The 72,089-nt window shown below is 40.5% G+C and overlaps 1 protein-coding gene across 2 annotated transcripts; it reads right to left on the reverse strand.

The window, feature by feature from the left end:
- Positions 1–46,742: 46,742 nt before the first annotated feature.
- On the reverse strand, positions 46,743–52,944 carry LOC147432859 (BTB/POZ domain-containing protein At5g48800-like). 2 transcript variants are annotated; one of them, XR_015185577.1, is made up of 5 exons: positions 52,673–52,944; positions 52,487–52,556; positions 50,970–52,142; positions 47,744–49,899; positions 46,743–47,669 (listed from the first exon to the last, which is right to left on the reverse strand). XR_015185577.1 is itself a non-coding variant. In XM_086492639.1 (4 exons), the coding sequence occupies exons 1-4, from the start codon at positions 52,759–52,761 to the stop codon at positions 49,381–49,383; spliced, it is 1,851 nt and encodes a 616-aa protein (XP_086348765.1). In that variant the 5' UTR covers positions 52,762–52,944; the 3' UTR covers positions 46,743–49,380. The 2 variants fall into 2 exon arrangements, 1 of the variants encoding a protein (XP_086348765.1); XM_086492639.1 differs by having other exon boundaries at positions 46,743–49,899.
- Positions 52,945–72,089: the final 19,145 nt, after the last annotated feature.

Raw genomic sequence — 72,089 nt, forward strand, 5'->3', positions numbered from 1 at the left:
TTCAACGAGATTTAGTAAGTGATTCCATACCATACATCTTTCTCTAGGAAACAAACTTCAAGATCTTTGATCTTGGGAGGTGCTTATGGATTTTTTTTGGATGAGGCGGTTTACTCAACCACTTCATTGCATCATGCTATTGAATTTGGAGACAATCTTTCGTAGCACACAAAGTTCTCTAATGATACATCACATGTGCTTCAAGAAAGATAAAAGCAGACAAAGACAAACACTACAAGCCTTAAAAGATGTATCTTCGTGACTTGATCAATTGGATAATGCCACATGAATGTGCCATTATCTTGGGGGGGGGGGGGGGGCTAATGATAGCCGTTTTTTGGCTATCCAAAATTTCCATAGTGGAGCTACCTCACCCTATCAAAATCACTCAAAAACTGTGGTTATCCTCACCCTTGCATTACATAGCCGTGTGTGAGTTAGGGGACTTTTCCCATATCTCCTTAAAAACCCTCGATTAGCTATTCACTGGTCTAGTTGAGCCAAAAACATAAATAAAATAAAGATAAAAAGTATATTATGGCCTTTTTGTGTGTAAATATTTCATTGTATATAGGACCTAATCATCAAGATTTTTTGTTATAATTATTTTGGCATTTTATTTAAACATTTATACCTAGGTGTGTGTTTTATTAAACCTATGTATGCCTTCTTTTATCCTCTTGCACCATAAGTATATATTCTTTTCCAATGTACACATTCCCTAGTCTCATGAATATTTGTTTTCTTTTATACAAATCACCCCCACATTTTTATCCTCACCCTTGTGAAAACAAAAAAACTGTTTCTACTCCCCTGGTTACTTTTATTATATGATTTTGCTTTACTTGGATACTTTTTCCTCTTTCACCCAAAATAATACAAAAGAGGGACCATATCATATGATTCAAATATCTTTTTTCATGTCCCCATCTGCCCTGCCCGTCGGGGATCTGCTAAACCTTCTAACTTTGAACTGCAATATTCTACACACCGTGGCTCCGTTTGACGAGCCGTCTGGACCAGATTATAGAGCACATCAAACACTACATTCTAGAGCACTCACTTGGCACTTTGGGCACCTTCACTTTCTATCCCAACTGAGCCACCTTGGAGATTTTTTTGGCCTAAGATATGCATTAAGCATACATTCCCACTACCCTTTGGCTGCCCAGGACCTTGGTACCTGCCCTAGCCTTCTGCAGTGCACCTTCATGTAGCCTTTGTTTGACATAGATCACTTTCCAGCTTCGACCAAATTTGGCTGCACCATTATTGCCCTGTCCCCTCGTCGAACCTTTATGTTTGACCACACATAGGCTTATTACACCAAAAGACCGCACACCCAAAAAAAACTCTCTAGACATCACAAAGCACCTAGAATATGTACAAAACCTGGCATCTGTCACCCGCTGCTTTTGTTTAAGCGGGTTTCCCAACTCCCTACTTTACCTACCCTCATCTACCTGGGTCAAACACCTTCCATTGGTCTCCTCCACCCACCTGTAACACCCTTGCATAGTGCCACACCAAGGCACATAGCCAATTGCATACCCAAACCGCCAGCGGCATACTTCTACCACTCCATGCACCCAATGGCCTACTTCCCACTCGCAAAAAAGCACCTCCAAGAACACCAAATAGAGCACCATCATGCTCACCATCCTATTCAACCAACACTCTTGACATACCTGGCCCACCCTCCCATCCATGTAAAGCTAAATTCTCCTCCACTAGATTCTGCACTTGCTCAGTGGCCCATTGCACATCCTCTTTTATCAGCATCCCTTTCAACCACGGTTCACAAAGCCCTTGGAAAGCTTAGACACCACCTTGCAACCGGCATCACCTGTCATAGAGTGCACTGGTTGCATAGGAAGCACCTCTATCTTTGACTCTGCACTGCCCCTCTCACCTGTCATTGTGAGGTCCCCAACCCCACGAAGATTGGGGCAACTTGATAGATGGCCTTCCTTTATTCTCCTTTTCTGTTGTGACAAAATCCTACTCTGTTTCCACAAAGTAGATATACAAGCAACAAAAGAGAGGAAGTCCTCTATCCATCGTTTACGTGGTTATAAGGGTCGTATGCCACAAGCCGTCGATAAATCTAGGATTCTAATGATAGTTGTTTGCCAACATAAAGATGAATTTCATTGACATATTTAGAATCCATAAACAACGCCTTTTTCCCCACATTTAAGAGGCACGATCGCCATCCATAAACCATAAATATGATATGAGACTTAGTCTAAGCTAAGGTAATTTTGTGAAAACTACCCAACTAATTGGGACCCTAGCTTCCAGGGGCACGTAGATTTGGGACATCTCCACTCTTGGCACAATGATTATCTAATATCACTTCTCTTAATAAGAGGGAGTGGAGAGTTTCTCGACTAATTGAGACCACCCATCCTTGACTGGAAGCCTGAGCCATCCCCCACTTTCCACCCCACACTCACACTTTTTAGCTTGTTTTCAAATTACTACCACACAGTTTTACATATACAAACAATATTCTTTTCTTAATTCCAAGCATAGGTTCTTTCATCCAGCCCTTCAAACATCACCAAAATATTTCTTTCTTAGACATGGTCTAATTAACACAATCCTATAACCAAAATATTTCTTAATTAGACATGGTATAATTAACACAATCCTATAATTCAACAAAAATGAATCTTTCAATTGTTCTTAAGAGCTTGCCGCTACCCGCGGACTTGATCTGCCTAACCCCAACAGAGCTTTTGGAAAGGATTTACTTATTCGCGAGTCGTGAAATGCACAAGGGAACATCTCGTTAATCGCAAGGCATCCTACTAACTGCAAGAGACAAAAAAGAGAGCCAATAATCTCACCTTAATCTCCGCTAATCGCAGAATCATCTCGCTAACCGCGAGTTCCATTTCTTTCATCAATTTTTTTCTTTAACTGATTTCTCAAGAATAAGTACCCACTTCTTATATCAAACAAAGACAGTTTATCAAACAGTAACCATTAATCAAACAATTCTTTCTCTACTCTATGAAATCATATGCTTGTTTCTTGTGATATAATCCTTGGATAGTTTAAGGGAATTCTTAGGCTTGACTTATCGGTCATCATGTATAACGATGCAAAATTATAAATTCATCTTCCAAGATTAGCAACACATTTGACTACCTCTCATGGTTGAGGTTGGACGACTTTGACTTCTTCCACAACCAATACCTCTGCATGAGAAATATTTGGATTAGTTGATGCCTTCCTCTGCACCTTTCTTAGAGATGGAGTGGAATGAGCGTCCTTTGAGCTTCGAGTCACTCGCTTCATGGCCATCGTATCGCCAAACAGAAGGGAGAAAGAGAGAAAGAGAACTCAAGAATTGAGGGACAACACAATGATGGTAGAGAAAGAAGTTGGATATGGAGATGGCTTGAGGGTAAGAGCTTGAAGGAGATAGGTTGCAGGAGAGAAGGTAACTCCAACGTCAAGTGTTAGCGGATCGCCATGACAGACGTCTACAGCATAGATTTTTGGTACTAACATAATGTCAATACTCAGGGAAAGTGACTTGGATGGGGTACGTAGACTCCTTGAGATCGTCAATCTCAAGAAGTGAAACTTAACAAGCAAACACACTAGCTCAACAAGCAAACCAACACTCAAAGATCAAGGAAATATGCCCATGTCATTTCTCACAACTTGCACACTATTTTGGCACTCGAACGGACTCAAAATGCAACGAAACTTTAGGAGGAGGTCTAGGACACCTATGGGCACTATCCTAGCAAGATTGGTCACAATCTCACAAGGTAACAAAATCACAATCCATCATGAAAAAGGTCTTGAAAATTGTAACAAAACTATCCAGAAAGGTCCCCTATGGTCTAAGAAGACTCTCCTATGGTCAAAACGACTAGAAATAGTGATTTAAGCACTCAAATCTGCATTTAAGACTCACAAACGTGTAGTTGCAAACCACAACAAAACTGACAATGCTTACACTTAATTGAAAGAGCAAAGAGAGAGCATCACAATGCAAGTTTCGGATTCAAAAATGGACTACCCAATCATTAGTTGCGATGATTACAAGTTGGAGCAGCTTGTAGCTTGAGCGTACATACAGTAGAGCACTTTCTTCTTCTAAAAATAAGCCTTGTTTCACATTAAAGTTATTGACCTTTATACCTAGGGCATTCTAAATGGCCAAGGGCCTGGAAAGGGGCCAACTCACATGGACCTTTACAAATATCATGATAGCATTACAACTCAAGGAATTTATCCACTATCCTCGAATTAGGATTTACACAGAGTATTACTACACTAGCTTGGCAAAATAATAGATTACAAATGTGGTGTCAGACTACGTGTTCGACCAGTTGGGTGCCCATTTGGTCTGTCCTCAAACATTCCCCCCTTCCTAATTCGTGACGTCCCTTGACACAACCTTGTGCAGTCTTGTCGTAGGGTTGTCTTCAGCTTTGTCTGCAAGGTTGGACTTTAGCTTGGGAAGTGCTTTGTCGTTGATGACACTCCCCCCTTCCTTGAGTGATTCATATATGCCATGAAGAGTTCTCTTGATGTTTCTGTCTTTGTCATTCACTTGCAATACTTCACTAGCTTCAGCACTATGGAACTCCTTATGTTTTGTTGTTGGAAGCTTTTTGTTAAAGCTATAATTATTTGTGTGTTGTCTTTTTATGACATTCTTCGTCTTTCCATTGATCGTTGAATCGTTGTCTTCAAGGTTGGTCTTTAGGTTTGGAAGTACATTGTTGTTCATGACGGTCCCCCTTCCTTGAGTTATTCATATCTGCTGTGTTGTGGATACATGACTTGATCTTTCATTATCGAGATAACTTTTCTTCTCAGTGCACTGTCTTCTCTCTTTTGCTAGTCTTGGCCACCATGAAGAAGGATTTTAATGTTTTGGAGTTTATAGAACCAATCCTCTTTATGGAGTGGAATTTACAATGGATTTTCTTTCAAGGCCCCCTGCAATTTGAGATTACCATAGTAGGTAGTCAATGTTGAAGGTTGTTGTGGATGACTCTCTTGCGGAATTTGTCATTTCTTGTAGTTGTAGGCCACTCTTTGACTTGCCATTGTTTGATAGAGATTTGTTGTTGACCTTGGAGATAAAAGATTATCTTGATAAGCATATGGAGACCGACAATTTTGCTCCAAGTCATTGTTAATATATTTGGGTATCCATATAGGTGCTGCATGGCTGTCGTTAGCTCATGTTGTGAGATGTGATTTTTGATGTAGAAGGAATATATACAAGAAATTGATGATGAGGGTTCCTAGATTAGGGTCTAAAACTTGGATAACCAAAGGGAAATACCCAGTAGGAAAAAAGTGCCTTTGGTATACTCTCTTATTGGAGTTGAGCATTTGTACTTGAACTACCTGTCATGCAAGGTGAGTGCTTGGGAGAAACAAAGGAAGAGTGTCTAATGCAAGTGTTTTATTTATGGGACACTCTATATGCATACGAGAATTTTTTTGAAAAAAGCATGTAGTACAAGAGATGCAGTTGATGGGTCCTTCAAGGAACAAATGTAGCACATGTGACATCAAAGACGTCTCAATAGCTTCCACGTTTTCAAGAAGGGTTTTTTATGAAGAAGCTTCTCCATTCATACCTCATTGTGCTAAGTGTGTGAGTGTCTTTGGACTTCCTTCTTCACTTACCACTATACTACAATCACTTTTACTCTTATGATCAACTCTTCCAGCTTGAGCAGTACCTAGAATAACTAAGATGCTTAGACCACAAAGAATATTACATGAAGTTTTGGGACTAACTCTTGCTCATTTAGTGGCTTAGCTGCCCGACTTTGACTTTTATGCCATGTATTTTTAATGGCGACTTGGACTTACCTGTTCAAGGCCAGAAACTCATTCCCATAAGTTCTTGAAATTTAGGCCTCTTCCATTGTGTTGGTCTTTGGATGCCACCATTTTTTCAAGTAGGTTGGCATATTTTGGCTCTTCTTGACTTGCTTGTTGTATGTTCATACTACATTGTGAAACAAGTCCTTCAGCTCTGGTAGGGACTGATGTAGCCTTTCCATTATTTTCCATGAGAATCAGTTACCGAGAGGTGTGGGTTCTTTGTGATTGAGTTTTGACTAGCAATTTTGGAACCCACCTTGTATTTGGTCCTTGTGTGATCGTATGTGGAATTTTCTCTGCTTCTTTGGCTTGATTGACACTAGGCTTTGGTATCCACATCTGATGATCTCCTTTGTAGAAGCCTTGATTTTGGAGTTGATGATGAGGTATCCATCTAGAGATTGTAGCAGACTTGGTTGCAATTGTAGATTTTGGTTGTCATTGCTTGCCTTTCGATATAAGCTTGTGTTGCATGATTGTTCTTGGTTGTTCCAGACTGAGCTACAACTTTTGGTAACCATATTTGAGTGTTACCTTCATAAAATCCTTGTGCTTCGGGTAGCTTCACTGGAATCATCTGCTGCTTCAACTGTTTGTGCTGGGTAGCTTCGACGAGGTCTGACTTTTATACCCAAACTTGTCGTGTTGCTTTATTGAAAGGTCTTTTCTTCTGCCTTTTGTGGTAGTTCTTTCTCCTTGTTGAGCTGTTTGTCTTGCGTTTATAGCTCGTCTTGCTCCTTGTAGAACTCTTTGGTTGAGACAAGTAGATACAGGCTACTACTTTAGGCTTTTTGGCCCAAACATTAGTGTTTCCTTGGAAGTAGCCCTGAGCAGTGATTGACTCATTTGATGCTACCCACCCTATCACCTTTTGTTGTTGTGGTTGAACTTGTGCTTCATGTATCCAAACTGGGTCTTTGACTTGGATGTGTTGTTTGGATACTAGAACTTGGTTGACATTCTTTGGATTCTTCTGAATGCTTTTTTGTGATGGAAACTTTGCTTGATAGACTTTTTGTTTTGGTTTCCATTGCATTGCCGATGGTTTGGCTCCTGATGTAGAGGCTTTGCTATGGAAGTTTGATCAAAGCTCGTGGAAGGTAAAGTCGTCTTGCAAGGTTGATATACTTTAATGTTTTCCTTTGCTTTACCTTTTCTCGTGATGGTTGGCGATTTCTTCTCCACATGGATTTGAGAAGCTTCATGAACTCTTATAGTTGTTGTTGTTGAAGCTTGTGATTGTTGTCAAAAGAAGATGTTCCTCTAGCTTTCTGTCAGGACCATACCCTCTTTGATGTGATGGGAGTCGATTATGTGGAAAATATCCTTATACTCCCCGGTACTCAACTTGAGTACATCTTCTGCCACTCTGAAGCTAGGAATCGGTATTTTTGAACTTGTGTACACGATCTTCTCTAGCACAGTGATTGGTGGCTTTCCCATCATGATCCTCGTTCCATAAATCATTAGATTCTTTGCTGCTTCTGGATCTATCACATCTACACATGTGATTTTGAGTTTTGTTTCTCCGCACATGCTGAATTTGATCATAGTAGGAGACAATCGATCTTCGTCCTTATCCCTATTCTTCTTTTGATCTTGCGTTTGTTGAAGATTTTCCGATGAACTTGGAAACTTTTCTCCTTCATCTACTTTCATTTGCACTTTTTTTGGAGTCGGCTTCTTTGAAACAGCTTTTGTCGATTCTTCAAGTATGTCAATGATGACATATTCTCGTGGTTGCTCTGCTTCCTTCTTTTGCACTTTGGCATCATGCTCCAGGATGTAGCTATCTGTCTCACCTTTTCTGCTTTCACACTCACAAACTTCATTAGCTTCCTTCAACACCTTTATCGTAAATAAGGGAGTTATATCATACCCATCTTCATCGTAAAATTTAGTCAGGGTCACCTCATTCACACACACATCAAGAGTGGCCAATTTGATCCCATCCAAAGGGTTCAAATAACTCCTCTAGAAATGGCTCTCCTACATATGCCTCGTCTTCTACTGAACGCTCTAGGATGCAATCTTCCTTTCTAAGACTTCCACTCTCAGGAGCTCCATACATCCAAATATGCACTTTCCTTTCAAAATCAGTTGTGGAGTCTAATTCTTCCCCCGGGGTTTGTTCTACATCTCTATAACTATGAATTTTGACACCGATTTTTGTAGTGATCTCTTTGTGTCTCAAGTAGATATAGTCATATCCCCAGTCTTGTACCATTTTGAGCTGACGCATGAATGGTCTGCCCAATATGATATCAAAGTTGCTTCTCTTGTCAAAATTCATTATGGGAAAGGTGTTCTCATACTCAATGCCCCACGAGGATACAATGATTTTTTCTAATATCCTATCAATTTCTCCACGTATCCATCTGCTAATTACAGTTTCATTCGGGTTTTGTAAGAGCAAGCTTTTCCCATTTTTTCCATATTTCTTTGGTTGCAATGGCAATTCCTACCCCACTATTTGATATAGCAACCGTCTTTACTCCTTTGTACTCAAGTGGTAAGGTGGTGTCTCCTTCTTTGCCTTCACAGTAGTCACCCACCTTATTTACCGATATTGGCTTTGTTTGTGGCTTCTTAGGCATGGTGTCATCCATGTTTTTGTCTGAAAGTTGGTCATGTGAAGGGATTATCAACCCCATATTTTCTAGGTTTTTGCCCATTTGTCCCCATAGATGCGGTCTAATTTTTAGTAGCTCGGAGAGATAAAGTGTGAATTATATAAGAGAAGACATCAATTCATGCAAGTTCTTGGTATCCATCATTTTTGGTGTGGCTTTCCACTGAGAAGGTAGCATTTCAACGTCCAATTTTGTTTTGAGTTCTCCTATGAAAGATGGCAAAGTCTTTAGATAACATACTCGACATCCCCGTATAGAGATCTTATATCCCCTGGGAAAAATTCGTGATCCATGTTTATCTCAGAGATAAGTGTAGACTGTAAAGTAGCATTACCATCTTTTTGGTTTCTGATCAATCCCACAAGGAATGTGGCCACGGTTCTTCTACCTCCAGAATAGGCATCACTACTTGTGAGCCCACCCCATCTGTGGTATTGGCTACTTCCCTTCTATCTAAAGGTTCCTCAACTTCTGGCTCTTCGTCTTTGTTTACAATACCACGGCTCTCCATTTCCTTGATTTTTTCGTGGACTAGTACCTCCATTTTTGGAGCATCTGGAACTGGTTCCATAAGAGCTTGGGCCTTCTGGATGAGCTCCTTGCACATTTGCAGCCTCTCTTTTTCATACCCTCGATGAGGATATGTCAACCACCTATCCTCTTGGGTTTGGTTGGTCTTTAACCTAGCATCATAAGCTTTCAAGATTGCATCCAAAGGTTCAAGACTTTGTCGACCAAGACCGAACCTCCCAAGTTAGTCTTTGACTCTTTGTATTCCTTTGTGTTTTCTTGCTTTCTTGCTCATGTTTAAGTTGTTCTTTGGTTTGATGTAGTTCAATTTCCAAAGCATCTTTATCCTGCAGCCTCTTTGCTTTCATTTTGTCCCTTTTGGCTTTCCACAATTTTCTTCCTGTTCTCATCGATACGTTTTTTATTTCTATTTGAACAGGCAATGTGGCTTCCTCCTCAATGATTACGTTTTTGGCAGCTTCTTGAGCTTGAGCTTGAGTCATCACCTTAAAAGGAATGGCAGGCTCTACCTTAGATCCGCTTGAAGAAGGCATAACGCCTACAACATTCATTGTTGCTTTCCCCTTGTAGTCTGGATTTTTAGCAAAGTTTTGGCATAGATGTTCTGTCCCACAACATTCACACAGAATACAAATAATTCTATTTGTGGACCCTTGTTTGGACAACTTCGTGCCCAATGATCACTTCCACCCTCATAACATGGACCTTCTTGTTTCACAGCTGGTGATCCAGCCGATGGTTGTTCTTGACTTGTAAGGATTTTATTTGAACCATACTCATGATTGGCTATGAACATGAGTGTATTTGTATTCATGGCGTACTGGTTTCTTGTAGGTTGTGGCACATGTGTTGGCTAGGTGTAGTTGACTACTACTCTACCATCATTCAAAGGATGCGGTTGTTGCCCTAGAATACGTTGCAGTTTTGGTTGAGTGCTACACCATGGAGTGTGATGATCCCCTGCACAAGTATTACATCTCCTCAATTGAAGTTGTCGTACATTCAAGTTTTTTTTGTAGCCTTGGTTTATTTTTCTGATTACCCACTCAATCACTTGCTCACTGATATGTTCAAGGAGTTTGAACATCCTCCTTTGTTGTTGATTTTCTTTTTGGAGATGATGCACTACTAGTCGTGTTGTCTATATCTTCACTCACCTCTCTGCAGGCCTTGCAATTGTCAACTAGATATAGAGCTTCTCTAGTGACTTGGTGAAATGTTGTGCATCCTTTCGGATGTAGGACTTTTTTGAGAGTTTCATTCCTTAAGCCCTTTATGGAGAGAACTGATAATCTTTCATCTTGTGGTAGCTCTCTCATAGGACATCTGTCTATGTACTGTTTGAAGCAAAGCAAAGATTCCTTCACTTTCATCCTTTTTTGTTTGAAAGCGTAGATCTGGGACACTTGTTGTGTTTTGATTCTCCTTTTTGAGAACTCCTCTACAAAATCTTGTAAGAGTTGTGCTATATTGGGAAAGTCATCCCTATTCAATGGTTGGAACCAAATCAAAGCTGTTCCTTCTAATGTCAACCCAAATCCCTCATATTGAGTATGGAAATCTGCAATTTGTTCGTCTCTCAAAACTTGTTTGAAGAGTGAGACATGAGCATATGGATCCTTCAACCCATCGTATTTTGTTTTGACACATTGACCACTTGATATGGTCTTAATCGTTGTGGTTCAGTCACCAATCTAGCCAATTTGTGGTCTCTTGGAAAGACGTCTCTGGTGCTCTCCTCTTGTCTTGGAGAGAATCCCAGTGGAATCCTCTATGATGTATACTCTGGTATCATTTTTGACTGAAAGTAAGTAGAGATAGGAGTTCCCTTGTATGTGTATCTCTCTAGGTCAATGGGATCGACAAGTTTGTACTCACGTCCATATTTATCTACCATCAAAACTTGCACTTCGTTGGCATCTGTATACGTGAATGCATAGAGATTCTTATGGGTGGCCAACTCTTTAGCATTGGGCTCTACATACTTGTAGAAGATAAAACATGGATCCCCGTTTGTGAACCTAAATAAGCCTCATGAGAATAATCTGTAAGCACTCTCATGGATTCATTGGCTTTGATGAATCTCACGTTTGGTTTGTTGATCAGAGGATGCCTCTCCTCTATGTATTCTCCCAAGCCCACTCTTGTCGGCCTTGCAACGTTTTTCATGTCTCTGAGTGGAGTAGAAAACCCTAGTGGTGGATGATTTGTCATGGTTAAGGCTCACTCAAATCTCTCAAGATAGTACTTGACAGCTCCAACATGGCTTAGTGCAACTTATCCCTTTTTGCCCTTGGTAAGGTATCTCAAAAGTTAGGAGTTTGTGACTTTTTGGTTTCTTGAAATTGGTTCTGAGATACCCTAAAAGTTTGGATTTAGGAAAATTAGTAAAACTCAACTCTAAAACCAAAACTCAGGTCTAGGTGTGTGTTATTTCCCACAAGCTTTCTTCCTGGCTATACCGGACTGAATTTGGAGTTGTCTATCAAAAGCTAGAGCACTGTTAGTGAACTCCACTTGAAATAGCACTCAAGATAGTCTCAAGACCAGAACACAAAAACTTTGGCTTGTATCTTGGTCTCCAGAAGGTATTTTTAGCTCAAACTTGAGATTTGGGATGTACTCAAAAATATCTACAAGATCACCAACTCAAATACCCCCACTATGCTGAGGTACATGGATCGCGATCCATGTTCCTTTGTCAAATTTTTTCTCCAAATTTCCCAAATTTTTACTATGTGTAGACAAGGTCATATGCAGGCTATATACCAATTTTCATCAATTTTTGAGGTTGAGGTACATGGATCGCGATCCATGTTCAACCACATCTGGACTTGCTCTCTTGGCATCTTGTTGTAATCTATGTCCACAAGCTAAATCTCAAATATTTTTGTATTTGGACTTGTTTTGATAGGTCAAATAGCCAATACTAGGTTTGCATAGTGGTTTTCAGTCTGTCACATGTTTTGCTCTCTTTTGACCCAACTTTGCTCAATTTTTTTTCAAAATTGAACTTGGGGATATGTTTCCTTGTGTATGCACTACTACTCTGAAAAGTTATAGGTCAAGCTATCACCATGGGTACATGGATCATGATCCATGTGTGGAGCCCAAATTAACTTTTCTTGGTACCATCAAAATCAGCATGATTAGGAGGTCCTGTGGTATTAGTTTTTTTGAAAATGGACCTTTGGATTGAAAGTTAGGTCAATTCTATCACTTTGTCAGCGTACTTGGTAGTTTTAGGCTTTTGGTTTGGTTTTTGGGATCTAAATTCACTTTTGAAAAGACCACTAGACTCCTTGTGATGTCCTCTAGCTATGACACAAATTTGGTATCAATCTATGACAAAGGAACATGGATCGCGATCCACGTACCTATGTGTCAGAATGTACTAAAACATGGTACACAGCTTTCCCTTGGGCTCATGTTGCTAGCTATGTGGTTTTTGCGTGATTTGGACTTGTTTAGGCCAGGCAAAAGTCAATCCCTAAGTCTACTTTAGGGTCTTCCTCTTTGAACAGTTTTTGGCTCTTTTCACCCACTTTTTGAACTATTTTGACAAAACGTCTTTGGGGAATTTTTCTCACAATGTTCTTTGCTACAGGCTAGAAACATTTCTGTCCAAAAATTTCTCAGGGGTACATGGATCGCGATCCATGTTCCACCACTTTTGGATCTGAAATTTTGTTGTGGCAGTTTTGACAATGAGCTATTTTGGCTCTTTTGACCACTTTTTACAACATTTTTGCATATGGTTCTTTTGGGATAGTTGTTTGTCTATGTGTCAGCTATCCACTGCTCAAATCTCAGCAAAAAAAAATCATTTTTTTCATGAGATACATGGATCGTGATCCATGTTTGATCTCATTTTGACATGAAACTTGGTCAACTTATAGTCCATGTTATGGTGACACTCTTTCCCAAATCTTTTTGAAATTGGCCAAATTTTTCTTAGTCAAAAGTGACTTTTTTTTGTCTGCCTTGCGACTTTTGACTAGTTTTTGTATTGGCTATTTTGACCAACCTTTTTTTAATTTTTTGACATGGTCCCTTTTGGCAAAGTTGTTCCAATAGTTATTAGGAATGTACTTGTCAAATATCAGCCCCAAATGTCAACATGGATCGCGATCCATGTTTGGCAGCATTTTTTCATTAATTTTGTTCTACAGGTTCTCTATGCCTTGTAGAAGCCAAATCTCACCCCTTTTTGAATTTGGATCCCAAAATCTCAAGATTTGCCCAATTTTGTGTCTAAATTCCTGTTTTACTGGTTTTGTCCTTACAGCCAATTCTGATGTGATTTTGAGTTTTTCTTTCAAGTAAACCTGATCAAAGCAGTATCCCATTGATGCTCAATGTAACAAGTCACTTTTTACCAAAAATGGTCTCTGGGGTGCATGGATCATGATCCATGTTCCTCCATAGATTCTGGTCGAACTTTCTAGATTTCTTCTAGAGAGTATTTTGATGCCTGTGATCAACAAATTTTTGAATTTGGATCGTTTTTGAGGTCTATACCATCAAATTTTTTCAAAATTTAAGAGTTATATGGTCATTTTGGCAAAAATATGGTTTTCATCCATTTTTCCCTCAATCTTTTAGCCCAAATTTGATGGTCATAGTCTCTACTTACCTACTTCTAAGTACTGAAATGAAACATGAAACAAAAACAAACAAAATGATACAAAAAATAGTCGAAATGGAAAATGGAACAGCACTCTAAAAGCATAAATAAAATCAAAAAATGAAATTCTTTTGGCTATTTCACTCACAATCCTCTTTACTTCTCAAGAATAGATCTAGCAAGTCCTCAACTTCTATACTCTATCAAGCACTAAACCCCGTGTCTAGCAGCTTCACTGCTAAGGTGTAAATGGAATGGAGAGACAAATGTTAGAAAAGAACGCTCTAAATACACACTCGGTCACTCACCATCTAAGGATCATATCCCCGACAACGGCGTCAATGTTAGCGGGTCGCTGTGACAAACGTCTACATCATAGCTTTTTGGTACTAATATAATGTCAATACTCAGAGAAAGTGACTTGGATGGGACACGGAGACTCTTTGAGATCGTCAATCTCAAGAAGTGAACCTTAACAAGCAAACACACTAGCTCAACAAGCAAATCAGCACTCAAAGATCAAGGAAATCTGCTTATATCCTTTCTCACAGCTCTAGGTCATCACGACATTTTGGCACTCGAACGGACTCAAAATGCAATGAAACTTTAGGAGGAGGTCTAGGACACATAGGGGCACTATCCTAGCAAGTTTGGCCACAATTGGACAAGGTACCAAAATCACGATCCATCATGGAAAAGGTCTTGAAAATTGCAACAAAACTATCCCAAAAAGTCGTCCTATGGTTTAAGAACACTCTCCTATGGTCAGAACGACTAAAAGTAGTGATTTAAACACTCAAATCTGCAATTAAGGCTCACAGACGTGTAGTCACAAACCATAGCAAAACTGACAATGCTTACACTTAATTGAAAGAGCAAAGAGAGACGAACACAATGCAAGTTTTGGATTCAAAAATGGATTACTCAATCATTAGTTATGGTGATTACAAGTTGGAGCAACTCGTAGCTTGAGTGTATGTACAACAGAGCTCTTTTTTCTTCTAAAAATAAGCCCTCTTTCACATTAAAATTATTGACCTTTACCTATGGCATTCTAAATGGCCACTGGCCGACTCACATGAACCTTTACAAATATCATGACATCATTACAACTCAGGGAATTGATCCACTACCCTGGAATCAGGATTTACACAGAGTATAACTACACTAGCTCGGCAAAATAATAGACTACAAATGTGGTGTCCAGCTACGTGTTTGACTACTTGGGCACCCGTTTGGTCTATCCCCAAACATCAAGGCAAGAGATCTTCCGCTTCTCAGAGTGTGTATCTCAAAGTGAAGGGAGAGGGATCTTTATATAGGCTCTCTCAAAGCCAGCTAAGAATAGAGGGAAGAAATGAGAGATAACTTTGTGCACGTTTGCGGCAGCTGTTTTTTTTTCTATGGACACAGATTTTGATGCACGATTTTGAGCCTCTTAGAAGAAGCTTGGATTCCAAGAAAAGACCTCTAAACTAAGCTCCTCTCTCTTTTCTAAAAAGACTCTTTCTTTCCTAGAACTACTCCTCCCACTCCTCTTCCAAAATTACTCCTCCTTTCCTAAAGTTACTCTCTCTTTCCCAAAGGGTCAATTCTTATTTATAGATACAATCTTGAGACATATGTTTCCCATCAACCTATTGTTTTCAAGTGAATAAGACTCTTTCTTTCCTATAACTACTCCTCCCACTCCTCTTCCAAAATTACTCCTCCTTTCCTAAAGTTACTCTCTCTTTCCTAAAGGGTCAATTCTTATTTATAGATACAATCTTGAGACTTATGTTTCCCATCAACCTATTGTTTTCAAGTGAATAAGGGTCATAATTAATAGTTCTGAAGTATGATTTTTTTCATCTGATCGTTCCATTAGAATGCTCTTTGACTTCATAAAATGCAAACCTCGAATATTTGCAAAGTAAATGAAATACTTTTATTGAAAAATGTTGGGTACATTAAAATCTCCCCAACTTAGGGATTGGACATGTTCTCATCTCAAGAAAAAGTATGGATATTCCTTCTTTAGGGTGGCTTCATCATCCCATGTCGCATCTTCTTCAGGATAGTTTTTCCACTGAACAAGGTGTTCTATGAGAACTCTATTTCAAAGAATATTCTCTTGAGACTCTAAAATTCTAGAAGGTTGGAGTTCCAAGATCTTTTGAGTAGGCATGAAAATTTGTTCATCATTAGGAGTTGATCATCACTGGGAATATAGGGTTTTAATAAGCTTATATGAAATACATCATGGACTTTGATGTGATCTGGCAACTTCAACTTGTAAGCTTGGGTTCCTATACACTTGGTCACTTTGTAAGGGCCAAAATAATGTAGACTAAGCTTCTTGTACTTTCCAAGTGATGAGGTACTTCTCTTTGGATGAATTCAAAGAAAAACCTTGTCACCTTCTTTAAATCTTCTTTTGGATATCTTATTATCTGCATACTGCTTTTGACAATCCTGAGTTACCTGAATATCCTTTTGGATGGCTTTTGTTTGATTTTCCATTTCTTCTAGCATCTCTTGTTAGACAAGGGGAACTAGAACCTAGGATTCCACCTCCCAACCACCCACTATATACCATGTCTCCTAGCCCTTTGCCCTAGTTGGACTCCCTTTCCACACTACCTAGCCTGGGCTGCCCTTGTCTAGTCCGGCCTTGCCCTTGTCCTGAAATTACTCCCCCCTTAAAGAAGAGTTTTTTTCCTCTCAAACAAAAGTGGGGAGCTTATTCTTAAGAACACTAATGTTTTCCCAAGTGGCGCCTTCCTCAGGTAGATCTTTCCACTTGATTAATGCTTGTTAACGTACATGATGACGCATACATAAATCATGATAGTCGAGAATGCGTTCAGGTTCATGCGATAAAGGTAGGAGGTTGAACGAAATCAACCAAAATCTGTTGGTCAATGACATTGGCATCCCCATGTAACCGCTTATGTAAACAACTTACATGAAACACCGGATGAATACGAGAATGTGTAGGTAGCAATAGTTTGTAGGCACGATCACCTACTTGATTGAGTATTTTGAAAGTCCCAAAATATCATGGAGATAATTTAGGTGTTGGCCCAGTTTTTGGACTTTCTGAATGTTCTGGCATACGTAAAAATACTTCCTCCCCTTCCTCAAAGGTAACTTGCGGACGTTTCTCATCAGCGTACTTCTTATACCGATCCTGCGCTGCTTGTCAGACATTCTGATGAACGAGTTTCAGCATATCCATGTGGTCTTGGAGAACCTTGCCGCCCGACATAAAAATACTTTCTCCCCTTCCTCAAAGGTAACTTGTCGACGTTTCTCATCAGCGTACTTCTTATACCGATCCTGCGTTTGTCGGACATTCTGATGAACGAGTCTTAGCATATCCATGTGCTCTTGGAGAAACTCCTTAACCTGTTGGAGCTTTTTGATTGCCAAACCCACCGTAACTAGTGATCTAGGTTGAAACTCATACATGACCATGAAAGTACTAAATCTAGTTGTGACATGCCTAGCACTATTGTAAGCAAACTCGAGAATAGGTAAATATTCTTCCCAGTCTGACTGTTTCTTGCTAACGTATACTCTTAGCATATCCTCTAGCACTTGGTTAACTCATTTAGACTGACCATCTGTTTCTGGATGATCGGTTGTACTGAGGTTTAATTGTGTACCCAAATGTTTGAACACAGACCTCCAAAAATGACTATTAAACTGAGGATCACGACCATTGACAATGTTTCTTGGCAAACCAGACAACTTGTATAGATTGTCCACAAATAACTTGGCTAGTTCTGGAGTCTTAACCATTGATTTGGTTGGAATAAACTTACATACTTTAGTCAACCGGTCTACGACCACCCATACCGAGTCATGACCTCGTACAGTGGTTGGTAAACCCACAATAAAGTCCATAGAGATACTTTTCCATTTTCCATTGGGAATCTCCCAAGGATGTAAGAGTCCTCTTGCTTACAGGTGCTCTGCTTTGTTAAATTGACATTTTTGGCAATGCAAGACATAAGTTTGAACAAAGACATGTAAACCTGGCCAATAAATCTATGGTCATACGAGAGCATAAGTCTTTCTAATACACGGGTGCCCTGCACTTGGACTATCATGACATTCATAAAGAATTTGGCACCGATTGTCTGTGTCCATCGGTACACAAACTCTCCCCTTATGGAGTAGGTACCATTGTTGATGGTGAAATGCTTCCATCGCTGTAGTTCATTACTCGATAGAGGAGAACTATCTGTGGAGGTTAACATTACCCTACCATCATTGGAGTGAGAAGGATCCCTCATTTGTACATGGCTCCACACTTTGGAATATCCTTCATCATGCTCATATTTTCCTTTTAGAGAATCCAAAATTCACTATGAAGTTCTGTGAACAAGAGAGAATTGATCTCCGGCATACGACTTAGAGCTTCGGCCACCACATTGTATCATCCTTTACGATACTGAAGCTTGGCGTCATATTCCTGAAGAATCTTGTCCCACCTGGCTTTCCGACCCTTCAAATCCATTTGTTGTGTAAACCATTTAATGATTTCATGGTCAAACACAATCTCAAAGTGAGCACCATACAAATAATGCCTCCATGTTTTTAAGGTAGACACTATTGCATAGAGTTCGCACTCATAAGTAGAGTAGTTCTACTGAGCTGCATCAAGCTTCTTGCTTCCAAATGAAATTGGCCATCCATCTTGTAACAAGACTGCTCCAATAGCACAGTCACTCGCATCCGTTTCCAAAATGAATAGTTTCAAAAAATCTACAATAGCTAGTATGGGAGCTGTAGCTAATGCATCCTTGAGCGTATCAAAACTGTGTTGTTGAGTGGGTCCCCACTAAAAAATTTTGCCTTTGCCTTTCAATTGATCCGTCATGGGAATAGCAATATTAGCATAGTTCTTAATGAACCTTCGATAAAAACCTGCAAATCCTAAAAAAAGATGTAACTCCTCTAGATTTTTAGGAGAAGGCCACTACCGGATTGTATCCACTTTGGATTGATCCGTATATAGCCCATTAGTTGAAATAACATGCCCAAGATAGTGAATTTCTTCTTTCAAAAAATCACACTTAGATTCCTTGGCATATAATTGATTTGTTTGTAACAATTCGAACACCTACCTCAGATGTAGTAATGATGAAAAATTTGCCCAAATACAGATTCAAGACACTATCCATAAGTGTCATGAATGTTGCGGGCGCATTGGTCAATCCAAAGGGCATCACCAAAAACTCGTAGTGTCCAAACCTTGTTCTGAATGCAGTTTTGGGTATATTAGCAAGTCGAATACGGACTGGTGATAACCTGAACACAAGTCTATTTTTGTAAAAATAAGAGTAGGAGTGAGTTTGTCGAACAACTCATCCACGCGTGCCAATGGGTACTTGTTCTTAACAGTAACCGCATTTAAGCCACGATAGTCTACGCACATGTGCATACTGCCGTCTTTTTTCTTCACTAATAGGATAGGAGAAGCCCATGGTGAAGAACTCGGTTGGATAAACCCTTTGCTAAGGTAGTCAGCAAGCTGACATTCCACCTCAGCAACTTCAGAGTAACTTATACGGTAGGGTGGTTTACTGACAAGTTTACTACCTGCAACCACATCGATGGTATGTTGCATCGATCGTGTCAATGGTAATCCTGGTGGTAAATCATTAGGAAAACATCTTGAAATTCCTTTAATAATTTTTGTAACTCACTAGAAACTTTTTCTTGTTTGGAAGTAGCCATTGGTGGACGAGATGAGAGAGAAGCATGCGGCGTTGAGGAATGTTCAACAGATTCAATATTAGAGAGAAAATGAGACAATGAGTAACACAAGAAAACTTAATCTATTTCATCATCAAAAATGAGTTGCATAAGCTCATCTGTACATATCAATGGTGAAGAAGGTATATCCTTCTCTCCAAACAACACCACATGTGCGCCATGGGATTTGAACATCAAGTTGTTGTGCTCATAGCTACGCTTCAGTGATGGTCCTAGGCTATGCAACCATTCTCTACCAAGGACCACGTCTGCCCTCTCCATGTTCATAACCTAAAAATCCAAGGATGTAGAGTAGCCTTGTACTTCCAACAGAGCAGCTCGGACTTGAGTATCCCTGATTTCGGTATTATGTCCATTCATCATTGCTACCTTGTAGTAGTGGGTACACGGAGTTTGAGGCAATTTGAGTTTTTTCACCAATCCATAATTGATAAAATTGTTAGTAGCACCATCATCTACGGAGATGCGCACCTTGTGTCCCTACAGAGATCCGTGCATACATACTAACACATGTGGTCCAAAGATTTGTTGCCACATGGAAGCTATGAGACAACATTCATGCACCACCTCGGTGTGTGTTACTTCCACTGTAGAGAATCGTAAGGAAAACTCAAGAAGTAGCAGTTGCACCGTGTGCACTGCTTTCTCCTTGCCATGAGTAGCATATTTTCCCTTGAGATAATCCTTTTTTCCATGACCGCTTCTTAAACATTGAAAACATAATTTCTCTTTCTTAGCTTTATCAGTGTACTCAGGAGAGAGAGGGTCTATGGACCCCTTGGGTTTTTTAGATGCTTCTGAATTGGCTACTATAAATTTCTTTTTATTTTTCCCATACTGTGTGCGTATATTATCATGTGTATTAGCAGGTACGTCTGTATTATGTGATTTATTTTCATATGGATCATCATGAATATGTGCTTTCACGATGGCTTCCTCAAGTGTTTTAGGGTTTTGGGTCTTGACGTGCTTCTTAAGCTCTTGTGTGAGACCACGTATAAACCCCCGTACTTGCTGAAAATTATCTAAGCCTTCCAACTTGAGGATAACATCTCGATAGTGAGATATATATTCAAGTAATGATGGGTATTGGCACATGGAACACGTGTCCCAAGCCGTCCAATTACAATCTGCCTCATTTGTAGGAAAAAATTCTTTGCGAAACATAGCTTCAAACGCTACCGAACTCTGTGGTATGATATTCTTATCCTTGAGAGACATCCACCATTTGTAGACCTTGCCTTCTAGAGTTAATCTCGTTTGCAGTGCTCTGACTGTGTCCGGAGTACGTCGTAAGGAGTGAATTCCATCCCACTTGCTGAGAAAGATATTCACTGCATCCTTATTGTGGTATCGGTCTTCTCCCTTAAAAGTCGGTGGTTTGGTGTTTTTCAACAACTCATCCACCTCTTTTGCAGTGAGAGTGTGCAAAGTATTAGCAGCAGCAGCAGATGGACCTTGTCCTAGATTAGAAGGGCCTTGCCCCTACGTAGCAACGTGCTCATGCATGTGCATGTCAGCAGGACCCTTGTACTGCTATTGCATTAATTAGATCACTAATGTGGATAATTTAGTGACATTTTCATTTAAAGATTTAAAATTTTCTTCCATGACTGATATGCACTGCAAAGGTTAATTAGCCTTGCTAATCTCGATGAAATGGATATTCTCCAAGTCGAAATTGATCCAAAATGTCAGCCATGTAGGAAACTACTTAACCCGTTGTAGCCTTATAGAGTATGAGTAGAATTGCTTTCCACCGCAATCAATTTTGAGAAATAACATCGCTTCTGACTCCCCTTGAGACGATTTATTAATTCTATATTTTTCTGTGGATAGTACACAGAAAATTTGTGTGGGTGTGTGTACTTGTCGGCCCTGCCTTCGATCCCCTTGGATCTGCTTACAACTCTGGAGGTCGGAGCTCATTGCTTGATGCGGGGTGTGTATCACCCCTAGGACCACTTTAAAGTCCTAAGGCCAAGGGCGTTAGGCATTTTAAGTGTGAATTCAAAGCTCCACGAATGCCATAGCCGGCAGCAGTAGAGCCTTGGTTTGTGATTTGCTCAGTAGCCCGGCGCGATACCGTAGAGCCCGAGAGGAGAAGATTTTGCGAAGGAAACATTTTGGCCCCTTCTCCTCGCAAGCGGTGTTGCCCACGACGTCTTCTTCATCGTCCTCCTCACAGGGGGTGAGTTCGACGGTGCTCTTCACCCCGACATGCAAAGTTTTGTGTGGCTCGCCAACACCACATCTCTCCCCTCCCAAAAATAGGAACCTTGCTCTTGATAACAATGTTAGACAAGGGGAACTAGAACCTAGGATTCCACCTCCCAACCACCCATTATATAGCATGGCTCCTAGACCTTTGCCCTAGTTAGACTCCCTTCCCACACTGCCTAGCCCGGCCTTGCCCTTGTCTAGTCCGGCCTTGCTGTTGTCTTGACATTTCTTAGACACTTCAACTTTGATGGTAGGGTGAAAAAAGTTGAGTGGAGAGACACATACTTGACCATACAAGGCACAAAATGGGTCATACCAATGCTTTGATGAGATGAGAAGCATTGTAAGCATACTCCACCAGAGGTAAAAATTGAATCCATCACTTAGGTTCTCTACTGCAGTGAGCTCTAAGAATATCTTTGATGACTTGGTTTACTCGTTCTGTTTGACCATGGGATTTAGGATGGTATGCGGTACTAAAGTTTAATTCTGTTTCACTCTCCTTGAAGAGTGAGGTCCAAAAGTTTGAAGTGAACTTCACATGTTGCTCGCTTACAATCCGTTTGGGCAATCCATGCAATCTGAAAATCTCTTTAACAAATAGTCGTGCAATATCAAAGGCGGTAAAAGTTGTCTTGACCAGTATGAGGTGTGCAAACTTTGTGAGTGGGTCAACAACTACCATAAGTGAATTATAACCTCCTTGTACTGTAGGTAATCCAATGACAAATTACATACTTATGCACTCCCACTTCATTTGGGGAATGTCCAATGGTTGATATTTACCGGGAAGTTTAACTCTCTTAGATTTTATCCTTTGGCATGTCAAGCATTAACGCGAACATAACGTAGAACATCTTCCTTTTGCCCAGTACAATAGAAACTGGTTTATACGGCATTGAGAGTCTTCGCATATCCTAGGTGTCCTGCAGTAGGGCTATCATGGGCCTCAAATAAGATAGCCTTCTTTAAGTTCAGGTCCTTTGGTACACATAACCTATCTTTACAGTAGAGACAAGGTCCATCATGTGAGAAGTGTAACATTGAAGGTATATTCTTTAAATCCCCATATCAAACTAGGTTAAGCGGCCTTTGATACTCTGAATCAAATGACACAACTTCCTTAATATTTTCAATGATTGGGTTGTTGGGTATAGATATGAGGCTCAAAAAGGGTTTTCGACTAAGTGAATTTGCAACTGTTTTTTCTTTTCCAGGACAATAGATAATGTCAAAGTCTAACTCTTGCAAAAGTTCTACCCATCGCCTTTGCCGCATATTCAAGGTTGCTTGGGTGAAAATCCACTTTAAGCTCTTATGGTTGGTTATGAGTCCAAACTCCCTTCCCAATAAGTAGTGTCTCCATAGCTTCATAGCATGAATGATTGTCAATAGTTGGAGGTCATGGGTGGGGTAGTTCTTTTAATGTACCTTTAAGCTTACGCGAGGTAAAAGCTATTAGTCTGCTTTCTTGAACTAATACTCCTCCAACTGCTATCCCACTAGCATCAGTGATGACTTCAAAGGCCTAATTAAAATTTGGTAGCTTTAGGCACGGTGTTGTAGTCACATACTGCTTAAGTTGATCGAATATTTCTTGGTGTAGTGGCCCCCAGCTTATCTTCACTCCTTTCTTCAAAAGATCGGTCAAGGGTGAAGCAATCACTGCATAATCCTTTATAGATATTCTTTACCATCATGTGATGCCCAAGAATCGTTTGAGCTCACTTGCATTTAATGGTTGAGGCTATTCAACAATGTCTTGAACTTTATCAAGGTCCACTGATATTTTTTCATGCAAAATAATAAATCCCAAATACTAAATCCTTGGAGTGAAAAATGAACACTTGCTTATCTTTGCATATAGCTTGTGTTCTCGAAGAGTATCAAACACCTTTCTCAGGTGGTCTTCATGTTTTTCTTTATCCTTTGGGTAGATTAGAATATCATCAAAGAAGACAAGAACAAAGTCATCTAGGTACGGCCTAAAAACATCTTGCATCAATCTATTGAATGTATCCAGAGCATTAGTCAGACCAAATGACATTACTATAAACTCAAAAGTGTTGAAAGCTATCTTTGGAATATCTCATTCCTTCATTCTAATTTGATAATAACCAAATCTTAAATATATCTTTGAGAAGACCTTGGAACCATGTAGCCTATCCAACAAATCATTGATTTGTGGGATAGGATAGTTGTTCTTAACTCTTACCTGGTTTAGTCCTCTGTAATCAATGTAGACTTTGTAAAGTCCCATCTTTCTTCTAAAAGAGTACTCGAGCTCCCCAACTTGATTTATTCAGTCTAATAGATCCTTGTTCTATAAGCTGATGAAGTTGTTCTTTCAATTCAATGGCCTTTGGTAGCGCCATTTTATATGGTCTCTTTGACACGTGCTCACTTCCTCGAAGAATCTCTATCTCATGATCGATCTCTCCATTTGGAGGAAGAGAGGTGAGATCTTCAGGGAAAACATCTGAATATTCATGAATCCAAGAGGGTTTTGTAATGCTTGATTTTGAATCCATCTTGTTCAGCTTGACCACTAGTTTTTTTTGACTGGCCCTCATAACTTTGAGTAGACGGTTGGCTTTAACTAATTGAATCATTGGAATCCCATCCTTTCCCTATACTTTGACTTGCTTTGCTTGACTATCTCTAAAGCTCATACTACCTAAGCCACAACGGATGCTAGAGTGATTATTAGATAGCCAATCCATCCCAAAAATTCCATCATACATCTCAATTGGTAGGGTTCTAAAGAAAGTTGAAGTAGCATGTCCTCCCAGTTCAAAGTCAAGGGTTTCCACCAAATATTGTGATACCGCGGTTTACCCATTAGCCAATTCTACCATCATAGGTTTAGCTTGTTTTTTATTCAAGTTCAACTTTCGCAAGCATTTTGGGGATAGAAAAGAATGAATATTGCCACAATCAATGAGGATGTTAAAAGGTTTACCTTAATGGGTTGTTGGTGTTTGAATAACATCCAATTTTCTTTGGGCTCTAGGGTTGTCAATAGCTACATAAATTCTTGCTCTCTCTTCTTCTTCACCAAGGCTAGGCTCTCCTAAGACTACATGTACATGGGCATTCCTACCTTGACCTCTTCCAAAGGCTCTTGCTGCTCTTCCTCGTCCTCTACCTCGTCCATTGTTATGTCCAAAAGGGCAGTGTCTTTGATGTACTCTAGTAGTTTTTGTTGCTCTATTAGTCAGACGTGGACATATATTCTGAGAATGTCCCAACTCTCCACACTCAAAGCATCCAACATCCAAGCGTGAAGGATTTTGAGCATTAGCGGCATAAGCTCTTTGTGGTTGTCCATTATTATTGGGAAGCCTTATTGGTTGTCTGGCACCATTAAAACTTTGATTTTGTTCAACTCTCCTTCTAATCCCTTGCTCCTTTTAAGCTCTTAGCTCGTAAGTAAAGAATCTTGCATAGTAGTAGGTTTCATGGCTTCTAATCGTGAGCTAATTGGTTCTCTCAAACCTTGATAGAAACGGGCTACCTACGGCTCTATGGTCATTGGTGGAGCATAACGTTGTCAGGAGTTTTTTGAGCAAAGGGATTGCGCATATGTACATACACATGCATGGTGCATCGAATAAAGGATTGCCCATTTTCCATAGCCAGGTGGTTACGTGGGGCCCACATGTATACAGGTAGAACAGCATGTACATAGTGCATCCATTTTCACTATTACCAGTACCAGTGTGTTTTTTCTACAATAAGGAGGAGTTGGTAGCGCGTAAAAATTATCGAGGAAGCTATCCGCGGGCCGAAGACATGAGGTAAGCAGGTGCGTCACATGGCATCTAGTGGCGTCAGAAGTCTGAATGGGGTCAATACTTGCACGTGGATAAGTACAGACACGACGTGGGTGTTTTCTTGTGCTAATTATGCAGAAAGGTCATCATGAGGACCATCTTTTGGGTCCACTTCGCGTGGTGGCGGGATGAATTATTGAAAAATGTTGAGTGCTAGGTGTGCGGATGAGGCAAAAAGGTGACAACTATGCACTGCAAGGTCAATTTTTGGCCTGTTCGGGGTCCGTTTGAGGTCATCTAAAAGGCCAAGGGTTCCCAAGTAATAAATCTAAGTTTGGGAACTGAAAAAATAGAGAGAAGACCAGAAAAAACGTGGAGAAGAGAGGAGGAACAGTCGCAGGTGTGTTTTTGGGGTTTTTGGAGCCTATTTTGGCCGTAAACTGCTCATCCGAGGTCGGATTTGAGCATTTTGACATTGTAGACAGTGGTTTTGGGCCAAATTCCTCAATCTTTTTCTGCTATTTTTTTGTGTAATCTTCTCCTGTGAGAGTGAAGCCTCTGCTTAACTTTGTGGAACTTGTATCTGGTGTATTTCTTGAAAACTGTGTAAACTATTTGCCCCATTGGTGTTGGCCCAAGCTCATTTGTATCTAAACATCAGAAATTCTCCTCTTTTGGGCTGAGTTTTTTGGGTGTGTGTGTGTGTGTCTCTGTGTGGAGTGGGTAAGCGGATGGTCTCTCTCCTCTCGCTCCATCGGTGTGTTCCCTGTCTCGGCCAGGTGTGTTGTGTCAGCCGAGTGGTGCCCCATAGTGTGTGTGTATATCCTTCCAAGAGTGTGTGTCGAGTCATTATAGAGGCGTTCTGTGTGTTTCCATCCCGCTCACATTCTTTTGGCGCCCCCACGGAGGATCTTCTTCGAGTACCTTTTGCTTCGAGCTTCAAGCTTCTAGATTCGGGATTACAGGTTACAGGTTACAGATTACAGGGACAAGTACAGGTGATTCACACAAGTACAGGTAGTTGGAGTACAGTGATATACTAGGAGTGGTGTCACTTGCAGTTGTTATGGGTATGCATCATTTGGCGCCTGTTTGAGCGCATTGTCTGCTAGATTGTACGTTACTTGTGGAAACTCCCATTATACACCTTTGTGGAGCCATATTTGGTTTTATTTGGTAGTCCGAGCCATTTCTGAGACTTGGTCTGGAAGATAGTCATTTCTGAGACTTGACTATACGCGATTTGCATTAGCCTTCGTGTGAGGTTCTATTGAGCTGGGGGATTCTCAAATGTGGAGATCCTTTCAGTGATACACGTAGCTGGAGCACCCTTTTCGTGACCTTGCCATAGGCTATGTACTAGTGATTCCTAATTGATGCTTGGGTTCTATTGTTGTCAGTTTATGCATACATATACAGTCTATATTCTAGGTTCTTACGGCTCTACTTCTGGGGAAACTCTGTCAAAATTTTTCCAAGATATGATGGCTGGATTTTTGGTCTTTTGAGCCATTTATGCTGTTATGCTGATGAAGTTTTGACAAAATCAGAGAATAAGACAGGTGTGCTTTCTTGGGAGCTTCATGGTTGACTTTAATGGATGATCAAAATGGACCTCAGTTCACTCCATTTCATTTAACTCAGAGAATCTAGATAAATGTTCATGTGTCCAGGAAGATATTTTTTCCAGCAACGCATAGTCTTTATGTTCGGACCAAGAAGATTAAGAGAGATACTTGAATGTCCTTTGCCTGTTGTAATTCCAATGATTAACTATGAAAACTCATTTGATGTACATGTGTTTGTCCTTATCTAAAGCTTGAGCTCCATTGAAGTTTTTGGGAATTGAGTCAGTCAAAAGTTTTGGGTTCTTGCATGTGTGTTCAAAGGGGTTCTCAAAGAATTGTAACTTGGGTAGCCATGGCTTTCTCTTATCCGGAGTTTCATGGAAGAAGTGATGAAGATGTGGAAGACTTTTTAGAAAAGATGGAGGTTGCATGCATTAGCAACCAGATTCATGACCCTGCGCAGATGTTACGTCTTCTCCAGATTTGTTTGAAGAGTGATGCACGAGTGTGGTCCAAAGCATTTGAAGAGGAGTTGCGTGTGGCTGATCCACCTGTAAGATTGAGTTGGGACAATGTAAGGCATGGATTGGAAGTGGAATTTGTGAAGACAGAAGATCCTAACAAAGTGTGGCAAGAAGTACAGGCTTTAGTGCAAAAGGAAGGTGAGCCAGTAGATGCATACATACGTAAGTTCTCATTGTCATGGGAGAGGATGTGCAAGGCCTTAGCACCACAGGTACCCCCACGTGACATGATGAAGAAGGACAGATTCTTGGCTGGTCTTTGGGAGAATATACGTTGGAGAGTGGAGCTAAAGAAGCCTAGGACATATGAAGATGCACTAGAGGTGGCAAGGAACAAAGAGTGGAAGCTGAGGAAAATGAGCCAGGTAGGGGTGGAGTCTTTGCCCATGAGCCTATGGATTCTTCGCAAGGTTGGGTTCATCATGAACCAGTGGTTTTTGTTACTCCTCAGGTTATGCCAGCAGTGGTCACTACAGCAGTGCAAGATGATGGGCTAAGGTAAGACATGAGGCAAGTGGTAGATTTAATGAATAATCTGAGTCTAAACATTCTTGGTCAAGTGGGAAATAATCGAGGTCGAGGGAGGTTTGAAAATCAGCCAAGAGGTGAAGAAAGACCTAGGAATGGTGTTGGACAAAGAAATGGTAGGTTCTGGATGCAGACGCCCACATGTTATAATTGTGGAGAGTTGGGCCACATCAGCCCACAATGTGATAAGCCAACAAGGATGGGGGGAGACATGTATCCATTGCCAAGACAGGTGCTAACTAGGTCCAATGATTATGGCGTCGAAATTAAGGGAGATGAAGGAACCAGTGGATTAACCCAAGAGGAAAAGGGAAAGACAAAAGTGTAAGTGTAGTCACCTTGGAAAAGGCATCAAATCTAGAGGATACATTAGTGATGCCCATTGGGAAGAGGACCACAGAGGGAAAGGAAGGAAGAAGTGCCCTAGGTCCTAGCAAGAAGAAGGGAAAGAGCCATGAAGGCGAAGATGTCAATTCCAAGAGGAAAAGGAGAGCTCGTCGCAAGTTTCATGTTTCAGATTTTCCACTAGGGGATGGGCAATTAAGCTATGACTTGAAGGAGGATCTGATAAGCAGGAAGGTAGATGTTACTTTTGGGCAGCTTATAGAGATGGTGCCTAAAGTAAAGCGACAGTGGAAGAGGATGGTTAACCCAATGGAGAAAGATCCAGAGAGAGGTTCTGTGAAGGTGTTGGCGATGGATGAGCTACCGGACATTTGTCCAATAGTAGATGTGTGGCATAAAAGAAAAAATATGGGACAAGGTTATGTGGATGGTGGAGCCCAAATATGTGTCATAACACACTAATGCGTTGAGAAGATGGGCCTTAGAGTGACTGGGGTGTCACGCTTCCGGATTAGATTGGCAAACCATCAGAAAGTAAAATGTTTGGGTGTTGTAAAGAGCTTATAAGTGGAGGCATATGATGCAAAGGAAAACGGGGTTGGGAGCATATCCTATTATACTGGGCAAATGTCACGGGAACCGAATAATAGAGATCGATAGAAAAAGATAGAGAAAGAGATCTTTGTATTGATGAATCTTTGTAGAGTTTTGATACAACAGAGGAGAAAAATATATGGGCGCACTCCGTTGTACGGAGCTCGAACCTCCCGACCACCCCCGAGCTTCAGTTCGCTTGCATGCAGCGTCTCACTCGCACTCGCACTCGCACTCGCACTCGCACTCGCACTTGCACTCTCACTCTCACTCTCACTCGCACTCGCACTCGCAGAAGAAGAGATCGGTGAATGATCCCCAAACGCACCACCCGTCGTGCTTTTATCCTTCTTTTCCTCGAAAAGCCTGTACGATTTTCGTACCAAGTATACCTGCGAGAATAATATAAGAACGTGATCGCTAAGCGATCCGTAAAGGTTATATTTCTATCATGACACTTTGCACAGATCCTGTTTCACACATTGATTTCTGCATCACCTACAAAATAGCCAAAAGAACATACTCGTGCAACCAATTCAACATGATAATCAAAGTCAAAAAAACATAATTATATATCTTCATAATCTCAATTGCCATACTCTACCATGAAGAAACAATCCACTTCTTGGTTAATAGCATGGAGAACTGTATGATGTTGTAGGTCTGTCTGTCCCTGTGTACATTATACTACTGCTGCCTTCTGTTTGTTTTCATCATAACTTTTACAAACGAACTCAGAACAGAGCAATCCAGGTACTCAAAACGACGGGAATAGGTCTGGTCTACAAGACAACGTGAACAGAATTGCGAAAAACGTCTCTGTTTGGCTAAAAACGCAACTTTTAGGTCGCGACTCATAAAAACCTCTATTTTTGGGTATCCACTACTTTTACAACTTATTTTAAGCCTACCCATGCATTTTAAGCTAAAACACATAAATATAAAACATTGATATTAATAAAAATCTTAATTTTACTGTTCATAGACAGACTATCTGTTATTCATTAATCTTTATCAAATCCGTCTTTAGTGTATTATTTAAAAAAAAGAATATATGTTCTCTCTTAATATTTCAACTCATTCGTATAAGCTCTATTTAATAGACTATTCAACAATCTTTCAGATCGTGCTAACGAAAGATATGCCCTGCTACATTCTTTTCGACTTTAAGAACTTCAAAGATTAATCCTATTACATTCTCCCCTTATCAAAATTAACTCTGTCCTCAGAGTTGGTCTAAAGAGAGAAAAATTCTCTTTGCAAAACACTAAGATCAAACCCATGATGCATCCTCTACTGAATAGTTCTGCCACTTAACCAAAACTTCCACAATGTCTCTATTTCTCATATGTTTAAAACGCCTATCTAGTACTAAGTCTGGTTCTACAATCAATGGTCCGTCATCTTTCAACTTAGAGTTGTCCTCTAAAACATGATGCACATTAGGAACATACTTTTTCAATAAATTAAACTCACATAGAATACATGATGCACTTTAACATGAGAAGGCAATTCCAATTTGTAAGCTAATGAACCAATGCGCTTCAAAATTTTAAATGGACCAATAAATCGTGGAGACAATCTTCTATCATTTCCAAGAATCAAATGAGACTTCTCAGGAATAACCTTTAAAAAAACTATATCACCAGTTTCATACTCCACAACACGATGTTTCTTGTCATAATACGGTTTATGTCTCTTTTGAGATTCTCTAATATTCCCCCCTATTTTGGCCGACTCGCTATCCATTTTCTCAAGCATCTCACGTGACAGTTCTACCTTATTCCTCGAATTAAGAAAATGAATAGGTGTAGGATAGTTATAGCCATACATTGCCTCAAACGGAGTCATCCTAATAGATGAATGATATGAACTGTTGTATGCAAATTCAAGCAAAGGCAAATATTCATTCCAATTAGATTGGTTTTCATTGACATACATTCGTAACATATCTTCTAAAATACGATTCACCCTCTCCGTTTCCGCATCGTTTTGAGGATGGAAAGCATTAGACATGCGTAACTGGGTACCTATAGAGTCAAAAGTCGCTCTCCAGAAATGAGAAGTGAACTTAGAATCTCTATCAGACACTATGCTCTTGGGCATACCATGCAAACGAAATATCTCTTTCATAAACAAGTATGCAATGGTCAATGCAGTATAAATTATTTTTACAAGAAATAAGTGAGCTTGTGTTGTGAGTCTATCTACCACCAGAAAGATCGAATCATACCCTCCACGAGTAGTAGGAAGTCTAATGATAAAGTCCATGGATATAGACTCCCACTTCTGTAAAGGAATGTCTAAGGGTTGAAGGTCACCAGGCATCCTCTTATGTTCAATTTTAACTTGTTGACATTGAAAGCATTCACACACATAATTCTTAACATCCAATTTCATATGCAGCCAAAAGAATAAGGTTTTAATCTTTTCATATGTCTTATTTAATCCAAGATGACCACAAAAAGGTGAATTATGACACTCATGCAGAATTTGACTCTTAAAAGAAGAATTTGCAGGAATACACAAGCGGTCATAATAATACAGATTTCCCTTATACAAGTGATATCTGTTCTCATACATCTCACCAATATTCTCACGCAAGAATTTCAAAATAGGCATGTAAAAAGAATCATTTTCAACTTCGGCATGTATCTCATCAACCAAATCGGATTGCACAACAGTCAACAAATTACACATGGGCCTACGACTCAATGCATCTGCAACTTTATTTTCTTTCCCACACAAACACTTCAAATCAAAGTCATACTCAGCCAGCAATTCAATCCATCTTCTTTGTTTTTTTATTTAATAATGGCTGAGTGAAAATATACTTCAAACTTTGATGAACAATACGCAATTCAAATTTGACACCAAGCAAAAGATAACGCCAATGTTTCAATGCATGAATAATAGCAAGCAATTCTAGATCATGTGTTGCATAGTTCAATTCATGTCGTCTTAGTTTCCTAGACTCATATGCAACCACTCTTCTTTTTTGTGTCAAAACACACCCTAGTTGTTCACCACTAGCATCACATGACACAACAAATGGTTTGCCCATCTCAGGAACTTTCAAAACACAATTTTCTGTTATTTTAGCCTTCAAGGTCTCAAAAGCAGTCTCACAGTTAGAAGTCCACACAAAACCCTTGTCTTTCTTGGTCAATTCGGTCAAAGGACTTGCTATCTTAGAGAAATCTTTAATGTGTGCTCTCTCATATTGTGCTAGACCCATAAAGCTTCTCACATCCCTTAATGACTTTGGTGTTGGCCACTCCACAATAGTTTTAACTTTGTCAAGGTCAATGTGAATCCCCTCTTTAGAAATCACTCTTCCCAAGTACACAATCTGATCCTTTGCAAAAGAATACTTACTTGCTTTGGCATACAATTTATGTTCACGCAAAACCTCAAATGTTTTCTTTAAGTGCAATGCACGATCTTCTTCATTCGTAGAATACACAAAAATATTATCCAAGAATACCAGAATGAAGTCATCAAGATACGGGTGAAAAATATTATTCATTAAGCAAATGAAAGTTGTTGGTGCATTAGTCAAACCAAAAGCAAGAACTCTAAATTCATAATGTTCATAACGTGTACGAAAAGAAATCTTTAGAATGTCCTCGACCTTAATGCGGATTTGATGGTAGCCAGAACGAAGGTCAACCTTTGAAAATATTGTGGCACCACTCAAATGACTAAGCAGTTCATCTATGTGAGGAAGAGGATATTTGTTCTTAATGTTCTGTTTGTTTAATCCCCTATAGTCGATGTATAACCTATATGTACCATCCTTTTTCTTTTTGAATAACACAATACTACCCCAAGGAGATACACTAGGCTTAATGAAACCCTTTTTTCAACAGATCATCAAGTTGTATCTTGAACTCTTTAAGCTCATCAATATTGAACCTGTATGGAGCTCTTGAATAAGATGTTGCTCCTGGATATAGATCTATGGCGTGGTCTACCGCTCAAGGCGGAGGCATACCAGGAAGATCGTCCGGAAACACATCCTTAAATTCATGTAAGAGATCCTCTATAAATTCTGGATTTGTCTCTTTATATTTATCCCTAGATTCTCTTTAATCTCATTAGCAAACACAAGCAACGTCTCACACAAGCAAACACAAGCAACGTCTCACACTCTTATCTAAGTCACCTTATCAATTCCATTGCCAAAATTAGATTTAGAATCTCTTTCTTTCCACAAAGAGTGTGACTTATCATCATCAAATGATTAAAGATATATTTTTTTTTCTTAACAATCAATCAAAACATGATTTTCAATGATCTAATTGATACCAATGATAACATCATGCATATCAATGTTTATGTTATAGAAATCATCTTTATGATTTCGACTCTTCAAAGAAAAAAAAAACAAATTTTCTACTAACTCTTTCGTGGAACTATTATTACCACTAGTTAAGTCCACAAGTCTTTTAACTTCTCGATTTAATTTCAAGTTTAATTTCTCAATCAATTTAGACGATAAGAAGCAATGAATACTATCCAAATCAATTAAGAAATTTAAATTTTAATCTCAACTTCTACGCATAAATTCGATCTCACAGAAGCTTTCAAAGGACGTATCAAAGACATAAAACATCACAAAGAGTAGATGACTTACCTTTATCGTACGCATCGCCAAAAGTCTCCAATTGAGCCATCTTGGTATGTATTGTCTTATCGGTCACCTTGCTCGAGCATTCGAAAGTCTCGTGGTCGTGTTCTCGATATTGAAAGTATAATCCCAATCTTTGAGTTCTTCAATCCACGCTTCTAAATCTTCGAATATCTTTCTTATGCCATCAAACTCTTTAAGCTTAGCCTTCGTTAAGAATGATTTGGTTGTCGCTTCTTCCATATCGTCATCGTTTCTTTTGGCGGTACCCCAGTGCCACCACGATGACTATTGTTTCCAGGTGGATTAGCATGGTTTTCACCTTCATGTTGGCCATCAAGGTCTACATAGATATCAAGCTCTCGTGCTGCTTTGCCCCACAGAGCCTCAGCACACTCTCGATTTGTAATTTTCATATCTTCTCATAGTCGTCGAATCAGGTCTTCTTGCTCCTTCATCCTCCTCTCGTATCCTTCCATGTCCAGAATCAACCGCTTGCTCTGATACCAATTGTCACGGGAACCGAATAATAGAGATCGATAGAAAAAGATAGAGAAAGAGATCTTTGTATTGATGAATCTTTGTAGAGTTTTGATACAACAGAGGAGAAAAATATATGGGCGCACTCCGTTGTACGGAGCTCGAACCTCCCGACCACCCCCGAGCTTCAGTTCGCTTGCATGCAGCGTCTCACTCGCACTCGCACTCGCACTCTCACTCTCACTCTCACTCGCACTCGCAGAAGAAGAGATCGGTGAATGATCCCCAAACGCACCACCCGTCGTGCTTTTATCCTTCTTTTCCTCGAAAAGCCTGTACGATTTTCGTACCAAGTATACCTGCGAGAATAATATAAGAACGTGATCGCTAAGCGATCCGTAAAGGTTAGATTTCTATCATGACACTTTGCACAGATCCTGTTTCACACATTGATTTCTGCATCACCTACAAAATAGCCAAAAGAACATACTCGTGCAACCAATTCAACATGATAATCAAAGTCAAAAAAACATAATTATATATCTTCATAATCTCAATTGCCATACTCTACCATGAAGAAACAATCCACTTCTTGGTTGATAGCAGGGAGAACTGTATGATGTTGTAGGTCTGTTTGTCCCTGTGTACATTACACTGCTGCTGCCTTCTGTTTGTTTTCATCATAACTTTTACAAACGAACTCAGAACAGAGCAATCCAGGTACTCAAAACGACGGGAATAGGTCTGTTCTACAAGACAACGAGGACAGAATTGCGAAAAACGTCTCTGTTTGGCTAAAAAAGCAACTTTTAGGTCGCGACTCATAAAACCTCTATTTTTGGGTATCCACTACTTTTACAACTTATTTTAAGCCTACCCATGCATTTTAAGCTAAAACACATAAATATAAAACATTGATATTAATAAAAATCTTAATTTTATTGTTCATAGACAGACTATCTGTTATTCATTAATCTTTATCAAATCCGTCTTTAGTGTATTATTTAAAAAAAAGAATATATGTTCTCTCTTAATATTTCAACTCATTCGTATAAGCTCTATTTAATAGACTATTCAACAATCTTTCAGATCGTGCTAACGAAAGATATGCCCTGCTACATTCTTTTCGACTTTAAGAACTTCAAAGATTAGTCCTATTACAGCAAACCATGGTTACGTGCAGTGGGAGCTGTTCAAGATTGGCGACGTGGTACTATTAGCCTCTATGGAAAGACAGGTGCCAAGAAGCTATATAATGTGGACACAAGGAAATGATTGGAGGAGCTTTATGAAGATGAAGATGAGTCTAGTGATGAAGACTATTCCACAGTGTCTGATGAGGACAGTGATAGTACTACCAGCAGTGATGAGGATGCTGATGTTGCATTTCTTTTGATGGACAAAGGAATCCAGGAGTCTGGTGTAGTCGCATTTGCAAATGAGGTTGAAGATGAAAGTGAAGGGCCTTATGAAGTGATTGAAGGGCTGATGCAAACCAACGTTGAGTTGTCAAAGAAGCAGGATTTGATGACACAAATGATCAGTGGAGACCTCTCAGCCATGGAGAAGGAGATATATTTGCATATGCTAGCTAGTTTTCCTAATTTGTTCATTACTTCATATGAAGAGATCAGCGGGTTCAAGGGTGAAGAGATGCATATAGAGCTGAAAGAAGGTGCTAAGCCAGTGCGGCAAAGGCTAAGAAGGATGGGTCAAGAGCAGATGGAAGCCTTGCGGGAAGAGGTGGACAAGCTATTGAAGGCAGGGTTCATAGTCCTAGTGGAGACCACAGAATGGGTGAGTCCAGTAGTAGTGAGTCCAAAGAAGGATGGGAAGTGGAGGATTTGTGTAGATTTTAAACCTTAAACGCAGCCACTAAGAAGAACCAATATCCTCTTCCATTCATTGATCGGATCTTGGATTCAGTGGCAGGTTATGAGAGATACAGTGTGTGTGATGGTTTTTCAGGCTATTTTCAATTGAAGATTGCTCTTAAAGACCGCACAAAGACAACTTTCATTATGCCATGGGGCTGCTATTGCTACACGGTATTGCCATTTGGGTTTTCAAATGGACCATCTTTCTATCAAGAGAGAGAAAATTGGGTATTGAAACCATTCATTGGCAATTGTGTTAAAGCTTTTATGGATGACTTATGTGCCTACAGCAGCATGGCTGAACACTATGAGAAGCTGGAGATGGTATTGGCTCGATATGATGAATGTGGAGGACACCTAAATCCAAAGAAATGTCATGTAGCACATCCAAGGGTGAAGTTATTGGGCCATACGGTGTCAAAAAATGGCATTGAGGCTGATCGAGACAAGGTTAAGTCTATTATTCTTCTTCCATCACCTACGAGTACGAAGCAATTGGCAACCTTTATACACAAAGTGAAGTACATGGCGCGGTTTATTCCATTATCTTCTCAGCTCCTTTATCCATTACAGCATGTGGCAAAGCATGATCCATTACAATGGGATGACAAGTGTGAAGAAGTGTTTCAAGAGGTGCTAGGGGGGTTGTCATCCATGCAGGCTCCTGATTGGGAGAAAGTTTTTTATGTAAATCCATCAGTAGGGGATGATGCCATTGGAGCCATTCTATTGCAAAATGGAAAGGGCAGCCATTATATGAGGCCAATATATTGTGCAAGCGGAGTGAAGTTGGTAGCAGAGATAAAATTCTCGGAAGTAGAGCTAGTGATGGCTAGTGTAATATTTGCTTGTCGACGATTTCGTCATTACTTGCTACCACGAGCTTTTGTTTTCTTGACGAGTTATGCCTTTTTGCCACAGTTAATTAATGGTACTAACATGTCAAATGTGGTGAAGAAATGGGTAATTGAGCTGCAAGAGTTTGAGTTCTCTTTTCTAGTGGAAGACAGTACAAGGGCTACCCTAGCTGATTTGTTGACCTACAAGGAGAATCCTCTTATTGTTAAGGAAGAGGTGGTGAGAAATGTAGTTGAAGAAGTGCCACAAATCAGCAATGCACATGTGTTGTTCTTTGATGGTTCATACAAAAAGAGCCATGATGCAGCTTCAGGGGGTATAGCACTTTATGATCCACAGGGAAAGCTAGTATGCAACAGAGGGTTAAAATTGGATGCTCATAGTAACAATGAGGCTGAATATGCTACTCTGGAAGCCGGATTACACATCTGTTTGAAGCATGGGGTTAGAAGATTGAGCATAAAAGGTGATGCCTTGTTAGTGGTGAAGCAAGTGCTGGGTGTGTGGAAGAGCAAGAACAGCTCATTGAAGGAAATGTGTTTCAGAATTAAAGGCCTGTTAAAAAAGTTTGAAGCATGGAGCATCAGACACATTGAACGTTCTCTAAATGGAGAAGCACATGAAGCATCTCAAAGCATGATTGGGGAGTTATTTGTGTTGAGGACCACTTTACCTCTTTATCATGGCCGGGAAAGTTTGGCTCAAGAAGAGGAGTTTTTGCTAACAGGAATCATTCCAAAGGAGATTCAGAAGTCTAAGAAGTATGGTTTTGTGCGTAGAGCATATAGGTACAAATTGATTGGTGATGTCTTATACATGAAAGGGGCTGATCTCATGTTGAGACGTGTGCCTTGGAGGGAGGAGCTTTACAGAGTGTTCGAAGAGAATCGTGAAGGCGCATGTGGCGGCCATTTTGCTCTAAAGATCACTTTGCATAAGATATTGCAAGAAGGGTATGTCTGTCCTAGTTTGCACAAGGATGTTCACCATTGGTGTAGGTCTTGCAATAGGTTTCAAGCATTTGGGAAGAGAGTGTTGAAGCCAGAGCTACGAAAAAACATTATGGCGTTTGATGTGTTTGAAAAGTGGGGGATTGATGCAATAGGCCCGTTACCTATCACAAGCAGGGGTAAAAGCTATATTTTGACTGCAGTGGACTATCTCTCTAGATGGGCAGTGGCTATAGCAGTAAAACAAATCACTGCAAAGGATGTGGAAAAATTTGTGTACGATGAAATATGTTGCAAGTTTGGGGTGCCACTAGAGCTACTTTCAGATAAGGGGCCTGGCTTTAGAGCTAAACTACTAGATTTTTTATGTGCAAAGATGAAGATTAGGCACCAGCATACCACTCCTTATTACCAACATTGTAATGGATTAAATGAAAGATTCAATGGTGAGTTGGTACAGATTCTTTCGAAAGTGACAGAGCACCAAGGAAATAATTGGGATTTGGAATTGCCTAGTGCATTATGGGCTTATCGTACTTCAGTGAAGATGGGTACAGGGTTTACTCCATTTCATTTGGTATATGGAAAGGAAGCATTATTGCCTGTGGAAGTGGAGTTGCCTGCAGTCAAGATGTTAGAAACGTTGCTTGGGCCGCCTAGTGATGCATTCAAAGAGAGGCTCTTACAATTACAAGAGGTTCAGGCTAATAGGATGAGTGCATTGGAACATTATGGGCAGATGCAGGATAGGGCTTTGTTGGACGGGAGAGACTCACACACCCATGAAGTGCATGCAAACACTACCTAGATCAACATAATGTCAATCGAGGACACAAATGACACGATAGGTACACGGAGGAAATCTCTTTAGCTTGTCAGGCTGAGACCATCCTACACATACAACAATCTGGAAGGCCAACTAAACCACAATCAAGAACCTCACTGCTCTCAACTACACCACCTAACCACATACACACATACGGAAGGTAACTCACCTAATCATGCCAGATTCATACGAAACTTAACGAACACCATCCCCTCACTAGGATACACCTGTCCCTAAGCCCCTACACTCAAAACCCTCACTCAAAACCCATTTGCGGAAAACGCGTAGGATGACAGAGCTGAATTTTGAAAGTGCCCGAAACTGAAACTTATGAGTAGCTATGCGTAGCTTATGTTGCCACGATTCTATAGACTACTAGCACGCAGAAAACAGACATCGTTTGATACACTTACGACCACAAATAGCTCGTAGATGCGTCGGCATGTGCACTTCGTCTCGCGTGGAATGCTTGGTGTTGTCGCGTAGCTCTCCTCGAGCCTACAGCAATGGTGCAGTCGGATCTCCAATGTGTGGAGCGAGCCGGGCGTAGCAAGAGGATGAAGCTCACGCTCACTCTCTTTCTCTCTCACACACAGTAGACGGCAGCGCTAAGTTTTGATTATGATTAAAAATTCTTCTTTAAAAAATGACCTAGGTACCTTATATACTAAGGCTACCTTAGGTTTAACCAAAAATGGGGTTGAAAGGGTCAAATGGCTTTGTATTTACAATCTGGAAGTGCCATTGCACCCTGGCTTCTGAAACTAGAATAACTACTCATTACAAATGACTTTTATAGCCATAATCCGCAGCATTTCATAACTCTCAAAAGATAAGACTTTGGTACGAAAATTGAGTTATGTTGTGTTGTTGACCCAGCGGTCAACATTCCCCCCTTCCGCGTTCATGTCGTCCTCGACATGACCTGATTGTCGATGGCGATGTGGTCTTTGTTTTCGTTTTGTTGTTGGAAAGAAAGTATAGACCATAGCCTTTGTAGTAGCTTGTCTTGTTCGTCCAATCCGATGTACATAGTCTTCACATGATTCAGGAAAATCATAATTGATGACGAACTTTATGTCTTTCACATCCACACTCCGAGCTGCAGCATCTGTTTCTGTCATTATAGGTCTACTGCCAGATCTAAATTCAAAAAGAACCCAATGTAGTTTAACTTGACTCTTATCATCATGGATAGAGAAAGCTCCATCCATCATTTTCTCCAGCAAATTTGTGAATTCGGAGTATTTATGATTCTCAGAAACAACTTCTACAATCTGTAGAATTAAGTGATTGGCTTTCTGATCTTGTGAGCCAATGAAAACTTTGTAAGGATTTTGTAGAAATTGTATGGCTAAACCCCTAACTTCTTTAGGCCAAGTTGCACTCCAATTCAAAGTCTGTCTGTCAGTCCGAATCCAGGACTTAATTATTCTAATGATTCAGTCACTTGAGTATAGTTTGAGTTAGATGCAAGTTGTTAGTTGTTTTTCCGAGAGATGTACGCCCTCTTGTAGGCTCTATGCACTAGTCGAGTTAGCTTCATCCCATGCTTTGACAAATTAATCGTGGTTCTCGCTAATACTACAATAAGATAGGATAGTGAGGTTAGACATGCGTCCCACATTTGGCCCCACTACTGGTGATCCAAGAGACCTAAACTAGGGAAAAACACGAGCGTCTTGTGAAGTTATCCTTTAACTTTTTCTAGGTTCGCCTAGAGTTCAAAACTTTCTTTTACAAACCCCATAGCTTAAGATTCTCGTCTTTTGCTGTGTAAAGGTATCTTGGAAGTAATTGTACTTGCTGAGTGCCTTTAGGATTGTAGGATTGTAGAATTAGATTAGGATTTTGAAAATGATTGGTAGACGAGACAAGTCTTAAGATCAGTGCTCAGAAAAACATAAAAGACAAGAAAATGAGTGTTTGTGGACACTTTCCACAATCCCATTGCATGAGAATCTAAGAGTAGGGTAAGTAGGATCCGAGGAAGATTTCAAAACATTGCTCTCTCTGAAAGAATCAAGTGTGAGTTGTTATTAGGAGTTGTAAAATTTCAGGTCTACGGCTAGAAATAGCTCGAAAAGACTCGAAACCACTCAATCTGACTGGAGAGTAAGCTTAAGAGTTGTCTGAACCAATTGGTAAGCTCAAAGACAATCCAAGGTAAAAATTTCAAGAGTTGACCAAAACTTAGATTATTTACTTTTTCTTGATATTTTAGGCCAAATTAAGTTTGGACTTGATTCATAGGCTTAAAATAGCTCATATAAAGACTGTCTTTGAAAAAATTGCAAAAAAGTGTTCATTTCAAGCCTAAAGTTAATAATCGTGATTATTAACTTTTTGCTCCAAATTGAACAAGGTTCATACCATTGATTCGTTGCATGTGTACAAACAACTTTTGTAAAGGCCCAAGAGATTTGGATCATTAAACTAGCAACAAATTGGGTAAAAACTAAAGTTTGTACTGACTTTTTGAATCTTGAGTGTAATTTGAAAAAAATTTGTCCAAACTTGATAAAAAACGATTCATAGGTTTATATTGATGTGATAAACATGTGTACATGCTCAGTTGACCAAGAAGATGAAAAAATTTATCAGTAGTAAATAATCGTGATGATTATTTACTTCTACCAAATTTTTTAGCTTTTTTGACAAAGTCAGTATATCACTAGTTTGACCATATTGTAATAAGCCCACAAACCAAATTTGGTAAGATTTGGATCACTAGATTGAAAATTGTGACTAAAATTGCAAAGTTAGTCTGCGGACAGGAAATTGATGACCATTTGACCAATAATTGTCCAAACTTCATGAAACTTGGCTAGTGACCTTAACTTAAGGTACTTAACAAATCTGTGTCAAAGTTGGAACAAAAAGTTACAAAAATATAGCTAGAGTAAATAATCGTGATTATTTACATCTGCCTCAAAAATTGAGAATTTTACAAATTTGGGAATACCACAGGGTCAAGCATATCAAGTAGACCTCACAAATCAATTTTGGTGAAATTTGAATCCCAAATGTGAGACTTAAGCCAGATTCTCAAAATCGGAGTCTGCGGACACAAAACAGTTGATAAACTTGGTCAAAATTTGACCAAACTTGTTGAAACTTGTCCAAGGACTTTAACAAGTTTTATACTTGCCAAACCAATCAAACAAGTGTAAAAATTTGACAAAAGTAAATAATCACGATTATTTACTTCTGCTATCCAGAGACATAAATTTTGACTTTTGAACTTATATAGTGTTAGACAACATAATATAAAGCCACCGGGAAATTTTGGGTTCAAACAGATCAAAATTCCTAGATTGCAGATCAAACCTTTGATTTTTTGCTAAGTCGAATTTGAAAGTCAATTTTTGACTCCCATAGCTCGAGTTGAAGTGATACGCATAGACCAATCATGAGAGTAGCAAAAACTCTATTGTCTTTATAGAAGAATAGCTAACTTGATCAAATTTGTACAAGAATCAGGTTGCAGACGAGGAATCAGTTGCTTGATGGAAAGTCGCAATCGAATCAAGTAGAAATTGACAACAAGTCAATCCAAAGGTGAGTACTATATCCAGAGCTTCATAAGTCTTTATGAACCATAGATCTGGTTGTGTACTAGGAAATCAGGGCATACTTGGAGAAACCTCCAGTAAAGTTTTCACTGAAGAAAGCGTGAATCAAGGCAATTCCTTGCATGCAGTTCTTGAAGAAGTCTTAGACACTTTTTCAGATTCAACATCCAAAATGTCTTCTTACGCGACTCACTCAGAAACCGGAACAACGGTGCACTATAAGCATATACTATATTTTTACAAGACTAACCGTTATGGAGCCCAGGTTTACTTGGACCCTAATGAGGAGTATGCTATTCACATTGATGACCATGGGATTGAGTTCGAAGAAAAGATTAAGGAAAACAAACAAGAAAAAATGTACATAGACAAAAACGGAACTCAATATTTACAAGTTGAAAACCCTGACGTGATAGACAAATGGGGGTTAGAAGTAAACACCATAATCCCAGATATGTCAGCAAAAGAAGGATCACCAACTTTAGAATTCGAAGGATACGATCAAGTAGATTTGAAGCCTTTGAAACGGCTTAGTACAGATAATCCTAGGATCGGAGTCTATTGCTGGGAGGATAGAAATGTAAAAGACCTCATATGGACTTTGCATGCCAAGCCAGGACAACTAACGGCCATGAAGATCATCTATATCTTTAAGATCAAAGATAAGGGATCAACAAATCTATCAACCTACATGTTTAGGGATTGTTCTAACAACAACTTTGTTATGATGACTCCTCAGGAGGTAGAACAAACCAAATACCAAGGGTATTCCATAAGGGATTGGATATTGGGACAAGGACCATAAACAATTCCAAGGGATAAACACCATGAGAGATCATCTGTGAGTAATGTGAAGAAACCAGAAACCACCTCATCATGTAGAAAACTGGGCGACACTAAGGCCATTCCAGGGCTACATGAGTCACTATTTCCAACAGAGTGGTTTGAAGAACTCGGAACAGGACCAACTTTCAGGAGACCGGGAGTTGAACCAAACAGACATGTCAAACTAGCTGATTTTCAAAAATGGGTCAGAAAATATAGTGGATCAGGGGATCTATACGATCACTTAGCAAGCTTTAAGCAAGTGCTAAGAGCAGAACGTATATTCGATTTCCATAATCAATTCGAGGGGTTTGGAATGACATTAGAAGGAAAAGAATTGACATGGTTTCAAAATATTCCACCAAGGTCAATCATGGACTTGAACACTTTAGCTCAAGGATTTGTGGCTGCTTGATCCAAAATGAGGATCAAACACAATACAGTAGCTCAAATCTACAGCTTTAAACAGAAACATGGTGAGTCTGTTAGGGATTGTGCAACTCAAATGAAACAATATATCGCCAGATGCCCAGAGCTGGAGATACCTATAGAAGAACGACTTATATCTTTGTTTCTAGAGGGAGTGCTAAACAAAGAACTTCATGCTATACTCTATAGCAAGAAGCATACAACCCTAGAAGCGTGTGTTTCAGATGCTATTGACTTAGGAGACAATTGCAAAATTTTCAACAAAAAAAATGTCTCTAAGGATAACCAAAGTGAGAAAACAGCATCCACGAAACCAGCACAAGTGGGAACGGCTGTTGTAGCACCACTTTTACAGATAGAAGACATGCTTAAAAGGATGAATGACATGATGAGCTACATGCAAAAAGAACCTATGAGGGGACGAGTACAAGGGTTATCTCAACAGGAACAACCAATTAGGCCACAAAAATGGTGTGCAATTGAAGGTAAGTGGACCAACCATGAGACCCATGAGTGCTACTTCAGACCAAGGTATGATGGGAATGTTCACTACGTGCTCATGAGGCTACAAGGACAACCCATATACAGATATCAGCCTAATATGGCCCAAGCTCAAAGAACACCAATGGGTATGGAAAGACCTCAACCTGTGTTAGGTCAACAACCTCCTTATCCAGGACATAATGCAGTGCCTATAAAGTATTTGCACTTTGAAGGAGTCATAGATGAACAAGCATTAGTGCTTGTTACACCCTATGCAGAGCCTAGTCCATCTATAATAATGGTAGAAGGAGAATGATATAATTCACATCCACTACCCATGGAAGAAACCGTGCCTTACGCTCCACCAGATCTCACACCAATGTATTATGTAGCTAATCAAGGTGTTAGACCTCCCATGGTAATACCCATGATTAAGCCAAGAATAAGAAACTCTCATAATTGTGGTGCTAATGATCATTGGAAAAATGATCGCAAGAATAAGAAACTGTCATAATTGTGGCACCTGTCAAAAACCTCAAACCAGTTGAAGCCTATTGCATACAATGTTGCAAAAAGGGAGGACACTTTCCGAAAGATTGTCCTAAAAATCCCTTAAACAAGGATAAAACCGTAGTAAACGTAGTTTAAGTGATACCTAGTCGCTCATCAAAGAGTGAACCGATTGTTCCAATCAAGGTAATCACTAGAGCCCAGGAAAAGAGAAAGAAACACGGCCCCTCTGATGATTTGGAAAATACAAAAGTTTCCTCTTAAAGAATCAAAAGAAACACAAGTAAAAGATATGAGATGAGAAAACAAAAACAACGGATTGAAATCGAGGAGAAAGAAAAAAAGCTATTCTAGGAAAAGGTAAACGAAACAAGAAGCAAAATCAAGGAAACAACCTTGAAATCTGAAGGATCCATTCTGGTTGATAAAATTTTTGAGCCTATTAATGTCGTCTTGGAAGCCTACCAGGAAGTACTTAAAGTAGGCCAAAACATGGAAAACAAAAAACTATCCTTTTCCAGACATGGAAGAAGCTAAGCTAGAAAATCAAAATTTGGTAAGAATCACACAAAAAATGCTAGAAAAACAAGAACCCAAGCTTGAAAGTATCACAAAACCTGAAGAGCTTGTGGTAAAAGAAACGAAAGAAAAATCCAATGTGGTGGCAGAATCCCACCTTGAAACAAAAGGACCAAATCTTATAGTGCCTGACAGCAAAGATGCAAGTTACAAATGGCTAATCGACACGTTGAGAGACCTTTAGGGTTGTTTAAAAAAGTGATAGTTAATTCCTGTGGAATTGAATATCAACACACTTTTGCCATAGTAGACTTTGGGGAAAAACTCAACTATGAAATCATATTTGGAAGACCTTTCATGCGGCAAGTACACCTAATCCAAGATTGGGGAAACAATTATTTGTACTTGAAGCAAGTGGGATCTATAACAAGGGTAAATCTAAAAGATCACACTTATAGAGATTTCTTGAAAACACCCATACAGGAGTTTGATTCAGTCTCTTCGGCTGAAACTAAGCTTCCATCCTGGTTAAACAAAGACACTCCTATTTGGATGTGTGGAGCCTCCCCCCCGAGTCAAGGATGAAGTTCGCATAGGCCCACAAAGATAACTATGCACAATTTGTAACCTGTATGTAGCCCTTCTTGAACCATCCTTTGAAAACTTTGAGCGCCACACCTTTCCCAAAATATATCCTTCATAAACATGCTTAGAAGGTGCTTCAAGAGAGGGAAAAGAAAAAACCATATCAATTTTTTGCAAACACAATAGACTAGTAAAATTCACATGCCCAAAAAGTGCATGCCAAAGTTTTGCATTTAAAACAGCCTTTGAATCCACAACTACATTTGCAAACTTTTTTACCCACACTTGTCGTACAAAGTGTTTTTATATAGCATACGACACAATGTCAGATTCAATAATTTCATCACCAAAATTGAGATCGTGAACTATACATCTGTCATCCACAAATTTGACAACAATATCAAGTCTTGAAAGTGCAAATATAGACAAGGGGTCCTTTTTTATCCCTGGTACATAAAGTGCATTAAAAAGTGTAAAAGAATTTCCATTTGCAACAGTTAGCGCAATCTTTCCAACTCCCTTGACTGGATAAGAGGCATTGTTGGCGCAAGTGGTTGTATTTCTGTGAGGAATAGCCTTGAGAGAGGTAAACACTGGTAGGTAATATGTGCATCGCTAACAAAGCACCAATCATGTGACTCTACAACAACTGACATACATGCATCATGGACAGAAGCATTAAAACCACACTCTGCACTGAATGCCCATTCTCCATCGACATTCTAATCTCCATTTACAAAAGATTCTACACAATACCTACATTGGTAGAATATTAGGCCTCTTTCAACTTAGGATATTGCTTGATCAAGTGAACATTAGCTTTGCAATGATGGAAATGCATCTTCTTCTTGCCTTTTTCACGATAATTTTTAGATGATTTACTGTAGTAGAAGCACAAGACACAGGTGACCTGCTATTCATTGAAGAACCTCAGGAAGTGGCTGCATTACTACTACCACTTTCTCTTTCAGTAGCAAAAAAAGCATGTTCAACTACACACTATCTAGCCATTTCTTTATTGAAAGTGGAATCTGTAACAACAATGTGCAAAATGTATAAAACTTAATAGCTTGAGGCTTTCCTTGGGTCATAAGTATCCAAGTACTAGTAGCAAAATTTTGGTAAGAGTCTGACAACATATCAAGAATAGTATGCATGAGTGAACAATTAAAAATAACTTCACCTACAAAAATGATTTTGCCATGGATATCCTTGATACTAGCAAGAAAATTGTATGTGTCATCTTCCTCTTTTACAATCTTTGACTCCAACGCTTTCCATAGCAATGCAATTTTAGCCTCATCTATGCTTTGCATAAAGATTACCAGAAGGACATGACTTGCTTTGATACCAATTATTGGAATTAGGGTTATAGGGTCGCACACATACCTTTGATTGCTTAGTGCACAATGCACAGAAGAAAAAACATCCCAGTGAGGGAAGAAGTGCCCCTGCGGTCTTAGGTACGTTTAGACACACCACTACCACATATATGGTAACATCCAAAAAGATTATTTCAAGTGGCAACATGAGCAAAAATTGGAGAAAAAAAAAAGATAGGGGTATAAAAGTGAAAAGAAGTCGTCTAGTGCAAAAGGAGCTAATACTGGGAACTTTGATATTGTTGACAATGATGTCCTATTTGCTTCTTTTAATGATGCTTCAGTTTTTGTCATTAGCAACAATTTTGCCTTTCAAAAATAGATCATTCATTCATAAGGATCATCTCGTGTGACTTTTCATAAGGAGTGGTGTTTTCATATAATGCTTCAAAGGACGGCATAGTTTATATTGGTAATGATTATACTTGTGACATTGTTGGCGTTGGTGACATGTTTTTAAAAGGGATGAGTGATACTTCCTTTTGTGCTTGTTATCATGTTGCGTTTGGTGATAATGCTTTGAAGATCTCAAAAGGGTCTTTTATTATGGGTCATGGGTCAAAGCCTTGGACAGTGCACATGCTACATGTCTCTTGCAATGTGCTACATGTATGTAGTGTCAAAAATCTTGCCACCACAACAACCAAGCAGACAAGCACTTCTTTGTGGCATTGGGCATTAAGAGACAACTTGCATGAACAAAGAGTACCTTCAAATGGGCACGCCCTGTAATTTGCTGCACATCCAAAAACAACCATTGTAAAGGTCGAGCCAGTGCCGGACGACACATACAAGAGAATCTGAGCATACCAGGAGGATGCCACCATGCATGAGGGGCTGCCACCCACTCACGAATGTCCACCGAGCTACCGGGACACAGAACAAGAGAGCCACCGAGAGGACATACTATCGCAATAAGGGCGGAGCCGAGTACTCCATCACCATCCGTGGACTCCATCATTGTAGGGACACCCGGTCGGAGTCGAGGCCTCACCTCGAAGGCCAACAGGCCTTTACCCGCATGTCGCCAGGAAAGCTTCCTGCCGTAGAAGGCCTCTAGGAGACGCCGCCGCCGCCCCCCTCCCACCCCAAAAGGCCCCTCGCAGGCAAAGCCAAGCAAGAGACAGGCGACCACACCCTCCTGTGCGAACCCTACAAGAGCAAGCCTTGGGATACTCTACTATTATAAAAGGAGGACCTCAAAAGGGTCGTGTTGTCCAACAATGGCCATGCATCTAGCAATAATATAAGCAATGTATCATGATGAAGCAAGAGCCATTTACTACAGGGTGAGTTCTACGCATAGCATGGGGATTGCATGACCATCACAATCCATTCATTACTTAGGGTGGGTTCAGACAATGGCGCCGGCAGCTCTCTCTGCTTTGAAAGGCCTTCGCTCTGCAGTTCACAAGAGGCGGCAGCCTTCAGCAACTCGGACCTACCATGGCTCATATTCTACGGCTGAGAACCACTTGATCAGAGATCGAAGGGTGCGTCCGGAATCTCTGCTGAAAAGTGTCTTGGCAGTTTCTCTGTTCCGAAGGGGGGGGGCCTCACCCAAATTTTTGGTGGGTCCGAAAGGATTTTCTTTTCACCAATCCTTGAGCGCCACTTTATGAGAACGCCCCTTTGCCGCCGCTCCGTCTGAACCCAGCCTTAATTCTTCTTGTCAATTCTTCCTTTACAAATATGGCTAGGTTCCTTCAATTTTTTATTTATTTTTTCCACACAGGCGGGCCCACGAGGGAGGTGCTTTTCCATTCCATATATTACATGGTCGGGCAAGGGCCACATACCATCGGGCAAGGGCCACATACCATCGGGCAAGAGCCACGCTTAAGCATCACCATGGCCACCGAATTGATGCACCACATTCTAGGAACGGAGAGAACTCATAGCAACCAGCTAGCAACCTCGTCCTTGGGTGACCCACCTCAAGAGGAGGATGCACAGGAGTGTCCAAGGACAAGAGCCCTAGCAACATGAACACCAAGTGAGCACAAGGTGTCCCTCTAGAGTGTGACCCAAAGAGGAATGAACCCACAAACCTTAGATTGAGCGGCCAAAGCCTTACCGTTAAACCAACCCTTCGGGAACGGTTCCTTCAATTTTTTGGAAAGCAAAGTTGAAGAAGCTATTGTCAAGTTGCTATAGTTTCACAAAAAAATTGCAAGCTTCTGGACTACCTTGCTAGAAGGTATGGGCAAAGACTTTAGTATGTACAGACACCCTACATGTTTAAGGTTCTTGTGCTGGATAGTAAATATTCCTGATTCATAGCACCTTGTATGAAAGAAGTAAAAGATGTGCATTGCTAGGTTGAAAGCTAGTTATGGTGTGTTATTTGGTTGTGCAATGATGGGTCCCCAGTGAAAAGAGAGAGAGAGAAGAGGGTAAGAGAAAGGGGGGGGGGGGGGGGGGGGGGGGGGGGGGGGTTGGCTTATTCAAGACATGGAATATCTCCTGCAAGGAGGCACTTGCTTTTTTGTGCTCTCCTCCATGCTGCTCCTTGCGAACGGCTTGATGCGGCGGAATGTCCTCGACATAGTGTTAAACAAACTCTTCATAGAGGAAGTTTTCTCCATCACATAAGGTAAGTTAAAGCTATCTTGCTTCTCCAAGTGACTTAATCTTGTTCTCAAACTGGCAAGCTCCATCTTAAGATCTTCGTTCTCTTGCTTAAGATAGGCATACTGCTGCTGGCTTGGAGACGGAATATGACTCACAGCACAAACCCCCACTCTCTGTAAACTGTACGATGGACGTGGCAGTTCGCCATTTCCACCCAAACTCAATAATGCACTATGTAACCTCAGCTGCTCAACATACAGCACCTGAACTCTCACCTGCACCGGAAGCCGCTCGTTTTGGGCCGCATGGAAGCGGGCTTCCTGAGAGAGTTTCTGGCAATCCATACATTTGCAGGTTCTCCTTTGGTCTTCTTCATTTATTGCCGGATGTGTCTGCAAATACAAATCACGAAGATCAGCACCTAATCCATATTCATGTCAAGCCCCCCAAGAAGACTTTTGTGGAGAGCAGAAAACAGATTTAACTATCATTGTATCACCCTCACTCCACATAGAACAAAAACTCTTAGAGAGAACATGTATACAGCAAGGCAGTTGGCACAAATAACAGTAAGACTGTACTTCAAAACAACCGCACATAGCTTTCTTTGTTGGCAGCCTACACCAATTTCCAGAAGGATACTCAGAGGAAGTACTAGACAACTTCCAGAAGAAATGCACTGCTTACAACGGAAGCGTGACAGAGACAAATGCTAAGAAGACCTAGGGCTACAAGCTTGGGGGTTCATAACATATGGTCAAGAAGAGCCCCAAAAATTGTGATTTTTGGACAGGTGAAATCCTACTTCACAATTTGATAATCAAGAGCCAATGTTAGGAGTTGGCGTCTGAATATTCTCAGCTTGGCAATCTTCAGCCGTAGAAACGAGATGTGACTAAGGGCAGTAAGTCACCAATAGGCGCGCACTCATGATTTGGCCAGAATTGAGCTTACCGCTTGGCTACCTTAATGTACCAATACTCATGACACAATCTGATGACTATCAACATAAAGGTAGAGATGTGGCATTTTCACATGCATCCACATGATTCTGGCCAGGATAGGATATCACATAGCTCACATGCAAATAAAACAATGTCTCAATTTCAATCGGTGAAAGCGAAGACATAAGCCTCAATCACAACTAGCTCTACAAGCACTGATAATTGCAAAAAATACCAATTTCTTGTTCACTTTCGCCACATAATTAAACACCCTTAAGCCAAATTAATCACAAAGGCAAGATACAAATACCTTGTTGACTTAAGAAAATTCATTGGACCCAAATGCCTCGCAGGAAAAAAAACACGATAATGTCTACCCTTTTCCCAGCATCCATGCAAACATGAGGATGTTATGAATCGTATGGCAAACGACATACTCAGTACTTCACCATACACACCAAATAGCTCTCTTAGGCTTCTTATTGATATGCAAATAAAAGTGAAAATGTCTAACATACCTTCAGATATATGTCAATGGCCCTGTATTTACCATCGTCGAGCACACGGGCATGATTTGGCAGTAGCTCCATAAGATTGACAAATTTGGTAACCTTTAAATTAGGATCAGCTGCAACCTCTGCCAAGTAAGAATCCAATAACTTTGACACTTTCCCAATCGTGACCTGCAAAGGACTCTTCACAGCATCGACTTTGTGTAATGACTTGGGAGATAATAGTGCAAGGTTGATTGCATCCTGCTGGACAAAGTTCGCTGCAAGTCGTTGAACAAAATCAACATCAAAGTGAGTATCTCCTGAGTGTGATAGAGAGGAGGGAACAAGAAGCTCCTCTAAACTTGCATGCTCAAGCTCTCTACCAATCCTCTTCTCGAGGTCCATCCGGCATGCTATCGTTGAATCAAAGAGGTACCCAGCCCTCAACAAGTCAAACAGAAATGTGATCGGCACAACCCCCTTCTCTGTAGGTAGCAAATTTACGGTTGTCTCTAAAGCAATCCGCTGCTCATGCTCATCTGACTCCATTTGGTCCGGTTGGTCTTCTTGCTCACAGATGAAAGTCTCCAAAGATTTGAAAAAATAGGGTTTCAAGGCACGGTGGATGTAATGCATCAAAGCATCAGCTATGCAAGCTTCTTGGATCCCTTTAAGCCTCATGGCATCAATGGTTTTTTTAAAGAAGTCAATGGGGAGGGCCGTTAAATCATCAGTCCAATCTTTCACTCTTGGGCTTGATGTGTGCGCAGGTCCCTGTTTTTGCAATGGCACATTTCTATGTTTGGTATCAGAGGAAATAATGGAAGCTATGGCATCAATGCACCTTCCTGTGAGATTCACACCTTCTGCTTGCAACAAAATGCTCTGGCAAGAGAGGAGGACTTGAAGACACTGTTTTAAATTTTTACAGATTGTAGTCTTCAAAAATGACTCTGTCAATGATAACAGATTGTCGATCCCATACTCTTCTGTCATCTCAAGATATGTGGCTATGCAGTGCATGACTGCTACATTGGAAGCATTGATCTCAATGTCACTTCCACGGGAAGATTTTACCACTGACGAGAATGCACCTGCACCTCCCGGGAGATTGGGAAACTCAATACACAAAGGCCAAGGATCCCTATGTTCCTGAATTAACTTCTTGATCCGTCCACTCCTCGCACAAAGCGGAGCCTGTACAGAATGTTATTGTAGATTTTGTCAAGACAAAACATGCAGACGCCCATTTTTAGCCCCCCCTCCCCCCCCAACACTGTCCCCTCTTTGTTGGCACTGCCTTTCGAAGAAAGGTGGTGACTTATTTAGAGCCCATGTGCCTGCTGCTGCAGATCCCTTGTTTCAAACCCCTCTTGTAGAAACAAGGTTCCCCTCTAACCCCCGTTCTCCGTCCGCATCCCATGTTACCATGTCATTAGAAACACAAACATCAAACAGGCCTCAAAGTAGCCGGCCTCTACATTGACACCTGTGAACCATGTTCAGAACAATGCAAAGAAGCTGAATGAGTAAATATTCACCTTGTGGAGGTTGAACGCAGTGCCATCCAATTTGATGACAACATCGCAAATTTGTTCAGGTGAAGGAGGCCTACAAACAAGGTCAGTGATTAGAAAGATTGTTCAACGCGTGTGTGCGTGTGTGTGTGTGTGTGTGTGTGTCTGAGAGAGAGAGAGAGAAGGCATGCGTGCAGTGTTCGCCATTACCTTGATCTGCTTTGGTTTGCCGAAATTCTTGGACTTGACTGCCTGCCTAACAGAAGGAGGCTGTGGCTTTGCTTCAAGATAGTGCCCATGCTACTGTTGAGAAGTTGCTTTGATCATGCAAGTGGATGCAGCACATATCATACACGCCGTTAACAGACTTGCAACGATCATGAGAGGCATGGCGCCATTGTGTGCGCGTGTGCGTGTGTGTTTTGAGAAGAAAGGAAGGAGAGAGGGAGAGAGAGAGAGCGCGCGCTTAGAAATCATCAAAAGAAAACAAATTACTGTTCAGCTCAGAGCAAGGTAATTTCCGCTCCTGATGTGCGTGTTGGGGGGGGGGGGGGTGGGGGGAGGGGAGAGAGAAAAAAAAATACCGGCCTGCTATAGATCCCATTGACTCATTGAGGCTACGGCAGCTGCTTGGTTCTCCATTTTGTTGCCATGCCCAAAGGGCAAAGGTTATGGAGATGCTTTCTCTTTTTGTTTACTAAAATAGAAATAAAGATTGATTTGTATTTTCAAGTATTGTTTGATAGCTAAAAAATATTTTGGTTGAAATAAGATAATGGACACTCAATTTTGATTTTGGTTGTCAAGAAAATGATGATGCATCGGTGTTAGAGAAGGTGATTAAAGTTCACGTGCGCCCTATCCCTTCAGGTTGATATTGGCACTCTCTCTCTCTCTCTCTCTCTCTCTCTCTCTCTCTCTCTGGTCATCGAAGACTCTGCAAATGGATTTTGTCGTGCGTGTCACCCCCTATTTCTTCAGGTTGATATTGCTCTCTCTCTCTCTCTCTCTCTCTCTCTCTCTCTCTCTCTCTCTCTCCTCAAGTTAGGGAAGACTCTGCGAATGGATTTCTATCGTGACTTCATTGATGGAGGGCTAGGCCACTTACAGTCGTGCACGAGGAGGGTGAGAAGCTGAGTGGTATGACTACAGTACATTAACGTGCTTGGGGTTGGACTGGGAAATGAATTGGGTTTGCTCGAGGATGGGGGACCGAGGTGTTGCTCGTCCATTGGCTGCGAAGTGCGGCTGCATCGAGGGCAGATCGAGGATTGCATTGGGGGTTGCCAAAGGTTGAAGTACGCCTACATATAGTGGTCAGTGCAAACTGCTGGTGTTGTCCCATGTAGGTGGGTTGAAGCGGACCCCCTTCTTGCAACAGATTGTCTTGATTCGTACAAAGTATCGCCTTCTCTGCAAACGTTGTCTCGAATTCTCCTTGTGCCACCAGTGGCTATTTAGTGTCGAAGCAAATCTCTAGTTCTCGATTGTTGCCCGAGTTTTCTAGGAGAGTTTAGACTAAGGGCTTGGAGTAGGGAGTACACTCATGTGATCTCTGTCGCAAACCCTGTTGATTATTGTGTAGTACGCATCCTTGGCTAATCGATGACTAGGTGGAAACAAAATTAGCATAATTGTGGGATTATGTGTTCGGGCTCTGGCCACAACGCAAAGTGGGGGGGAGCCAAGCAACAAGTGGGATGGGTGAGGCTTCCAAGTTGTGAAGCTCTTGCCTTTTGATCATGTGTTCTCCCTTCTTGCAACTTAGCCTCATGCTCAGGTTTGTATACAGATGCTGAATTTCGATTATTTGTGGCTCTTTTCGCCTTGGTGAGTGTGAAGCAAAATTGTGTTTTGTTGTTTATATCTTAGCTTCCTTTCATGGTGACCTTTTTGTTCTCCTACATCAAGCTCGTGATAATCGGGAAAGTGGCTATGGGGAGCATTGATGCAGTGCTCCGTAGAGGTAGGCAACCTTCTACTTGTTTATTTGTGCCGTAAGTGCTTGGGTGTTGTTCCCCTTATTGTAACTTAGCCTCATTTCATAGTATCCTTGCATATGTTTTCTTTTGGCATAATTACTTATATTTGTACCTCTTCTTAGCCTCCTGTTCAAAAGGTTCTTTTCACATATCGTTGATTCTCTTAAAGTGGTAATTTTTTTCTGGTTATTGATGCTTAACAAGTCAAGGTTGAATTTGAGTTGCCTTGTGTGTTTGTTTATTGTTGTGTCATGCTGCTGTTGCACAAAAATTGCTTGTGTTTTTTTTTAATAAAATTAGCCTAATGCTCAAGCTCCTGTTTGTGGGGCTAATTTGCTTTTCTTTTTTATGTTTGCTTGATGTCCATGTTTTGGTGGTTGTGCTATCGATCCATTGTGTTTGACTTAAGTCAGTGGCCATGGTAATGGTCTTACCCCCTTATTGTTCTGAATTAAGAGTTGAGATAATAATATTTTATTAGATATTGTTTTATGCAGGTGAATTTGGAGATTAGTCTATTGAAAATTTAATGGCCTCGGAAGAGGTTTAGGCTTTTTTCTTTGGGTCTTGCAGGTTTGCATTTCAAAAATGGGTGATTAGTTGTTGGGCTCTACCCCTATTTTGCCCAAGGCACAACAAAAGGGCTACGAGGCTTTGGATACATGCCATGTCTCCCTTGTGTAGTAGATAAGGGTGTACAACAAGAGGACCAACCCATTGTAGACCATATGATGAAATGTGTAATTGCAAGAATAGTTGATTGCAAAGAAGCCCAAGCTCCATTTGCTAAGAGAAAACTTTGAATCATGAACTTGTTTACTTATGTAAATACCTTGCATAATGGCAATGAGAAGCAAATAAAGACTTTGTGACACCACCTAAACGAAGAAGAGCACAAACTTGAATGGTAAAGAGAGTATATGTATACTATGATTGAGAGCGTAGAATGTAAATAGTCACCATAAGCTACATGCAGACAGTCTCTACAAAGTAATTGCCACTACATCATTCTTGTCTATAATCTCTATAGCCTAAACATGAGTATTTTATTTGTGGCTCAAAAGATCAACATTCTCGTAACTTGTCAAAATATCATTCTTGTCTATAATCTCTATAACCTACACATGATGTATTGCTCAAAAGATCAACATTCTTGTAACAAAGAGGGAAATTTGATCAACATTTTATCTATTTGATTGGTAAAAAATATTAGTGGTTAATAATAATATAGAACTCCCTAATAGATACCTTGAAGTGGCAGGCCTTGTGATTTTATCACTTGTTTTCTTTTGCAATTAATCCTTAAACAGAGAGTGAATTTATTTTAGAGGGTGGATTTTATTTTACAAAAGGAAGAATTTATATCAAGAATTTTTTCAAGGACTCCCTCCCTGCACTGGATTTGACACCCCTCCTTAAGGTCAGCTGCACCAATGTCCAGTATCCAATGTCAACTGCACCAATGACCAGAGTCAGCACCAGTATTATCAGAGCCAGCTGCACCAGTGTCCAGTGTCAACACCAGCTGTAATGTTGAGTGTCGGAGTGCCGCCTCGTCACTAAATGACACCTCCCCAGCGAGGTGGGATCAATGGCCCACAGTAGGCGTCGTGAGGCGGGTGCAATCTGGGCCGTTTGATCGACATTTAAACTAGGTGTGAACTCAGAGATATGTGCACCACACCAAATTTGGTGTGAACTCGACGTGAACACGGTGTGAACTAGGGAGGGCCCACACACCACACCAAATTTGGTGTGAACTCAGTCCGGACTCGGTGTGAACTAGGTGTGAACTTGTCCACGACGCCGTGATCTATAAACTTATCCCACACACACCTTCCAACGAGCGAGCGTTAGCCTAGTGGTTAGATTCAATCCCGTGGGGGAGAGGGTAGTGGGTTCAAGTCCCGGATCCGAGAAAGTGGGAATCTTTTGCATTCCGTAGGCAATCCAATGGTCACGATCAACTGGTGATCGTGAGCCATTGATCCCACCTCCAAATGGAGGTGTCAATTAGTAACGAGGGGAGTGCCGGAGCATTTTAAGAACCAGTCTCCAGTGCCAGAGTGCCGGCGCGTTTTGAGCACCAGTTCCAGTGTCAGCGTCAGCTGCATCAGTGTCGAGTGTTATCGGGAACCAGCATTTCCATTTCTCGTGGCGAGTGTTTCTAGTGTTCAGTATTAGAGTGTCCAGCGTTAGAGTCTCAAGAGTGAGTTGTGCGGTCATTCCAGTGCCAGCTGCACCAGCAACAGCCATCACCAGTACTACATGTGAGAGTATCTCGAGAGTCAGTCTCCAGAGCTGGTACCAGTTCTAGTCTCCAGTGCCAGAGTGTCGGAGCAGTTTTGAAAACTAGTGTCCAGTGTCAGAGTGTCGGAGCGTTTTTTAGCACCAGTTCTAGTGTCAGCGTCAGCTGCACCACTGTCCAGTATTATCGAGAGCCAGCATTTCCAGTTCTCGTGGCCAATGTTTCTAGTGAGTGTCAAACGTTAGAGTCTCAAGAGTAAGTGGTGCAGTCATTCGAGCGCCAGCTGCACCTGTACCAACCTGCACCAATACTGCATGTGAGAGTATCTCAAGAGTCGGTCTCGAGAGACCGTACTAGTTGAAGTATCCAGTGCTAGAGTACCATAGCATTTTGAGAACCAGTCTCTAGTGCCAGAGTGCCGGAGTAGTTTTGAGAACGAGTCCTAGTGCCAAATTGCCGGAGCGTTTTTGAGCATCAATTCCAATGTCAACGCCAGCTACAGTGTTGAGTGCCAGAGTCCCGAGAGTCAGTGGTGCAGACATACCAGCCAGCTGCACCAGTGTCGAGTGTCCAGCGCCAATTGCACCACTGACCAGAGTCAGCACCAGTATTATCAAAGCCAGCTGCACCAGTGTCGAGCATCAGCACCACCTGCAGTGTTGAGTGCCAGAGTGTTTTGAGAACCAGTCTCCAGTACCAGAGTGGTGGAGCGTTTTGAGCACCAGTTCCAGTGTTAGCGTCAGCTACACTAGTGTCCAGTATTATCGGGAGCCAGCATTTCGAGTACCTGTGGCCAGTGTTTCCAATGTTTAGTATTAGAGTGTCGACATTCCATTACAGGGTGCTAGTCATTAGGAAGAGAATGGAGTCTAAGAAGGACTCTTTATTTGGCAGTTTAAGGGAGTCAAACCTTTAGTATTAAGAAAGTAATCAAAGGACGTGAATTTTCAAACATGCAAAATGGCTACTTTATTTGAATTCAAAATTTCCCCCCAAAATGAAATTGAAAATTTAGCGGACAAAAGTATATCATGTAGCATACCTATGGAAAGAGCTCGGCGTGTAGATTCTAGATCTATAATCTCTACTCAAATTGGAGATCATATGTAAGAGTTATGGAAGGCCGAAAATCATAAAGTTGTCCATCTCCTTTTTGGGGGGAAAAATGCATCCTTTGACCATCCTTACACCTCTCTTACACACCCACCATTCTTGCACACATGGCATACAAAAAATTTAATCACCTCCATAATCTCATGGCAAATAAAGAGACCCCATCCTCTTCCTAATGACAGTCTCGTGCTCCTTCCACTACATGTTCAAGGTTGTGAGGCCTCCAATTAGGGTTTCCCCTCTTCAAAATTACTACTTGGTATTCTCTAATGAAGTATTGAAGCTTCCATGAAATGGTCACGACAAAGAATCAAAGCGTCAATTTAGGGTTTTTAACAAGTCGAAAGAGCACTACATCTGTGTAATTGGGAGTGAGGCTACACCTAATCTTCACACACACAAGAGTTTTGAGTTAATCTTGGTTCTTTTTTAAATTGGAGCTTTCATGGCTGGAGTTTTTTTATTTTTGAGTGTGTTTTTAGCTTCAAATCATCTACGTGTAGCTTGATTTTGCCATGAATCCTCACAGTTTGAGGCCCGATGCTTTCCTAGCCGCACTACGTACTTCTTGACACATTTTTGGTGAGCCTGACATGAAGTAGGATAGGGTGAGGATTCAAAAGATTCATTGAAGGTTTCTAATTCAATATTTAAAGCTATGGAGCAACAAGAGTAACAGGGGGTTTGGTTTGATCCAGTCACAATGCAAATGTTTTAAGGTTTTGTGGTGTTTATACAGCAACAGCAAGCCATAGAAAGGAGGGAGCTTTCCTCAACAAAAGTGCTTCAATCTGTGGTGAAGAAAATGGACCAATTTAAAGGTAAAGATGTAGCAAAGTATCTTTGTGGATAAGTAAAGGAGATGGAGCTTCATCGAGTGCTCGAAGCAGAGATGGTACAAGGTTTTGAGCTAGCTATGGTTCTTGAGATCAAAGAGCATGTAAGGGGAATTAGAAATGAGCATGGGGCAACATTGGAATCATTCAAGTTAGCCTTATATGAAGAGCATTTCATGGAGGACTCCGAACGGGTAACAAAGAGGACTTTTTTAGAGTGGGTAGTTAGGCCAAAAGAAGGCCTTTCACCTACCAAAGTATTAAGGTAATTTGAACGCCGCTATGATCAACTTTCAAGGACTAAAAAGGCTACCTTAAACTTGAAGAAGATAGAGCTCTTTTTGCAGGCCACAAGTAAAGAGATTCAAGAGAAGTTAGAGCTACTACTTGAGGATAAGAATGCGAAACCCCGGGGAGGTCACCTAGTAAAAATGTAACCTATCACGTGAGTTCAACAGAAGGGTATTTAAAGTTCTTGAAACTAACAGAAATATATATACATAAGGGCATTATTTTTTCAAATTTGAAAAAAACTTACATATTTTAAAAGAAAAGGGTACATTATATTCCTAACAAAATTCATAGATAATGGATTTTACAAACATGTCTTGAACGCACGTGATATGGTAGTTTTACACATAGTGAGCCCCCCGAGTGCGGAACAAGGCTTAAAGATTGATTGGAATGAACTTGAAGATGCAATTTCACTGCAAGCCAAGGGACAATGACAGAGAGACAAGATAATAGTTAACCCTAGTCAATCCCCAAGTGTTACCGAGAGTCCTATAAAGCCTGTGATTGTGGTTCCAAAGAGTGAAAAATCCATCCTTGATGATATTGTTAAAGGAATGCAAGAGCTAAAGTTAAAGCTTATAGGTTTACCATCAGGTAACCTATAGGGCAACGAATTCAAACTAGAGAAGCCTTTGTAAAAAGATGCATATGGTGTGATAGTACTGACCATGTAAGTAGGGATTGTGAAAGTTTCAAAGATGCCTTGATGAAGGAGCTTGTTTTCTTTAAAGACGGAAAAAATCACTTAAGTGAAACAAGTAAGCTCTTGGGGACAAACTTTGGAAAAGGTGGGATGAAGAAACTAGTTGAGGACATGGCTACTAGCCATGCCATCTCGATGGTTGAGGTAGCCGCCTATGGTGTTGAAGGTGGAACCTATTAAGAAAAAAGGATCATTCAAAGTTGGGAAAGAGGAATCTAATGGTATTGGAGAGATATGGCCATGCATTATAGAATCTTGTATGCAGGGTAAAATGACTACAGAGACTTTATTTGAAGCTGGAGACTTCATTTGGCTAGAAATGGGTTGGAACAACCCTGTAGACTCTTTGTCAGTGCATGCATACACTACCAAATTTCAAGCCAATGAGGCCATTGTAAAACAGAAACGTAGGCGTGAGAATAGGGATGAAGGGCCTTCAAAATGGGTGACGAGGAGTGGAGATAGAATAGAGACAGTGCCTTGTCGATCACCTTCCCCACAACAGATGCCTGTCCCCGAAGTGCCTATGGAAGAAGCCTCTAAAGAAAAGAAGAAGGATGCAACAAAAGCTAAATCAAAGGGTCCGGCCTACAAACTCCAATCTGATATAGAGGTAGCAAATGATCTCAAAAAGGTATTGGAAGAGAGGATTTTGAATAATAAGGTGGAATTTACCTTGGGTAAGGTCCTTGTAATAGCAAAGAGGGAGTTTCATGAATAAATATTTGATATCATCAAGAGGAAGCGGCATTCTCTTACTGAATCTATCCATGTACAAGGTGGAGAAGATAATTTAAATGCACAAGGTGTATAGGTCTATGGCAAACAAGGTGTATAGGTCTATGGCAAACAAGGTGAAGAAACTGTTGTTGGATGCTACGAGTCTAGGTGAGGAGTAAAAAACGTTTGCTTCTTGGATGATGTGAATATGAAGCGGAGACTACTCATCACAAGAGCTACTACTTGAAGAGTCATTGGCAAAGAGCAACTACTGAGACCCTGGTAAAAATGGGAGACTTAGAGGAGCCATGTATTGTGTTGATAGATCATGGGTCAGAGATTAACCTTATGTCAAAGAGTCTTTATAAAAAAAAAGACCAATTGATATAAATCATGGATGGATGATTCGTGCAGCAAACAACTCATTAGGGGAGTTGTACATAGCTTGTCCAAATGTAAAGGTGACTATAGGGGATATGAAAGATGACCAAAATTTATTTGTACAGGAGATGTCTACATACCCTCTTATCCTTGGGCAGCTATACATCACTGCTACTCGCATGGAAACCAAGGTTATGTACAACGGGTCGGCTTATGCTAGGATAAGGAGCGACGGGAAGCGTGTAGTACAGTACCTTACTATTTGCGTGGAACATGAAAGGAACCGTGAAAGTCCTAGAGAGAAACCCTTTCCAAAGACAAACAAAGATTCAAGGACTATAGGGATATGAGGGGTTTTGGCTATGTACCATTGTAGAGCAAGATTGCAGTGGTACAAGAAGAGAAAAGTTCTCGTATGATGTATATGCAAATGAAACATTTTCTACGGGTTTTATAGGATTAATAGACTATGGTTCTATTGCTTTTACAAAGTGTGAGGACTTAAAGGGGGGTGAATGACAACATGTAAATAATGTACAAAGATGTTTGAAGATGAATGGCTTGCTAGAAGTAAATGAATGCATTGCAGGTGTGTTTGATGAGTGTTTGGTTGTGGATACTATGCAACACTTCGATTCTTTAGTGGATTGCAATTTTTATATGAGAAGTGAGGTCGTGAAAGTATGCTCAATAGAAATGTACAAAGTCATTGAGGATTTCAAAAATGCTCAAGGTGTTGATGTACGAGTGGAAACCAAGTACAAGTCTGTGGAAAAGAAAGTGAAACCAGTGGAGTTACCTCTACAAAAAGACTGTACGAATAAGATGGATCAAGCTGCTTTTTCCAACCTAGTCTTCGTGAGCGGAGCGAGATTAGACATAAGTTTACACATGATACTTTGAGGGAGTTAAAGATTGGTTGCAAGGACAGTTTGATAGATGTTGAAAGAGTATGCTTTGAAGAAATTCTTGGAAAACATGGGAAGGCTTTTGCATTTGAGCCGCATGAGATAGGGTGTGTTGATCCATCCATTGGTTCTCCTATGGTGATCTTCACTATCCCTCATGTACCTTGGAATTTGAGGCTCATTCTAGTTTCAAAGGCTCATTTGCCAAAACTCATTGAGTTGCTTAATGAAAAGATCAAGATGGGTATTTTGGAGCCTTCTTGTGCTCCATATTTAAACAGGTGGTTCACAGTTCAGAAGAAAAATGTTTCTTTACGCTTTATCTAGGATATGTAACCTATCAACAAGGTTACAATTAGAAATGTGGGTACTGGGCTAGTTTTAGATGAATTTGCAGAGGCATTCGTAGGAAGGGCAATATATTCTATGGGGGATTTGTACTCAGGGTATGATCAGTTCCAACTAGCAATGGAAAGCAGGGACCCAACTACCTTGAGGACACCTTTGGGTATGGTAAGTATGTGCACCTTACCTCAGGGAGCAACTAAGTTTGTTTCACATATGATGAATGGTATGAACAAAGTCCTACGTGACTTCATACCGCAAACTCAATGCCTCTCCTTGATGATGTGCCAATCAAAGGATGTGATGTAAGTGATATAGATGTGGCTTTGGACTCAAGGGGGTGCCAAAAGTATATGGAAAACCATATCAATGATTGTGATAATATCTTGTCAAGGTTGGAAGAGGTAAACCTTACCTTGTCTATCCAAAACTCAATGTTTGGTGTGAGCGAAGATTTTATTGTGGGACATATGTGTGGGCCGTATGGTAGAATTCATTTTCCAACAAAGATTGTGATTCAAAGAATGAAAGAGACATGTATTAATGTAATTGAGGTTTGAAGTTTCTTTAGTGCATGTGTGTTCTGTGTTATCTAGATTCCACATTATATGCTGTGGCTGAACCATTGTATCAACTTTTGAGAAAGAACCAAAAGTTTAAATGGGAAGAAATGCATACTCATGCCATGAGAAAATTAAAGCAGTTGCTACATATGTCTCCAACTTTGAGGAAAGCAAACTATGAATGTGGAAGATATGTAATTGTGACAGTGGATACTAGCCCCACAGGAATTGGATGGGCGATTGGGCAAGATGATGATGATGGAAAGCGATATGTGGTGAGATTTGGAGCAAAATTCCTAAGTGCTCGTCAACGCAACTATCCACAGGTAAAAAGAGAGTTATGGGGAGTAGTCACAGCGTTGAAATGTGACAAAGAGTGTTTGATAGGAGAAAATATAATTGTGGAGATTGATTTTCTACCCCGTCTTGGAATGATCACGAGCTTCTCAACTCCCGACATTACTATGTTGAGAAGGATTACCTACATAAAGTCCATGAATCCAAAATTTAAGCATATTGCACGAAAGATAATCCAATTGCAAATATGCTTTTAAGAGCAAGGTACGAAGATGAAGGAGACATGGTTGTTGAGGACGTGATGTAGGCACAAGGTTCTATAGTATCTCTCATGCCAAGAGTGATCATGTTTGCCTATCAAATGCACTTGAGTCATTTATATCAAGGTGATTGGTTGCTCATTGGACACTATCTGAGCATTATGATGAACCAAGAAGGGTGAACTGATCAAGAGTTCAAATGAATGTGGAGAAAGGCCTATGGATACTTTTTGAAAGATGGGTAGTTATGGAAGCATCCAAAACAAAGAGATGGAATGCCATTGAGAGTCATGAATGATAAGGACGCTCAAAATGATCGAGCTTATGAAAAAGTTTCATGAGAGTCTTTATGCTAGACATAAAGGTGTATGGGCCACCCTTACTAAAATGAAAGAGAGGTATTGCTAGAAAGGTATGTATAAAGATGTATCTCACTTTGTGGAGTCTTGTGAAACCTGTCAGAATAACTAATATCTAATTCTCCTAAATGATTCTCTCATGTTTAACTCATCATTTAATATGGGGAAGTACTAGGGGAGAAAAAGATAGAATATTGGTAAGGCTAGCAGACTGGTCACAATAGGGATTCAAAGGAGGGAAAATAGGGATCCAAAGAGGGACCATCTGCAAAAGATAAATGCGCATCAATGGGCTTCAAAGACCCTAAGGTTCAGCCCATTAAGACTTCGAGAAAGCTTAGGTTCCAAAATTCAAATGAAATGCTCAATGGGTAATACTTAGGGAAATTGGATGCTTTGGGAAGACCACAAAGTCTTCCCACATCCCTAGATGGGCGGAGGCGATCCCTAAATGTAGGGGAAGAGATAGAAGAGGTGAGAGAACACACACACACACACACTCAAGTATTCCCTTTACACAAAGGGAATATTGGACACATGTCAGGTTCCTAGCCTAGTTGCCCCCAATTCCCATTCAAATCCTATTGGATGGACATAGAGTTGGACCAATGAGAATTAGTCTAAAGTAAATTTAGAATAACTAATTTAAAAACACTTGATAAAAGAACCAATGAAAGTTAAGTCTCGTAGAAGATTATTGGACAGCCTACCAGGGGGTCCAATGAGAATTAAGAAGCCCAATGGCTTACTTAATTTCTATTGGCCAGAGGGCAATAAGGTCTAACAGGGATTTAAATGCAATATTTGAATTACCTAAACTCTCACTAAAGGGGAAAGAGGGACACTTGTCACAAGGCTCTCCATTTGACCTCTCATTTCCTATTGGCTAAGCTTGGCAAGAGTCAATGAGGGACTAGGAGGAGGAAATAGCAAGAGGGGTTGACCAAGAGTGAGAGGGGGTTGATTTTGCAAGGAATTATGGCACACACACTCACACAAACTCATGTGTGTAGTAAAGAAGACTATCTCCTTCTCAAGCTTTAATGGAAAGCTCATCATCTACTCCAAGCTTGTCAGAAGGGAGGCCTACACCAACAATTCTTGACCTTGTGATGCAAATCCAAACAAGAGACAAGATCCAATGCATGCTCATCTTCTCTACCATGCTAATTACTAAGCTATTAGTAGTGATTATGTGAGGAGAAATACTTCTTTATCGTAAGAATACTTCTTCTTCCTCTAGATCTACTCTCATGCCCCACTAGCTCTCACCATCTTTGAAGGTGTGTGAGGTCTTGGGTTTGAGACCGTGAGGGAATTGATGTTGTGTTTTTCAAGTGTAAGCTTAGTGCTTGAAGCATCCATCATTAGGTGAAATTTGGACTGACAAAGGGGCCCTTTAAGGAGTTTGACTTTACCTCTCTCTACCAAAACGATCACATGGATAAATTTTTGCATACAAACTCTAAAGTTGGCGGAGGTTTGATAATTAGAATGTCCTCTTCAAGCTCTATCTACTCATATATAGCACGCCAGGAGATTCCTCATATTTTAGAAGATTCTTTTTTTGATTCATTTAGATTCCGATACAGTTATCATATCATAGGTGAAGATTCTTTTTTTGATTCATTTAGATTCCGATACAGTTATCATATCATAGGTGAATCAAAAAAAGAATCTTCTAAAATATGAGGAATCTCATGGCGTGCTATATATCAGTAGATAGAGATTGAAGAGGACATTCTAACTGTCAAACCTCCACCAACTTTGGAGTTTGTATGCAAAAAATTTATCCATGCACCCGTTTTGGTAGAGAGAGGTAAAGTCAAACTCCTTAAAGGGCCCCTTTGTGAGTCCAAATTTCACATAATGCTTCATTGCACCAGCAAGTTATTGAAGGAACACAAATTATTGTATTGTAAAATGTCTCCCTTCATGGGGAAAACCTATAATACAAAGCCTTTTGGAGGGGGGACCGGCTCCATGTACATCCGGTCCTCAATTGTTGTCAATAGCTTAATTTCTCTCCCTTTTTGACGTATTGTTCATGTCTATTTCTAAGGATGTGTTATGATTTTGTTGCTCTCTCTCCAACCAAGCACTTTTGCTATGCTCATTAGGAATCTATTCTTAATGAAATGTTCACTATGTCTATGTTAATTTCGCAACACATAAGTTACTACCACATTAAATGTTACATTGGTATCAGAGCACAAGGTTTATCTTTTCTCGCTCAATAAGAGAGGCCCTCAAGCTAACTATAAATGGTTGGTATTATTAATTGCATTTGTGTAAGTAGAATATGGAATTTTCAGCCTTGCAATGTGCCTACTTTATGTAGATAACGGGGCAACACTATCAAGAGCTATGGTCTTAAATGTGGAGTCCTACGGGGCTTGCCTATGGCTTAACCATTATTGAGCTATTAGAAGCTTGACAAGAGCCGGTGCCGTCTTGGTGATGAAAGACCCTCTCTTCTATTCCTTGCAACTAATGATACAGGAGCTTAATTGAGTGCTTTTCTAAAGGGTTGAGAGGAGTAGCAACTAGGGCTTGAAGTGCCAAAGTACACTTAAAAATTTTACAACTATAATCTACTAGAATGGCTGACAATAGTAAAGAGAGTGAAATTAATGTTGATAGCTTTGATTTTGCTAATGAAAGAGAAACTAATGATGCCCCTATGCTTGTAAACTATCTTCTTTCTAGGCTACAACAAGCCCTGGGCAACCCATCCCTCCAAGGTGAAGTGCTACAGCAATTGTGTCCCCATGGTATTATCGAAACTCCCCACCAAGAAGAGAGAGTACCTAGGAAGCCTCCTAGTGAGACTTCTGAAAGAGGAATCTCTCTGATAAGGAAAGACGAAGAGGATCTGTATGAAGGCTAAAAAATTTACTACTTGATGACACATGTCCTTCCCAAAGGAGAACCCAAGTTTCAACGCTAGAGCCCCCAGCAAAAGAACGAGAGAGAAGTGAGTCTCCTACCACCTCGGCGGAGATGGATCCATGAAGTTGGGGGCAAAACGCTCTCCAACACCCCCTAAACGGAGAAGACCATTGTATACTTCTCTACACCATAATTCAAAGAGGGACGAGAGAAAAAAAGAGAAAAAAAAGGCAAGAAAGAGGTCACCCTCTGCTCCATCTTCTTAATCCTCTTCCTCTTCTGAAGAAAGTGATGGTGCAGACAGGGACGAATAAGGGAAGAAAAAGGCAAGAAAGAGGTCACCCTCTTTTCCATCCTCCTCATACTCTTCCTCTTCTGAAGAAAGTGATGGTGCAACTCTTGAACCACCTAAAAGAAGAGGCCATAGGAAATCCTACGCCGCTTGAAAGAGGTCATCCAAGCTCAAAAAGTTCAAAGAGGGAGGAAATAATATCTCTTTCCTTACTTACGATGGCACTTTTGGTGCTACAGACAAAGTCTCTTCCAAAACCAAAGCGGGTGAAGAAATCCACAATGGAAAACAAACAACAACAAATCTGGTTACCCAAGCCAACCACTCTGTGAATGCCTACAACCTCAAAGAGACAAACACCAAAAAAATCTCAAAAATCTAGTAGCAGATATACTTGAATGATAGCCCAAACAATCGACAAAACCTAAACCAAATCAACCCAAGTATAAATGGATTTTGAAGTGCAAACCAAACAATCAAGCCCAAACTACAAAGACCAAATGGCAATGGAGACCCAAGCAACCACTGTGACAACCAGCTCAGTCGCTTCCACAACCAAAGCACAAGTGGGTACCAAAGATAGACTTCGGGGAGGTCACCTAATACAAATGTAACCTATCACGTGAGTTCAACAGAAGGGTATTTAAAGTTCTTGAAACTTACAGAAATATATATACAGAAGGGCATTATTTTTTCAAAATTTGAAAAAAACTTACAGATTTTAAAAGAAAAGGGTACGTTATATTCTCAACAAAATTCACAGATAAGGGGTTTTACAAACATGTCTTGAACGCACGTGATATGGTAGTTTTACACATAGTGAACCCTCCGAGAGATAGACTAACCACTAAAATGAATTCCATAGTAGTTACACACCAAACAATTCAAGAGAGAGCGCGCCATTTTCAAATGCTTTATTTGGACCACGTAGTTTAGATGGAGACTCGCCAAGAAAGCTAATGACAATCCATTTAGTATCCGCATATTGCACACCATATTGTTACCTAGTGCATCTCTTCCATTGACATAATAGGGCTACATTCCATAGCTTGCATAGATATGATATTCACGCCCATGCACATTATACAAACCTTTGTCTGGGATGACTCACAATGGGAAGGGGGGAGTAGCAATAGATATAGCAACCTATTACAAGACCTTTTGCTGCAAGATGTTGAAAATTCATCCTAGTAAATAATGATGGTGATAGCTTCCTCAATGAGGAGGGAAATCCCTTGCCTCCTAAACTTAATCTTTTTGGAGTCTTCTACATTCATGAGAGTAATGAGAGTGGCTACACTTCATGTGTAAGACCTAGGGGACTAAGACGTAGGATCCTTCTCCCTACCGCCCTTTATATAGGCCTAGCTCCTAGATCTTGCCCTAAGCGGATCCCCACTCCACACTGGTCCAGTCTAGGCTCTTGGCCTAGGTCCCTGACCCCCTAGGTTGGGCCTTGCCCCATAGGACCCTTGTCCTGACATTACTCCCCCCTTAAGAAGAGTTTTCGTCCTTGAAAACAAAACTGGAGAACTTCTTCTTAAGAACACTAATGCTTTCCCAAGTGGCATCTCTCATGGATTTAGCTGTTTGGTTGCCCGGAACACGGTTCCGCAGGAGGTTCAATGAAACCAAGAGTAACATCTTGATTTTCCACATTGTTGTCCATTTGCAACCATCTAGTGTATAGACTCCATTTAGAATGCACACGAGCATACTAAACGAGTTATCACGACAAAGATGTACCTGAAGAGTAATGCTTTTCACTTTCTATGAAAGTAAGTTGCTGACCTGACTCATCAGCCCAGTGTAAGTCCTTGACTTGTTGTTCTCAAATTTCATCAGTAAACAACCCCACTCTAACGAGTGTCAAGGTTGAGAACCTGACTTATACATGAAGAGACTACCGAGTCGCAACATGCATTAACTGATGGTAAGTAAACTCCAAGAAGAGCAATAAATGCTTACTAATTGGATCGCTTGGTGCTAACGTACGCACTTTGCTTATCCTTCAGCACAAGATTACTCTTTGTAATCTGCCTATCCCCTTGGATAACGGACATTCCCACGGTTTATAGCCAGACTGTCCAAATGGCTCGTAAACCGGATACAATATCGTACCACATTGCTGAAGAACCAACAATGGAATGAATAACCCTCGTGGTTAACTTGAAAATCTACAAGCATCCAAACCAAGCAATGACCTCTATTGGTGATTGGTAGACCTAAAAAGTAATGTCATAGAGATACTGCACTTAGAGTGCAAAATGCTTCATAAGCAACAACATGAGGAATATGCATGCCGTTCCAAATCAGCCTTTGCTAAACACTAGGGCCCAGAACACCTAGTGTGCATGCATTTAGCAAAAAACAAATCTGAAGCTGTATATCCGTGGAAATTCTTGCTAATACTTATGGCAAATGTGATGCGCCTAGCACACATTAACAGGAATGTAAATAGTTCTAAAAAGAAACTAAATACTTTCATTTGTAATTTTTTGCAAGCTTTGCTTAAATGTCTGAACCATAATAGAAGGTGAAACAATGATCACTTCTAGATTCAAACAATGAAACTTTTTCATTTGCTATATGTATAAACAACCATCTGTAATGTTGTTTAGCAATACTTGTACCTTAACAAGTCATTCTAAGTATCCGACAATTTTTGACCACGAAATTGCTCCTGATACGTTGTGCTAAAAATGGTCTAGCACTACAAGAGGTACTTAATAGTAGCGACGCTCGAAGTGCGACGCCCAAATTTGAAAACCACGGCATCGCTATAGGCGTTGCTATAGGCGTCACTATGAGCGTCGCTAAGTTACTTGTAACTTAGCGACGCTCATAGCAACGCTGTCAGGGCTAAAAAGAAAAAACTGAGAGCGTCCGAAAACTCAAATCTCAGATCTAAGTTTTCAACGCGCGCTCAAGCAAGCAAGGTAACACACCTCTCCCTCTCTCTCTCTCTCTCTTTCTTCTCCACACACATACACACACACACATGAGGAGATGAAGGAGAGCCAGGTATGCTCCTTCCCTCTCCTCACTCTCATGTTCCCTTCCCCTCTTTCTCTATCCCTCTCTCTCTCTCTCTCACACACACACACACATTATGTTTTTGAGAGAGAGAGAGAGAGAGAGAGAGAGAGAGAGAGAGAGAGAGAGAGAGAGAGAGAGCACAAGCATAAACAAAAAACGTGCACACACATGCATAAACAAAGAATGCACACACACATTGAGAGAGGAAAAGAGAGAGAGAGAGCATGCATAAACCAAAAACACACACACACATGCATAAACAAAGAATACACACACACATTAAGAGAGGAAAAGAGAGAGAGAGAGAAAAAGAGAAAGATATAAAACAAAGAGAGAGAGAGAGAGAGAGAGGAAGAATAAGAATAGAAAACAGATGTGACCAACACTTAGGGACTTTGTCGTGACACATATTTGAAATAGGGGCGCCAGTGTTAGTCCCAGAGACTCATATTCGCCACATGTGGAATATGTCTCAACTAAGGATGTCTAAAAAAGAACATCCTACAAGTACAAGATGTACTTGTGTGTGGAGGTAGCTCTAAACACTTTACGACAAGAGTGAGAGGGACCCTCATTCATTGATCCACACTGGCTAAACCGAACTCCTTGAGTTCCTAGACCATGTTGTATCCCATGTGACAACACGTGCCAAATCGAATCCTACAAGTGGATTCATAATAGCATAATGTACATTGGACACTACTGCCCAAAATACGTGTTTTGACATGCCCATGGCATGGCCCTGAATATTCAAGTGTATTTAAACATCTGGAAAAGACCAAGCAATGCATACTAAAAACTGGAATAACACCCGGGGTGGTCACTTTTTAGAATGTGTATGATATCATGTGAGTTAACCGGAGAGGATTATTAAAAGACCAAAATGTATAAAAATGTATACATACAGAGGGGGGTGGGGGTTTTTTAAATAGGCTCACAATGTAAGTATAGTATGTATATTGCGGTATTATTAATTACCTCTTGAAAGCATGTGATATAGGGGTCTTTTGATAAGTGACTGCCCCAGGGAATAACACCAAATCAATAGATACGTACCTGGAGATTGAACTGAATGTTCACTTACCCGTATTCAGATATAGAGGAACACGTCGTCTACATGTGAAAAAAATAAGCAACATAGCACCGGAAACCCTGGGTGTTGCCGTTGCAATCCAAACCCTTTGGTAAGACTCTTTGTAGAAACTGTTGGATTAGTAGATAACAGTAACCAACAGAGTCAACCATGTACATAATGATTATGGGGTGATTTAGTAAGCCCCCACGAGATCGTACCCCAAAACAATGCGTCCATAGCCACTCGTAATGCTATAAAGAGAGCACGAGATCCACACAAGTGGAAGTCTAGATCTTATGGATAACCATGATGTCGCAACGGTGTCGCATTGAAACTGTGTCATGCAGAAATGACACCATAAATCTCCAGAATGACAAGACGCTTGCTTGTCCATTAACGTCGTTGTGTAGTCCCGTGGGTAGATCTGTTCGGTCTTAAGAACAATCTCCCACGGAATTCCAATGGTGGGTCATACCCGAGATTTGACAATGACTCTTAGTCAGCATGTGTGGCTCATAACCTGTATGGCCATTAGTGTTCAATCAACGAAACTATGAAGACTAATGTAGAGGGCATCTTGCCCAATTTCTAGCTGAGAGTTAAAGCACCCTGGCTCATGCTGACCCCCCAAAAAATGTATCAAAAACTGCGTAGAAAGTTTTTATTATTCATGGAGAGAAATAAGAAAGAGAGAGAGAAGATGTTGGGCTGAGGAACTTTCCTTGAGTTTGTATATGTTGTGCCCAATTTGTGTCCTCTAACGCATCTTATGCCGGACTTGTAGCTTATCCTATAAGTAGTAAACAATCTGTCTGTATAACACTCTGATCGAGAGAGGGAACAGAAAACATAAGCCACAGCTTGGCCCTCTTACCATGTATGGGGTCGTGACTTTAGAAAAAATGACTTATTATTGCACTTTGCCTGGGAAATAGGTCGTAGATTTAGGTTCCATTTAGTTGTAGTGTGCATTGAGAACAACCATAAATTTAAACTATCCAGAACTTCAGAACTTAGTATGTCTGTGACAAAGTGTTTGGTGTGATAGTGGAAGAGTAATCTCTGAAGCAGTGGAATTTATGCCACCTGGTTAGCATGTTGTGCATACAGATTGTGAAGCCCTTGGCGAGAGTGATGGCCTCAAACGTGAGAGCCAAAACCATTAGTGCCTTGCACAGTTGAAACTGGTTGGGATTTTGTGAGGTGGTATTCCCTATTTTGCCAGTTTGTCAATCTTGTGTGCCACTGCTCGTGATTCCAAGTCATTGGGCAGTACCTTGACACAAGGGAGAAGCCTTGCTTCATGAAAAAATGTCAAAG

The sequence above is a fragment of the Adiantum capillus-veneris genome, chromosome 20 (genome assembly GCF_014529385.1).
Source record: "Adiantum capillus-veneris isolate H3 chromosome 20, ASM1452938v2, whole genome shotgun sequence".
NCBI classification, from domain to species: Eukaryota; Viridiplantae; Streptophyta; class Polypodiopsida; order Polypodiales; family Pteridaceae; genus Adiantum; species Adiantum capillus-veneris.

Bases quoted from the DNA above. Each gene is read 5' to 3' on its own strand.
- LOC147432859 (XM_086492639.1), bottom strand. From the start codon at position 52,761: ATGGGCACTATCTTGAAGCAAAGCCACAGCCTCCTTCTGTTAGGCAGG. The intron at 52,557-52,672 runs GTAATGGCGAAC...CCTTGTTTGTAG, and splicing joins GCAAACCAAAGCAGATCAAG to GCCTCCTTCACCTGAACAAA. The intron at 52,143-52,486 runs GTGAATATTTAC...CATTCTGTACAG, and splicing joins CTGCGTTCAACCTCCACAAG to GCTCCGCTTTGTGCGAGGAG.